The 72,089-nt window shown below is 39.7% G+C and overlaps 2 protein-coding genes and 6 long non-coding RNA genes across 9 annotated transcripts in view; 1 reads left to right on the top strand and 7 right to left on the bottom strand.

The window, feature by feature from the left end:
- Positions 1–10,649: 10,649 nt before the first annotated feature.
- On the bottom strand, positions 10,650–11,354 carry LOC110368835. The gene is made up of 2 exons (XR_004930487.1): positions 11,007–11,354; positions 10,650–10,935 (listed from the first exon to the last, which is right to left on the bottom strand). It is a non-coding gene; the product is annotated as an uncharacterized LOC110368835 (long non-coding RNA).
- Positions 11,355–15,659: 4,305 nt separating this feature from the next.
- On the top strand, positions 15,660–17,867 carry LOC118562139. Of its 2 annotated transcripts, XR_004930463.1 has the most exons (5): positions 15,660–15,701; positions 15,783–15,924; positions 16,231–16,304; positions 16,417–16,522; positions 16,703–17,867. It is a non-coding gene; the product is annotated as an uncharacterized LOC118562139 (long non-coding RNA). The 2 variants fall into 2 exon arrangements; XR_004930462.1 differs by having other exon boundaries at positions 15,783–16,304.
- A 2,470-nt stretch (positions 17,868–20,337) lies between these two features.
- LOC118562176 lies at positions 20,338–22,169 on the bottom strand. The gene is made up of 4 exons (XR_004930488.1): positions 22,091–22,169; positions 21,903–21,987; positions 21,735–21,800; positions 20,338–20,445 (listed from the first exon to the last, which is right to left on the bottom strand). It is a non-coding gene; the product is annotated as an uncharacterized LOC118562176 (long non-coding RNA).
- A 68-nt stretch (positions 22,170–22,237) lies between these two features.
- LOC118562177 lies at positions 22,238–23,472 on the bottom strand. The gene is made up of 3 exons (XR_004930489.1): positions 23,338–23,472; positions 22,588–22,668; positions 22,238–22,337 (listed from the first exon to the last, which is right to left on the bottom strand). It is a non-coding gene; the product is annotated as an uncharacterized LOC118562177 (long non-coding RNA).
- Positions 23,473–58,755: 35,283 nt separating this feature from the next.
- Positions 58,756–61,382, bottom strand: LOC118562180. The gene is made up of 4 exons (XM_036134434.1): positions 61,144–61,382; positions 60,874–61,054; positions 60,270–60,397; positions 58,756–59,170 (listed from the first exon to the last, which is right to left on the bottom strand). Exons 1-4 carry the CDS (start codon positions 61,282–61,284, stop codon positions 58,853–58,855), a joined length of 768 nt encoding a protein of 255 aa, XP_035990327.1. The 5' UTR covers positions 61,285–61,382; the 3' UTR covers positions 58,756–58,852.
- A 675-nt stretch (positions 61,383–62,057) lies between these two features.
- Positions 62,058–62,530, bottom strand: LOC118562171. Its single transcript, XR_004930484.1, has 3 exons — positions 62,497–62,530; positions 62,299–62,392; positions 62,058–62,157 (listed from the first exon to the last, which is right to left on the bottom strand). It is a non-coding gene; the product is annotated as an uncharacterized LOC118562171 (long non-coding RNA).
- LOC118562172 lies at positions 62,526–63,217 on the bottom strand. Its single transcript, XR_004930485.1, has 3 exons — positions 63,067–63,217; positions 62,829–62,962; positions 62,526–62,633 (listed from the first exon to the last, which is right to left on the bottom strand). It is a non-coding gene; the product is annotated as an uncharacterized LOC118562172 (long non-coding RNA).
- Positions 63,218–68,209: 4,992 nt separating this feature from the next.
- Positions 68,210–72,089, bottom strand: part of LOC118562181 — a 7,276-nt gene continuing 3,396 nt past the window's right edge. Inside the window, exon 5 of the mRNA XM_036134435.1 lies at positions 68,210–68,292. Coding sequence (XP_035990328.1) covers positions 68,284–68,292 — 9 coding nt within the window. The 3' untranslated portion in view covers positions 68,210–68,283. The remainder of the gene's footprint in view (positions 68,293–72,089) is intronic.

The following is a 72,089-nucleotide window of genomic DNA, read 5'->3' on the forward strand; positions in this document are numbered from 1 at the left end:
TTCTCTAAACACTTTAAACTACCTCAACCCGCGAGTATCCCTTTAGTTTTGTACGGAAAATACACTGTAAACTACCTCAACAGGCGTGTATCCCTTTTGTTATGTACAAAAAAATAATTTAATTACTTACTTTTTGGTTTTTTTTGAGTGGTATTGCGATCTGACGGCTTCTCCAAGTGTTCGCAACTTTGTGCAGTACTACGCATGCGCAACCATGTTCGCGCATGCGTAAGACTATGGGTAAACTGGTCTGACGGGGTATGCTGACCTGACCGAACACCGGCACATTTAACAAAGCTCTGACAGCAAAGGTTTCACCGTCACAAATATAAGACTTTTTATTACCCTAATAAATTAAGAATCTGTATCATGATAAAACAGTACAAAAGTATGTGTGTATCCAATGCCCACTCTGCATTTACCTCCATAACATTACTGAAATAAAATATATATATATTTTTTTTAATAAACTGGTTTTTGAACCCCGAGTTTAAACCCCACTAAACCTCCAGGGAGCTTTAGACACCTTAGAGGAGCAAAACTGTGACATTTCTGGGGTTCCGTTTGTGCCTCTTGGCAGCCATATGCAGTGTAGGGGCAGCGGCCCCTACACTGCATATGGCTCTCTACAGGCTTTTTTTTTTTTGCACAAAATGGACCTAACATATGTGGTGCGGCCATAAATTTGAACTTAGCAATTATATCACAAAAAGCTAGCTGCCTTAACTTTACCGACTTAATCTACAAACATGAAATAATGTGACACAAGCATGGAACAAGCAGAAAACGGTGCAAATGGTAGAGAAACGCTGATTAATCGCCAGCTAACCATCACATGTGATGTTAGCACATGTTAGCCAATGACTTGAGTATATCAATTACATAAAAACATGCCCAAACATATCCAAAATCATTTTTCAAAAGGCTAATGATTTAAATTTACATATTTTTATTTGGATTTAGACAGATGAAAAAATATTGAATCTTACCTTTTTCAAATGCACGCCAGGATTGACGTGTATTCACGGTCTGACCATCTTAGGTCAGACCAAGCTGCGCTCAGAGAGAATACAAGTCAATTCAGGAAAAAGTACTTTATGTTTTCAGACACTCTGAATCCGGTGAATTCTCAACCCATTTCCAGATAAATCAACTGACTGAAAATGTCACCCCTTTAGGGCTACATGGGACCAATTGATTGAATTAAATGATTGTCTAACTTAATAAATATTTTCGATTTTGTATTGAAAGTAAGCAAACTTCCAGCGCTCCGTCCCAGGAAGCCCGACTTTTAAACCGCTTATGGGTGCGCAAATAAAAGGACACTAGGAACCAGATCCTGGGGAATTACCTTCCATAAGTAAGATTTTATGATGGATAATCCTCATGCTTTACAGTTACAGTTTTTCCGGCATAAACACAATATGTGCTAATGGGTAGCAGGGATAGAAGTAGAGAAAAGTACATTAAACACCAAAAACAAACAAAATGGTCCTAAATATTATACAGTATTTTTGTTTTGTTTATATATATATATATATATATATATATATATATATATATATATATATATATATATATATATATATATATATATATATTGGAAGAAAGAGAGAGATATTTATGTGTGTATAATTTGTGTGTTTATTAGATTAATATGTAACTGCAAAATATGTAAGTGCGTGTACAATTTTCATCCAGTTTGACTTCAGTTTAAATAGTTTTGGTTGTGAATAAATATGTGTAATCTGTCTGAAAGGTCACAAGCATTGTGAACACATGATTAAAATGAGATCTGAGCTATCTCCTATTCATTTTGACAGCAGCCGTGTGATCTGTGGTCTGACCCAAGATGGCCGCCCTGTAGGCGCGTCGACCTAGCGGCCGGCAGCGTACAATGAGGCGTCTGTCACTACCCGATCCGTACCGGTAGCACGATCCGTACCATCAGCTCATTTGCGCGTGTGCGAACAGATTAACTTCCTGTAGGAAATATTTTGTTTTTCTTACTTTTTTATTCTTTTGTATTTTTTTGAGGCAGGGTTTTTTTTTTTGTATATCTTTGTATTTGCGGCAATATTGCATATTCTAAAAATTAAACTACAGAAATACATTAAAAAAATACATTGTTTTTTGTATTTTTAATAGCGAAAATATTTTCCTGTTGTAGTTATGGAAATAAAAATATATAGACATCATATACGGGACAACGCAGTCTTTTTGCCCCCCCTCTACACCTGCCGCCACCACACACACACACACACACCAAAAAAACTTTAACTGTCAACTTAACTGTATACTTCATGCCCTGGAAATCTCTGTATTTTATATTGGATGTTTTCAACCCATCTATTGAATTTAGTGCACTAATTGTATAATGAAACTGTTGACCTTTCGGGTTTTGTGATTTTTATTTTATTACTACAATTAAATAATAATAATAATAATAATAATAATAATGTTATCTTCAGTGTTTTTTTTCCTAATTCACCTCTTATATCTTTCAATCTCTATGTAATTTTGTCTGTGTTGTGTGCACCTGCCTGTTGCTTTAATCCTATAAATTTACCCGTCATGGGATAAATAAGGGATTAGCTAATGTTATCTTATCTTAAATAACACTTTTTATCAGGATATATGTACTGGGTTCTTTCAAGATCTTAATTACATTTTCTGTGTGTGCTCCAGTATCATACAATAGATAATATCTACTTTGAATGTAACATGGACTGCTGCTGAAGACCACTCTGATCTACCTGGATGTTCTCTGGAGGACTGAAACGCCCCAGTCAGTGACGTCAGTCTGTGGGTCTGGGTCACTGAGCTATATAATACACTGGAGTGCTGATTTTGCCGAAAAACAGTCAGTGGATGTACTAACACTATCAACTACTAGGAAATTAGGTGCTGAAATATTTTATGTTATTCATATAAAATATACATATATGTATATATAAATATTTATAAATGTTATATATGTATATTTTAATTAATAAACATAACATAAAAGTATATGGCATTTGACATTTTAAAAGCTTTAAGCCCCCCCTGAACATGAAAAAATCCTCTTTATTCGATGCTGTAGCGCACATATTCCCTAGTTACTGGTGGAAAATAGGGAGTACCAATATGGCGGCTGGTGGCTTCAAAGCGACTCGTTCTAACAGCGGGCTATTAGCACTCCAGTGTATTATATAGCTCAGTGGTCTGGGTCTGTCGGGCAATGAGAGAAGTTTCGTCTCCTCTCTCGATGTTTTCTTGCTCATGGTTTTTCCCGTGCTTAGATAAATTTGTTGTTTGCTGAATTTAACCGGCTTTTACAAAACATAGAGCTTGATTTCATTTACTGTATTAAAATAAAGGCAAACGGCGCTTTTTTCTTCATGTTTTTCCGCTTCTGCGGTCTCTCTCTCTCTCTCTCTCTCTCTCTCTCTCTCTCTCTCTCTCTCTTTCTCTCTCTCTCATAGTCTGATCAGCAGCAGCCGGGCGGACGGCTCGGTTGTTTGTGAGAGACAGTTGAGTGGGCGGGCCAGGCTGACCAAATGGTCAGAGTGCCAGTTTTGGGCCCCTCCTCTGTCCTGGGCCCGGGACAACTGACCCGTTTGTCCCCCCCTGTTGGTGGGCGTGTCTACATGTCCAAGTTTTTGTGACTTAGTCTCTCCAAAATTGCACCTACTCCGTGAAGGCATCAGAGCTTTAGACATTGGTGAATTTTATATATATATATATATATATATATATATATATATATATATATATATATATATATATATATATATATATATATATATATATATTTTATTCGCTAATGTCAAAGTTCTGATGTCTTCACAGAGCAGCTACAATACATATATATCTAGATAGATAGATAGATAGATAGATAGATAGATAGATAGATAGTGATGTTACGTTATGTGCCGAGGCTTCGAGCCATGTGTCAAGTAATGGAGGGGGCGTTTCCGTAAACGCGTATCGAAGCTTGCTTCATTTAGGGGAGGAGCCGAAAACGATGACGTCTGAAGCCTCGCTGCCCGGCTGTACCACGTGACTGCTTCAGGAAGTGGTTCAGATTTTGGCGCGGGTTTGACAGCTTTAAAAAACCCACAGGCTCCATTCAAAATGTGGGTTGTTGTAGGTGAGTTGCGGTCAGTTGAGAGAGTGGATAGAGTTTTGATAGTTTGGATAGCAGAGTTTGGATAATTTGGATAGCAGTAGATAGAGTGTGGATAGTGGTTATTTAGTTTGAGACAGTTAGTTTGGTGTTTGGAGAGTTTAGGAGAGAGATAAATAAATAGGAGATTTAGGAGTGTGAGGACAGGATAGGAGTAGGATGGAGCCGGCGAGAAAGAGGAGGATGTCCCCTATGTGGGAACATTTTGATTTGATAAGCCCTAGCAAGGTAAGGTGAACTGAACATTTGCAGATGCATTAGGTTTGCTTATGAGGAACTGTATTTTTCACTGTTTCTTATTTCCTGTAAAGGTGAGGTGTTTATTGTGCTCCAAGGAGTTGGGGTACAATAATAACACCTCATCCATGCTAAGGCACTACTGTGCCTTGCATGAGAATAGGGAGGAAACTGGAGCTTTACCCAGCCAAGGTATTTCATTACTATATTACAAACACACTATCACAATTTTTGCATGCTGATGTTTGGTTGTTGTGCAAATAAAAACAGGTAACAGACACTGTATTTATTCCCTTTTAACCAGCCACCAGAAAACAAGAGCTGGATGAAGCTTTAGTCTCCATGATAGTGAAGGATACCCAGCCTTTCACTAATGTGGATGACGTAGAACGTGGACGAGCATGGATGCAGAAGGATTTTCTCTGGGTAAGTACTTTTTGAAGTTTTTTTGTCAATTAGTGGATAAAATGTATGTTATGTGATGATATTGAGCTTCTCACGCATCTATCAAATTTTTGCTAAAGTTATCCCCGGTTATTTCTAAGCTAGAATCACGAGCACCACAAGTACACACGTTTTAGCTCTGTTTTGGCATTTATTTTTTTACCAAGAATATGCTGATGGTGACATATTTAGCTGAAATTAATATGTATAGAGGTATTGGGGTAATTACTTCACTTTCCGTCTGATAGTCAGTGACAACCGCAAACTGGCATATTCTGTGCCTAACTCTGGCACACTGCGTCTGAGACGACATTAAAAGGTTTTTTAAGTGAGCCTCATCCAGACAGATGCATGTTAGTTTCTGCTTTATTTGGTTAAACTTCGTTTGTAATCATTCATTCCTAAAATAATTAGCATTTTTACATTTATGTCCAGGCAACTGCCCAAATGGTATTTCATGATTGCGGGGTGGATTCATCCTTGCGCTGCCGTTACTCTTAATCAAATGTAGTTTCCATCTTGCTGTCTGAAAAAATATATAACGACCACCCTACATCATTCGTTGTTAGAGTGACCATCTCATTTGGATGAGGACGTCAAAGCTTAGGCTGCCCTGCTGTAAGTCTGTCAGAAATCTATGTGGAAAAAATAATTTATCCGTGTTCTTAAATTTGATAACCAGTTGCTGCTACTTTATTTGAGACAAAAAAAATATCGGTGTTCATTAGACATTTAATATCATCGGTGGAAAGAGTTTTCTTTAGCTGGAGAAGAAAAAAAAAGATTTGCGCTTTTTTTTGCTGCATTTTACTGGTAGTTAAATAATTAAATAAACGTATATCCCTAATGATTCCATAGGTTGTTTTTTTTTAGGTTGTGGCGCTCATATAAAATCTGATTTCTTTTTTTTTTTTTTTTTTTTTTTTTTACCCTGGAACTCGTTTAATGTGCACCCTGGACTAAAATAGGCTTTAATTTCAGGACCAGGATGATTACCTGTCAGTTTTGCCCACATAAATCTCTTTTTTCATATTTGAGGCACATGAGATTTCACAGAAACCTGCCAAATGTCAGTTTTAGATGTGGAATAACAACCTGTAGCATGGTGTTCAAAGACTTCAATGCTTTGAAGTCTCATTCATACAGGTTTCATAAGCAGCAACAAGCAGCTATGGATACAGTCCACACCAACGATTTTACCTGTCATGTTGAATATTGTAATGTGCATTGTGATGATTCAATAAGTTTCTTTTCACATTTAAAAACTCATTTAAAGGAAGGAACAAGTGTAACTTGTCCATTTAAACAGTGCACCCGAACCTTTACGATTTTGTCTACATTCACATCACATTTATCAAGAAGAACAGAACATAATCTGCTTGAACGCATTGTCCAGAAAAACAATAAAAGTGAAGGTCATAGTGAGGAGACCTCACATGTTACAACTGTGATGGGTCATTCAGTAGATATATGCAGGGTGCGATTTGCTGGGGGGGATGGGGGGGATATTATCAGGGGTTTAATGTTCTCCGTCGCTGTGAGGGACTTTCGTCATTTGGAAAATGAGCGCAAAATGTTCAGTGTAGACTTTTTATTCAAGATTTTAAACAGAAGCTGCGCTTAACCAATGAAATCTGGCGAGATCTAGGACATTAGCCAATCAGAAGGAGAGTAGGGCGGGTCTTTGCAAAGCGGAAATCTACCAGTCTGAGGTTTATCGGTGTTCAATCATTTTAACTTCCATCCATCCATCCATCCATCCATTTTCCGAACCGCTTTATCCCTCATGGGGTCGCGGGGGGTGCTGGTGCCTATCTCCAGCGTTCACTGGGCGAGAGGCGGGTAAACCCTGGACAGGTCGCCAGTCTGTCGCAGGGCAACACAGAGACAAACAACCATTCACGCACACACTCACACCTAAGGACAATTTTAGAGAAGCCAATTAACCTAACAGTCATGTTTTTTGGTCTGTGGGAGGAAGCCGGAGTACCCGGAGAGAACCCACGCATGCACAGGGAGAACATGCAAACTCCATGCAGAAAGACCCAGGGGTGTTCATTTTAACTTTCAAAAGAAAATCTCAAACTGACCACAGATGCATGAATGAAAGTAGCGGTAGTCAAAGGTTTTCTTTGGATTTATGTAAACCAGCAGGTCAGAACGTTCAGTACATAAAACAGCTGACAACAACTTCCCTCGGTAAGTGTGTCTGTTGCTGTAAAGAGTAACGCTGTAGCTCGGCTAATTTAGCATGACGCGCTTTTTTTTTAAGAAGAAGAAGGAGGGTCGGAATGTGAAACGATGTCCCGGTTTGACTGGGTCTGATTCGGAAAAAGTAAAAAAAAAAAATCATAAATATTATTCCACCTGCGCTTTTCTGTAACAAAGAAGGTCGTGGAGGGGCTGTTGACCATCTCCAGCTGTCAATGAGCGAGAGGTGGGGACACAGAGAATATAGGATTGATATATATTGAATGTTACAGTAGAGTTAATGTACAGGTGTGAAGAAGATGATGTAATGATGAAGCTGCTGTCTTTTGAATTAGCTGCAGTTTATGGAGGGTTTTGAAATTGTCAAGTGGAAAGGTGAGTGGACTGTGGACCAGTTTGGCAAAAGTGTGAAGGAAGAACTTGCTTGATGCTGCAAATATAAAAGTTAACTAGGTGATGTTATGGATGTGGAAAGTGAAGAAGATTATGCAGAGGGCTGTCCTTGATGGTGCAAAGGCTCATACAGGAATTGTCAATAGAACTGTCAGATTGGGTTAAAGTGGACTTGTTACAATAAGCGAATGAGGTTACTAAGGTGGCATGACGTCCACGGCCCGGGAATATATGGGCTGACTAGAAAATGTTTTCAGTCAAATTTATTGTTTTTGCTTTAACCCCTGAATATGATGGATTTTTCAAAATTGATATTAATACATGTCTTGTGTCCTTCACATTTGTAAATTAATTTTGTTGTTTGTATTTAAAGAGTATTATTACATTTTCTGCTCAAAGCGGTTAAAGTAAATTAATACCCACTCCTGAGTCCCGACAGTAGATGGCGCAAGTTTAAAAACAAAAGTCTAACCTTCTGGATCCAGCTAGCTACCTGAAAGAGCACCTGCTAGCTAACCATTATTAATAAAACTTTGATTCATTAATACAACTTTTGAAATTATCCCCCCTCTGTTTTTTTTGAAAATCGCACACTGGATATATGTAATGACGAATCTTCAAACGATTCCATGATAGAGCAGTTTGATGGTAATGCGGAAAATATGGACGAGAACTTGTTTCTTCAAAGTCTGGCACTCCTTTATTTAAAGATGCAGGCAAACATGTTGCTTCCTTCATCTGTTATTCAGACTGTAACTGAAGGGTTCCAAGAAATACACGACATGAGCCAGTTGAATCAAATGAATTCGTTACATGAACAACTTGTATTGCTTGGAGTACCTGAGACAGATATTAAACAAGTGATAGATGAAGTAAAGGATGATGATCTTTTCCAGAGTTGCAATACTCACAAACTAAAAATGGATCATAAGCGAAAAACTGACTTTAAGGAAAACTTTAAATACTTGGAACCTTCCTCAATTTGTTTAGGGAACAATGAAGCAGGAAAGAAATGTTTTGCTCAGTACATTCCAATCAAAAAAACACTTGCTGGTCTTTTTCAGAATGAGTCCATTAGAGAACAGCACAGATCCACCCGTTTGGATATCCGTGAAAAAGATATACATAAGGATATCTGGGATGGCAATTTAATCACCCAAAATGCTTTGCTTAAAACTGACCCATTGTCTGTCGGCTTAATTCTGTATCAGGACTCATTTGAGGTAGTTATTCCCTTGAGCTCAGGCAAGAAAAAACACAAAGTCCTTGCAGTCTACCTCAGTTTAGCAGACATTTTGCCCTACAACCGATCTACTACAGATCATATGCAACTTGTTCTTCTTTGCAGAGACCAAGATTTCCGTTACTTTGGACAAGACCTCGTGCTGGGAACACTGGTGAAAGATCTGAAAGATCTGGAGGTGAGTGGTACTGAACTGCCAAATGGTGAAATTCGAAAGGCCAGCCTCTGTCCCATTGTAGGTGATAACCTTGGGTCTCACTGTATTGGCGGTTTTACTGAAAATTTCAGCACCAGCCGTTTCTTTTGTAGATTCTGCAAAATAGGAAAAAAAGCATTTGAAACTGACCTACTTTCAACTGGACCTGCCAGAACTGTGCAGTCATATGAAAAATAATGTCCTGGCTGAAGACCCAGATCAGAAAAAAGGTGTCAAGTTTGACTCACTGTTCAATGTGCTAGCAAACTTCCATGTGTGCAACCCTGGCTTGGCCCTGTGCATTGCTCATGATCTTTTAGAAGGCATTGTTTCCTATGATTTGGCCCTCTACATCAAACATCTTGTAAAAGTTGAGAAACAATTTACATATGTGGACCTGAACAGAAGAATTGATCAGTTCAGGTACCTTGGAAATGATGCACATGATAAGCCACCTGAAGTCAACCCCAGCAGTGAAAAACTTGCAGGACATGCAGCTCAGAACTGATGTTTCCTCAGACTGCTGCCTGTCCTAATTGGAGACAAAATAAAAAGCTCAGCAGAGAATGATGTGTGGCAGCTTGTTCTACAGCTACGACAAATGGAGTTCATTTGTGCACCAGCTATTTCGTGATGACAGAGGACTACTTGTACTATAGAAAGAAACTGTTTCCTGAGCATTCTCTGAGGCCAAAGCACCACTATGTCCTTCATTATCCAGAGCTGACTTGTAAATTTGGGCCACTCATTCGCTAGTGGACACTTAGGTTTGAAGCAAACATACATATTTCAAACAGTGTGCAAGAAAACTGCATAACTTTAAGAACTTGTGCTCCACTCTGGCTGAAAGGCATCAGCTCCTTCAGGCTTACTTAAGTGCTGGCAGCCTGTTCCCACCTACTGTAATTGTTGAAAGGGGAACTGATTTTGATCTGGCTGATTACAATGATGACATCAGAGATGCTCTTGCCAGTCTAGACTGCCAGCCTGGTCTGATTTCACACGAAGCAAATGTGAAAGGGACAACATACAAGAAAAATATGTTTCTTGTGGTGGATCAATGTGAGGAAGGCATTGTCTTTGGAAAAATCAAAGCTATTCTACTTAAAGAAAACTGTTTACTTCTTAACAGAATGCTACAGCTCTGTAACACGTGAGCTGTAGCTCACGTGTTACAGAGCTGTAGCTCTGTAATCTTGAGTGGACTAATTACTGTTTTCCTAACACACTCCAGGTCCTTCACATCATGTGTTCTACCAACCAGCTTTCTTAAGGCCAATTTTGTTCAGGTTGCAATCGAAAGCTTCATTTATTTTTTTCACCAATATGATTGTTACAATTTGTCAAAAAAAAATGTATTAGATTTAGTCCATTTAACGTATTTAATGTATTACTATGCAAGAAGGATCTGTGTCTATCATCACAATGTTGCTCCAAAATCAGACTGATGCAAACTTGCAAAGCATGTTGCTGTGTGAGCAAAAATAAATCTGCACTGCTCTATACTTGATGTTTTTTTCTTGCTTTGGTGCTCATAACCTGTGGATCCGCCTCAGTTATATTGTAGAGTATGCTTAATTTGCACACATGCTTCAATTGTACTCCTTAGCAGGATATGTTGCATCTCCAACAATGGGCCATCTTTAAGTGCACAGCAGTTGTGTATAGTATGGTTCAATGAGTCCATAATATAAAGCCTTAAACTGGTTTACAGTATACATCTAAGAGAACCATAAGAAAGGTCAGAAAACAGATAACCTTTGAAACTTTTATTATCACCAGGTTTTTTTTTTTATCAGACTTTTCCAAAGCCATGTGAGCCCTTGATTTCCATCATGGCTTTAAATTGCTCCTCACACTCCACTCCTCTTGGAAGGAAAAGGGTGATGCTGCAGGTAGGGGAGTATGGCAGGCGTTGCTCTCCTGGTTCCTGGTCAAAAAATTCAACTGATGGGTTTGGCGAAAACCCAAGCGGGGGAATGGTATCCGCCCCTGACACAAACACAAGTATTTGCTCAAAGGAGATGTCTACTTCTCCATCTGTAGAAGGATAGGGAGAGGTCACTCACCATTGATTCAAATGCAAATTAAGGACAGTTGTGTAAAATTACCTTGAATAGCAACCAGCCACCAATCCCACCAGAAAATGGTCTGCTCTTCAGCCTCCCTGCGGTTGCTTCCAGGTGGACTCCATTTTATGGTGAAGAGAGACTGCATGCAGCTTCTCCCAAGTTTCTCACCTACGTTTGTAAACACAGGGAGAAACTGCATACAGTGTCTTTCCACCACCTGCCAGAAACCACCACATGAGTTGAACCCACTTGTATATTGTTTCACCATGCTGGCCAATCTGTAAGTTAAAAAAAAGTGTAAAAACACACTCGTCTTTTCATTTTCTAATTATAACAACCAACCAAACAAAAATCTCCTTCAATACTTTTATTGCATTTGTAGTTGTTGTTACGTGTGGAAAACATAGTGCTCAACAACTGCTGAACGCAGGGATAGCGTCACATAATACTGTTTATTCCCTGGAAATGTGATGAATTTAGGAGGACCCAAGAAATACCCGAAAACAAGTGAGTACAAAAATAATATCAGTCTTTATTTTGACGCTGCGGCTCGGTCCCTGGTTTGGCTCGCACTCTGCGACTGGCCGCTCCTGAAGGCAGAGTCGCAGGTTAGTGACCAGCAGATATTAACAGGCTTGTTAGAGAGAAGTGAGGTCACTAACCTGGACGTGCTGAGGGCAGAACTCTGACTCCTTATGACGAAGGCGTCCGAGAGGGGGTTATCCAGGGCTCTTTGTCCAGGTCCGGTCCAGGTCTTGTCAGGGGAAAATCCGATTAACTCAGGCAGCGGTTACCAAGGGAGAGTCCAACAGGGCGTCCAGGTCCAGGTCCAGGTCTCAATCCAGAAAGCACAGACAGAACAGGGGGCAGGCGAACTCGTGCTACTCACGGACAGGCTGGGGTCAGAAACACGGTGAGGCGGTCCAGTTCTCTGAGGCTGACAGGCAGGACCCAGGCAGGCAGACAAATCCAAAGGGGCAGACAGGTTTTCAAAAACAGAGGCAAAACAGGTCGAGAGACTGACAGGCAGACAGGAATACAAAAGGAAGGCTGGAAGCGCTCACCGTGTGGCTAAAGACGTTCTGGCACTGGAGACTGCGAGGAGCAGAGCTTTTAAGCAGCCAGGGTGGAGAAAGACACAGGTGTGCTGATTGCAATCAGCAGCTCCAGTGCCAGAAACGTTACAGGAAAATGGTATAGTTTCATGCTCACTTTGCATTCTTGGAAATTTAATGTTTAGACCGGCCACTGATGATTGTAATCAAAAAAAGTGGTAGACAGACGTTTAAAAATTGACTTTAAACATTTAATCTCATGAATTTGGGCTTTCACTGCCATCTGCTGTCATATGAGAGTAACTACAACTTGACGACCATAAGTTTTTCATATTTCTTTTGTCATTTTAAACATGAAACTACCAAAGCACAAGCCAAGTAGTAGAACTAAATGTTGAAAAGAAATTAAAAGCTAAATAAAATAAACCAGGTCACTTAATAAAGCTGCATTTTCTGTATGCTTTGTATTTTTATTCACATGATAATATTTTCAGAATTAATAATAACATTTCTGTTTAAGATTTCATTTATCTTCTGCACCAAGGGCATAAATAGGGAGAACAAGCAGAGTGAGTTTTTGTAATATCAGACTTTATTATTGAACTAAGCAGGATTTAGACAGGATCAGAAAGGAAGGTGCATCTTCTTTCTGCCTTTCCCCAACGATCAGGGATCTCCTGGTTGTGTCTGGTGCTGCAGTGTTCTTATTGGGTAAAACACCTTTAAATCTAGTGGCTGAGCACATAAAAGACAACCTCCTGATGATATAATATTCAAAAAACGCCACCAAACGAGCTGTGTGAAGCTGACACCCCACCCACGTCAAAAAATTCAGCAAATAGTCTGAATGGTTAGTGCTCCGTTTGTGCAGGTTTGTGCCGTTGAAATTTTCGTTTGTGCAGTTTTGGTTTCTGAGATATTAAAAATTATTTTTTAGGTCATCTAGAGTTCACCACCCCCCCCCCCCCATATCGCTCCAAAACAAACCAAAGTGGGCTAGTTCGTTAGTGCTCCGTTTGTGCAGGTTTGTGCCGTTGAAATTTTCGTTTGTGCAGTTTTGGTTTCTGAGATATTAAAAATTATTTTTTAGGTCATCTAGAGTTCACCATCCCCCCATATCGCTCCAAAAGAAACCAAAGTGGGCTAGTTCGTTAGTGCTCCGTTTGTGCAGGTTTGTGCCGTTGAAATTTTCGTTTGTGCAACTTTCGTTTTCGAGAAATTAAAAGTTATAATTTTGGCCGATGACGTCATCCGCCCCCATTTTGCTCCAAACAAGAAATTTTTTGCTTTACCGCTATTATGTCGCCACCACCAACTGGTATGTAAAATGGACCACAGTGTCACCCAAGGATTATATTATACAAATGACTAGATTTGATTTTACTTTATTTGGCGCTTTCAGAGTTTAAGATTCAGCTGAATGTGACTGGGTATAATTATCCCCTAATTATACCCAATTAGGGGACAATTAATTTCACCTGCTGTAGGCTGTACTTTCTGTTTTAGTTCTTCGTCTTCCAGCACATTCCTGTCATGTAAGTCTTGTTTTCTGTGTCGTTTTTATGCAATTGATGTTGCTATGTTTTGGTAGAAAAGGTATTATAAATCGTGTATACAGTTAGAGTAAGACAATATTTCTGGTAATTGTCTTTTTGTTTTTTTATGAAGTTGCATGTGCCTCTTGGTTTGCTATTGACACACCCAAATATCTGTAGTGTGAGGCAAAGGGTTTCTATCCTAATTGAGAAGTAATGAACCATGAAAGTAACTGTTTTGAAAATGCAATTTAATTATACAGTCAAATAAGAAACTGTGTTGATTTGAACAATGAACTTTAACAATTTAAACAACAACAAACAGTGCCTTCATAATCTGAAATTTCTCCTGTCTTGAGTAGAAAACTTCTTTCATTTGAGATTTAGGCAGAGCTCAAAACTGTTGAAAGTCAAAATATGGAACATTTGTCATAATATGGAAGCCCATTTCCACCATTAAAGAAAAAATAGGACCAACTTGAGGTCATAATTTCAACTTTTAAAGTCAAAGTTATGACTGTCAAAATCATGAAATTCAAAGTCAGAATTTCTACTGTGAAAGTCATGATTTCGAATCTCATAATTATGACATTTAAAGTCAAAATTATGACTTCCTGTTGGTCTTTTATTTTTTCCTTCATGGTGGAAATGGGCTTCCATAATAACTTGCAAAAAGGAAAAAAATAAATTTCTGGTCAGGAGTATGTAAACATGGCATGAAACTTTTTGCCTTTGGTCTGGTCTTCAAACTTTCTCGCCCTTTTTTCCCCCTCACAGATCTGCTGTGTATAACACTGCATGTGGCAGTATTTTCTTCTTTTCAGACACCGTCTTCACAACATTTGCCAGGTCATCAAAAAGCTCCCACACAAATGGAGCTCTCCGGCAGTATGCAGTGTAATGTCCCAGTCCATCTTTGGTCAAGCTTCCCCTGAAAGCGACGACTGCTCTCAAAGTAAATTTTTTTCCTTGCAGAACCATAGTGGAGGAATATTCACTCAAAGCAAAATCATTTGAATTTGGAAGGTCTGTGTCAATCCATGCTATTTCTCCGATACTGTAGTTGTGAGTAACGGTTCCTGCACAGAGAGCATTTCCTGAAGTGCTGGCTCCTGTTTTTAATTCTGCTGGACATTCTGATTCATTCTGCAGTGGTCTGAGGCAGGGAGAGTGTGGAAGGAAGAGTCCTTTTTCTATGGAAGTGTGAAGCTGTGCCATACCAGAATTCTTCAGGACAGAAATGTCTGGTGAAACAAATGGTACTTCCCTGGTCATTCCTTTGTTTAGGTGGCAGTATTGTGAAGAGCAGTGTTTTGAGAGGTAAACACTTGACACATTTCTCATTGTCTTCCCAATAACAGTGGCAATATTGCACTGTGCATCGATTTGGTGAGTGCCAGACCTTAACTGTGTTTTTGCAAACATTGAACTAAGCAGATCTGCCCTCTGTAAGTATGTCCTTGGGTTCACACCATCTGTAGTTATGGATTTCACCAGCTGCAGGAGAGGGTTGTCACTGTTATTCATGACAACATTTTGAAATGCAGAGCTGTCACAGAAAGTACAGCATAAGCACTGAAAAAAGGCATCGAAGGCGCAGGTGTTTAACACAGAGATTGACAGTTTACCAACTTTAACAGGCTGATGCATGTTTCCATTTTTTAATAGTCCCACTTTCACTCTTTTGGTCCCAGATGATGAATCTGCATGGAGCCATTCAGTGCAGGAACTCAAGTATGAAGTCCTCTTCCTCTTTTTGGGTGGAAGAATTTGTCCTCTCCAGTTTTCAACCACGTTTTCATGTGCTGTGGAAAGGTTTTTGGCGGGATCAGATTCCATTAAATCGCTAGAATCCATTTTTGTTTTTTCTTCAGCATTGTGTGTAATTACTGACGCAGGATTAGCTTCTGCAACGTCTGCTGATGTAACTTGTTCCTCCTCTCTTTTTGCTTTGGCAGAGCAAATCCGCATATTTCCTTCGATGAAGGAAAGGTGCCGAGAAATGAAGCGATCCACTCGAATGGGCAAGTTCTCATGTTTGAACAGGCCATGTTTTATATTTTTGAATTCGGCTTCAACATTGGCTGAGCTTGCTGTGAGATTGGTGCTTTTGAAGAGGGGAACCATTATTCCTGTCCACAGTGGTAAGTAACTTGCAAGTCGTATAATGTGTGGCACAATCTCAGGGAGGAAATGAATGTTATCCCTATCCCCATTGGCTGCAGCATGTGTCCTGCTCTCCTCACAAATGTTTGACACCCAGTCTCGTAGGTCAGTCTGGATGTCATTACATGGATCCACTTGATGAACTTCCTTTGTGTCTTCATCTGGAATGATGATGGAGTCTTCTGCAATCTGGGTTTTCAGGTATTTTTTGCACCTCTCTGATTCAAGAGGGGTTCCAGAACTGTCATCACCTTCTGCCTCACTGAGAGCCACGACAGTGATGGCATGAATTAGCTGCTTTGCATGGTCCAAGCTTTGTGCCTGAAGAAGCTTTGCTATTCCCCTGACAAAGAAGTCTTTGACACGGTGTGACTTGTTTTTCAGGCAGTCCCACTGGCAGACCATCTTTATGCAGTGTGCAACATCAACCCTGATATAACAGGAAGGAAGTTTTGCAGACTGGTTCCCAAGTAGCACATGGAAGCATTCATCAATGTATGATTTCAGGTTAGGACAAGGAGTGAAGGCCTTCACCAGAGCACCAAGAATAGCCAGGGAAAAGTCACTCACAGCTTCTTTTGGTACAGCTGCGCCTGCACGAAGCCATTCTGTCAGCCATGTTGCAATAGCGTTGATGTCATGCCTTTCTGATAGCATTTGTACAACTGGGACTGAACAGTTGTCTCCCTTCAGAACACCTTGGTATAAGAAGATGTGGCCAGATGTACCATTTGGTCTTGCCAGTTTTCTGACAACTGAACCAGTTGCATCAAAGCAAACTACTGAGGGACATTTTTTGGTCAGTGCCTTATAAACATGTATCTGAGTTTGACTCCAATAGTGACAAAAGAATTTATCCAGACCAATATCTCTTATACTGCCACTGTTGCGTGTGCTATACTTTAATAACTGCAAAGATAGAACAGGGTCTTTGTCGCCTAACTCCAAATCTTTTCTCTCCTGCTTGGCTTTTCGTAAGGTTGCCAGGTTTGGAGGGTGACTTGGCTCGGGATCTCCAATATCCATCAACTCTGATGCCTTTGCTGACCTCCATACAGATGGTTCCATCCTGCCCTCACACAACTCTTCTGAAATCTGTGCACGAAGGGTTCCTGACATGAATCTTTTGGACTGGCCAGTGTGCAGGGAGATGTCGGCGCCTTCAATGGAACACTGGAGCACCATTGGGCTGTTGACCGTTGGCTCTCTGTCACATGTCATTTTAACACGACTTTGACACTCTTTACAGAAACCTGTGATGTCAATGTACTTACTAGTGACAGTTGGATAAACTTTTGCTCTTTGGAATACAAATGTACAAGTGCTTTTCAACTTTTTCCAAACCAGATCATTAATTATATGACTCCATGTGCCAGGTTTTAAAATTGTGTAATTCCTTTTACAAGATGATGAAAACTTGTCATTATATTCAACTTTTTGTGGTATAAATTTAATCCATTCTTCAAATGGAACGTCGAGCTGAAAATCTGAACATTGACCAGGAGAAGTGGTGTCTGAGTCAAACTCTGTGTCCACAGGGCTTTCAGGATCACTTCCTTGATTAACTTCCAAGCATGACCAGATGTTGTGTCTGTTCAGCTTTACAAATGTGTACAGACTTTTTGCAGACATTTTTGTCCCCAACTGCTGACTTATCTCTGTACATGACAGCGGCAGCTGGAGTAGCTATATGGCCGTTTTCTAGAATGGCCTCTTTTGAGTTGCAAAGAACTGCGAATAGAGACTCTCTGTCTACCGCTGGCTGTCGAGGCATCTAGTTAAAAAAATAAAAAGGCTTTGATTAGCATTGCTTAAAATAATCAGTGCCTACATGATTTCAAAAAAGCCACAAATTGTATTCTAGCAGTGTTTGCACACTTAAAATAGTCTTGACTTTAAAAAAATCAATTTGGTTTTCCCAGTTTAATTTCTAATATTTAAGCTAATTAAAAAATATATAATTCAATAATGCATTGTTACTTGAAAATGTAAGTACCTGTTAAATTTTAATTTTCCTTTGGAATACATTTTTTAATTGAATTCAGAAGATGTGCCCTTTGTGCATATGCTTAAATGTTAATGATTCAATATAAATGTAAAGGCTGCAAGATGATGCCTCACTATGTTTAAAAAGGTTTGAAATATCGACTTATTACAATTTGTGAATGTAAATAAATGCATATATAAGCTAGCCCTGCATACATCCTCTCTGCTTTTATGGGGATAGATTGCATTGAGTCAATATTTTATGTGAAACCTGAGCATTAATTTACTTACCTTGTTCAAAAATCAAAATCGGGATTGAAAAAATTCCAAAAATGACTTATTCAAAACGATTTGAGACGGCTAGATATTAACGAGAGGTTGAAATTACACTTGCTCTGCCGCCAAAACAAGATCGGGGGGGGGAGATAGGGCTCTCTACAGTGTGGATGGAGCCAATCCCAGTTGCGTGAGAACTATGTCAAAGTTCACAAAACGTGGAGCTTTTCAAAATCCTTGAAGCCCATACACATTTAATGTAAGAAATTGGATGAAATGAAAGTTGTTGCATTGAAAATATATTTACTAAATATTAAGTACATTACTTGGATGAACTTTGAACCAATGACACATTTCTGTTTTACTCTGCAAAAACTTTGCTCAAGCAACTAGCAAATTGGCTGTGGATTTTTTTTTTCTCTATTTTTTGAACAGTTATAGGCTAATGTATATTTTTTTACACGTTTGCTGCATAATCCAAGTACATATTGCTGCAGCGCCTGTTGGATATCCAACTCCGCCCATCCAAGTCGGCCATTTTGATGACGTCACTCCTAACTCAACTCCGCCCATCCAAGTCGGCCATTTTGAATACGTCACCCCTGTGAAGTGTGGCGCGGTGAAAGTAAAAATATGAAGGGCAAACTTTAGAAAGTTTTAATTACAACATAAAAAACTGCAGTCACGTTATTTTCGGTGACAGTAGCCGTTAAAATAATTTCCCAAATATAAAAATGTTGCAATAAACATGCATTATCGTAATTGCTTCATGGCATTATAGACATTAATTTAAAAGTAGTGAAATTAATCTTGCAAACACTGAATTAAACTCAATACATAATATTGTGTTAAAATTGTATGTGGTAACCCTCAATTGGACCCATTTCAGTTTGTGTTGATCAAAGGGCTGGTTATCATTTTTTTTCCTCATCTGGGGTCATGAACTTGTGTGAAAAATCTGGTCACTTTGATGTGTAGTGGGGGGGGGGGGGGGGGGGGGGGGGTAGTGTAGTGGGTCATTTTGACCACACTACACTACACTTACCCACATTAATGTGGGTAAGTAGCTGTTCAGATCCAAAAAAAATCCACCTCTGAGACCCAGACCAAGGTGTGTGTGAAGGATTTGGGTCTGAGGGTCTGTGTAAAACACTCTACATCACCACATCAAAGTCGAGGCAGACTGCCATCATCAATATGACTCCCGGTCATATTGATGATGTGTGAAATGTAAGAATTACATCTGCAGAAGGTACACAGTAATATTGCGAAACGTGTTTGTGTAACGTTTTTGGACGAATCCTTTAAGAGCCAGACACGGAGCTGATGCCAAAGATTTATTGATGCAGAAGATGGGCAGTCCAGGAAAAAACAAAAGGGTACAGAGCTGGCATCCAAGTAGACAGGAGAATCTTGGGCAGACTCAGGAAACAGAAACAGGTCAAAACAGGTGACGGACAGGTAAACAGAAGGATCAAAAATACTGGACCGTTCTTACCACTGACGGAGTGAGTGGAAGCAAAGCAAGACATCCTGGCAACAAACAGAAAACTAAGGCGGGCTTAAATAGGCGAACGGAAAAGGAGAACAGGGCGGAACTAATTAACCAAAACAGGTGAAAGCAATAGAAGGAACCTACAGACTAATAAAGAAAACCCTAAGCAAATAAAAACAAGACTAGATGACAACAAACAGACTAAGCACAAATCAAAACAACACAACACAGAAATAAATCCTAAAACAGAAAAGTTGACTAACTGAAAATAACCTAAACAACAACAGAACATTACAGTTTGTGATGAGGGAAAACACCCACACAAAATAGCTATTAAATAAAGTATTTATTAATTAAAATTGTATTGTATGCAATAATAATATTATTAATTGTTTATTGGTTTAACCTGTTTTTGTGACTGTTTTGCATTCATTTACATAGTACGGGTCAAAATGACCCGCAACATAATCAATATATTTTTTCAACATAGTATAGGGGTTAAATAGGTTTTTACAATAAGTCCAAACAAGTTTATCCAAAAATAAATGTATTTTTCACAAATAAAAGTCAACATAACAACAACAATTAAAGATTAGATAGATAGGCCAGGGGTGGTGCCTGTCCTCTGGCTAAGGGGAAAGGGTAGGGGTGTTAAACGTTGCCGACACAGCTGATAGGGTTGATAGTGGGATTAGGGTTAGGAAATGGGGAATTAGGGTTAGCTAGGGGTCAATAGGGGTCAGGAATAAAGAATAAAAAAAAACTGTGTAATCTTCTTGATATTCAAAAACAAAAAGGAGGCATTCTCTTGAATCATGGATGTCGTCATCATTGGCGATGTTCTGAAAGAACTGTCGATCCTCTGCTGTCATGGACAATATGCTGGGCAGTTCAACATGTCCACGGAAAAGAGACATGTTGACCCGTATCCAGCATACTGCTTCATCGATTCTTGCCATGGTGCTCTGAGAGAAAGACAGAAGTAATTATAAATATATATTTTTAAATAAAACGACAGGAACTTAGCATTATTTGTTTTTGTCTTTTATTAAACATTAAAAAATTGCATTCCACAATTCTGTCCCGTCCTCTGCCACTAGGTGGTCCAAGTGCACTGGCTGCACAGACTTCTCTATCTTCTCCGTTTATACAGCTGCGATCTAATCCTGTTTACATGAAATAAGCCTGCTCGCGAGCAGGTTTAAGTTTGCGCACATGTTTCTATGACAGCAAGTCCAGGATAAGTTTCAAAGAACCAAACGATCCAAGATCATGCCAAATCGCCAGCAATCAAATTCAGCTAACTGAGTTAGCGGCGTACGAAGAACGGGGAACAGTTCCAATTAAAGAGACATTTAACCTGAATACGCCTAAATATTGCTGGTCACCAAAGAGCAAAGGATCAGCTGAGTCCAGCTGATATATTTGGAAAGCTTTGGGCATCAGGAGCTGTCAAGTGAAGTGTCAATAACAACCAACAATCAATAAATGTATAGCACATTTTTGGGGAGATGTTATAAAGGTGGCTACTTTCAATACAATTATAAGCAGTTGTTGCTAGAGCTGTGGAAGCTGGATCTGTGGTTGGGAGTTTCCTGCTGTCCGCGTATTCCTACTCTGCTACAATTACAGCCACTGTTCATAGTCTTATTGCTATCATTATCATTACTATCAATATCATTGCCATTTTTTATCCAGTCTGTGTTACTGTGTAGGCTCCCTCTCTCTTGCCCTCTCTCTCTCTCACCCCCAACCGGCTGAGGCAGAAAGTTGACGAGGTGGTCGTTGGAGATCGTTCAGAGCTGTTTGTCTAAGAGACTGGGAGCGTGTAAATGAATAAGAGTAAGTTATGTCAGTTACCAAGCAGGATTTGCATTTGTGCAATTTAAATATATTTAGCAACCTAAAGAGTTAATATAATAACGTGGCTTGTAGGTTATTTGTGGTCTCTTGCTGCCACCTGCTAGACAAATTAGAAATAGCTATTTGTAGCGATTGGAAATATTAGTTCTCATTTGTTTTGTTTTATGTATTTCTTGTAGAACACTCTCAGCTCTATTAAAGAAAGTTTGGACCTGAAGCTATCCTCTCATCCTTTACTGGATGCTCGTGGTGGCTGTACCATTTAAAGAACTAACACAAAATAAAGAGAGCACAACATATGTAGAACCTGCAAGGTCATTACTGTAATTGGTTTTAATAATAAAACAACAATCAACAATTTGAAGCTACACTGGAGCAAGTAAAGACTTACACAGAGGAACCAGTGTCCTGGTTTCCACACAGGAAAAATCAGGAGATCTTTTGATGCTGCATCAGCCTGTAGGTGACCATAAAGCCAATAAGTCTCCCATTTCCCAACTTAAGAAAATAGAAGACATTGCAGGGGGGAAAAGGAGTAGAAAAAAGTAAATAAGCTTACCTGTAAATTAAGAAAAGTGTCCTGGAAAACTTGGTGCATGCCAAGTGGCAACGACATAGGCATCCGGTGCATACACATCCTTCTTCTGCCAACACATAAGTAAGGGACAGAAAAAGCTGTAATGTGAGGAATCACATGTTTGATAGACTTCATGATCAACTTAAAGGTTAACAAATAACTATGCACACCTTCCACCAGGCCATGTCACAAATGAGCTCCATGCAGCTGTTGGCAATCTATAAAGAGAAATGCAGAGCTTAATTTAAAATGTGAATTAGAAAACCCACACACGTATAACTGCTATATTCTACTTACTGTCGCTTCCGAGTTGTGCTGCAAACCAAGTGACTGGAAGTCTTGCCGTTTTAAGTTGGTAGTGCCAATTGTCCCAATATTCTTGGTTTCTGATCTTCTGGCATCGAGCACATAGTCAACCTTGAACAAGAGAAATTATACATACATATATATACACATACACACATAGACACATATACACACATACATATACACACAACAAACAAACTAACAGCATTAAAGGTCATATTATTGTATCTACAGCATATACAGTAAAACCAAAAAGCATGTTATGAGCATACATTTACATATTTTCATTAAACTGAACTTAGGATCATATGTTTCAGAGGCAAACAATTACAGGGAAGGGGGAATCATTTTTAAAACGCACCTGTGACTCTGATGCCTGATCTGGCAAGCAGATGTCTTAAATGGGGTAGGCCCCAACAGTCTGGTCTGCACACTGACAGATCTGGCACAAAAAAACAAACAAACAAACAAATAAAAAAATAAAAAAAAGTTTGTAAGGCTGTCATTTAGTAGATAGTCCATAGTGGAATATATCTCAAAAGGCTTAAACATGCCCTTAACATTTGAAGATTCATGAAGCTGGCCTGCTGACAAACCTTGACCAAAACATTTGCCTTTTTCTGTGCATGTGCAGTTTTAAAAAATATGAATGAATATTATCTATGACCACAAGCTGTACTGTTCGCCAACAAATTAAAACGCTAGCAACTCTGCTAACTATACTGATATGTGTAATTAACGTTAGCAGGCTAATAACGTTATATTTCTCAAGCCGAAATAATTTGAACTCTAACTGTTGGGCTCTTACTAATCTTGCATACTTTTTTTACACAAAAATTATAACGTTCTGTAATGTTCATGCCGTGACATTATGGATATTGCATAAACTCAATTTCACAAGAAACATCTATAACTAAAAGTAAACAGGGCCTAGCGCTAGCTAACATTAAATTGATGGTAGACTACAAAAGTACTACCTTATCATGCAAAAAACTAATGAAAATAATAAACTAGATCGTCACATCAAATATCATAATATATTTCATCCAGAAGGGTCAACAAAGTAATATCGTTAGGCCTATGAACATAAAATTATGTATTTTTAACTTACCGACATCGTTCGTTTTCCGATTTGCTATGGGCAGTAAAGTTTTGTTTGCACTAAGAAAGCTCATAGCCGCATGACGTCATCAAAATGGCCGACTTGGATGGGCGGAGTTGGATATCCAAAAGGCGCTGCAGCGAAAGGCTTCTCGCATAATCAGCAGACAGTACGTCAACAATGTAAATATAATTGTTAATATCTCAAAAACAAAAGCTGCACAAACAACAGGTTTAACTGCACAAACCTGCACAAACGGAGCACTAACGAACTAGCCCACTTTGGTTTGTTTTGGAGCATATGGGGGGATGGTGAACTCTAGATGACCTAAAAAATAATTTTTAATATCTCAGAAACCAAAACTGCACAAACGAAAATTTCAACGGCACAAACCTGCACAAACGGAGCACTAACGAACTAGCCCACTTTGGTTTGTTTTGGAGCATATGGGGGGATGGTGAACTCTAGATGACCTAAAAAATAATTTTTAATATCTCAGAAACCAAAACTGCACAAACGAAAATTTCAACGGCACAAACCTGCACAAACGGAGCACTAACGAACTAGCCCACTTTGGTTTGTTTTGGAGCGCTATGGGGGGATGGTGAACTCTAGATGACCTAAAAAATAATTTTTAATATCTCAGAAACCAAAACTGCACAAACGAAAATTTCAACGGCACAAACCTGCACAAACGGAGCACTAACGAACTAGCCCACTTTGGTTTCTTTTGGAGCGATATGGGGGGATGGTGAACTCTAGATGACCTAAAAAATAATTTTTAATATCTCAGAAACCAAAACTGCACAAACGAAAATTTCAACGGCACAAACCTGCACAAACGGAGCACTAACCATTCAGACTATTTGCTGAATTTTTTGACGTGGGTGGGGTGTCAGCTTCACACAGCTCACCAAACGTTATTAACGCCACCGCACGTATTTTACGCGAGCGCACGTTTTTTACATCACCGCGCGTTTCCAGCCAGAACGCGCGCTCGCGTAAAAAACGCGCGCTCGCGTAAAAAACGCGCGCTTGCATAAAATACGGGTTGGTACCACACGTTATTGTACGGGCGAGTATTGGCCTTTACGGCTTGCCATATATTTCTTTTACCCTCGGCGCTTTCCGTAGTTTCAAGAGCAGCTAGAGACTGTAGCAAAACCACTGAGCTTTTGCTCAGTGAGTAAAACAGACCCGGGCTCACTGTTGCACAGACTGTTCATTTCATGCGACTTTGGACTTGTTTTATTCTAAAGGCGCTTGTAAATTTCATGAGTCATTGGTTGCGGTTTTTTTGGGTACATTTCTGAAAGTGAAATCGCTTATTTGGGCTCTAAAATAAGTGACGAAACAGCGGTTATTAAGAGACCTGCCTGCACTAGACACTTTGTATCCAGCTGAAATATCCCTCCGCCATAGGAGCCGACGGTAGTAAAGGCAGACAGAGCAACTCTGCACGTATTTTCTGCAGTTTACGGTACAATAACCTGTGATAACTGCTGAAAGTAGATTACTTGGTGCAGATCACCATTTTGAGCAGACATTGGTTCTGAAGATGAGTTTTTAACGTTGCCAAACGAAGGACCTGGAGTTACTAAACAGTTGCTAAACTGTCTCATTCAGGGTACTAAGCTCCTGCCCAGTTGCAAGCAAAGTGTAAGACTGGAATGACCTGGAAATTTAAAACCTTTTTCCAGGCTTAAACTGTATGAATATGGATAGAAACAGCAAGCAAAAATATTGTTGTTGGTGTGAAAGCTCAGAATTAGATGTGTGTGAGAGAGAGAGAGTGAAAAAACGAACAATAAAACTTATGACTTTATTGAAATGCAAAATGTTTATCAATTTATATGTATATGCCTAATACCATGTCTATCTTTGTTTAAGAGGCAAAAAAATATATCGGCATGGTATTTATTCACAAATTTATGTACACATTGTGTAAACATCAGGGCGTCATGGTTAGTCATTTAGCCATCATAGTCCAGAGTTTAACATTTGGCACTAGGATGTTTCCATTCCAATTCTCAAAAGTGCTTGAAAAATAACAAAATACAAATATTTTTTGTACAAGCATGTATTTTATTAGTGTCATTTATTGCAAAATTGCATATTAAAATGCCCAAACAGGCTATTACACTTTCAGAAATAAAAGGATAAAACATGCAATTAATTTGCAATTAATCTCGAGTTAACTATCGACATTATGTGATAAATCGATTCAAATTAAAATTTTTAATTGTTTGACAGCCCTAATATAAATACATGTCTTGTGTCCTTCACGTTTGTTAATTAAATTTTTTGCTGTCTGTTTTTAAAGAGTATTAATAAGTTTTCTGCTCAAAGCGGTTAAAGTAAACTAATACCCACTCCCAAAGTATTTTGTCATATTTCGGCCCGAAAAATCAACAGAAAAGGTCAAGAGTAGATGACGGGACAAACAGTCATGGTAATGTTACAGGACGAACTTTGGTGGATGATGAAGATTTGCAGGCAGCGTCACAAGACAAGAAGCAGCAGCAGCCGATTTCGCCACCCTCCCGCCCAGGACAGGTTGCATGCTGTCTCGAGCCAGACAGCATGCAGGCCACATAATCTTGTTGTTATGTTCATTTATAAAACACTTAAAATGATCCCCCCCTCTGGTTTTTTTGCAAATCGCACACTGCCTTTAATCCTTGCAAATATGTGCGGGAGGCGACGGTTGAGAAGGGGAGGAGAAAGAGGGGAGGGTGGTGCTCTTTCAGAACAGCTTACATTGTTAGATTGGCAAACGCTTAATTTTTATGTAACCCCAAATGATTTGTGAATAACAATCTAAACCACAGCCAATTTTTTTCAGGTTTTTAAACAGGAAGTTTAACCAAATTCAAATTCCCACACAAACCTTTTTTTACTACTAAAAGTAATTAATTTTAAATTAATATTGATTAATGTGGTTTTATTTTATACAGGCTTCTTCTCTCAACATCCCTGAAACTTCACCTATGTCTCACAGTTTCCAATATTAAGAAATAACAATAGTCAAAACTGATTTTCTCTTTAAAAATTCAAAGAAATGTCATGTGTGCTGAAATTCAATGTGGGGATAATTCTCCATTGCACATGTGCGTGCATGCGTATTAGAACAACGTATGCCAATCTGACAACGGATGCTACTCTGACAGAACACTGGGTTTAGGCTTGAGTAGTGAATCATGGCTTCTTATACATCTTGGTTTTTGTTTACAGATTCAATATTGTACCCACAACTAAACATTCATCAATTTAAGGTTGGATTACAAACTTAATAGTACATATGATAAGAGTATATACAATTTATTTTTGTAATCAAAAAGTGCATCATCGCTATTGTATTGTTGTTATACAAGATATGTTTACATTGTCAATATATTAACGTTTCATTTCCCATCTATTATAGAATGGCATTGAAGAATCTTCTACAAACCGTTAGGACTGGTCCATACGCCAACAACCTCCTCTTCAATTCCATGTCCTTCTGGAGGAGGAGCAGTCCCATGTCCTACGTTGGAATTTTAAAAATGATACAGCTCTTCCAGCTGTCCAAAAAAAAAAAAATGCTATATTCACAGATGGAGACTTTGTGTCTAAAATTACCCTCTTTGAGGACATTTCCTCAAAGGTTTCGATGGGGAAAAACTACGTTATGCGGGGGTACAGTCTCAGGGGGGAGACGCCCCCATACCGTATTTTTGTCAACAAAGAGACACAATTTTTCAGAAGCTCCCCCATTACATGCAGAGATGGGTTGATGGAGGAGGCAAGAGCCCCCCTTCATCCACCATCTTTGGAGATAAGCCCCAATGATCGTTGTGGACACAAGGGCCTGGTGACAGTAAAAGGGAAGATCATACAAGTATGGTATTTGTTCCACTAGTTATACACACGCATGAATCCTGTTTTTTAGCAAATGTAGAATGTGTGCTTATCATATTTGAATAAGAATTTGCAAACAAGGTAGCTGAATGTTTTCCTAAATTTTTATGACATTTTACCCTTCATCTGAAGAGATGTGTCAGTTCTTCAAAATTCATAGAACTTAAAGAGCTTTTCTAGGTAATGCTGTGTTCAGACCAAACATGCTGCTCCTCTCTTGATTTTATCTGCAGCTTAGGCCGGAGAGGAAAAGAACAGGGTAGCATCTCCCAATGAGAGACACTTTGTCTCATGTTCCGTCAGAGCGTTGTGGCTCTAGACTTTTATGTGTCCAAGTATCCGGTTGTTAAGTCGTGACATAACCACACTCCAATAATACTGTTTCCGGGTCCAAACGCTGGGTCCGCTCCAACTGCTCTGACGATTTTGCCCGACTATGCCGCAGTGCTGTGTCCCGTGTTGTTTAAATAGATCGGAGTTTAAAAAAACGAGTGACATTCAACTGTCTTTTTACCACTTTCCATGTGACGAGAAAGAGAAGAGGAAATGGCTGCAGTTAAGGTAAGTTACAAATTTTAAACAAATGAAGAAACTTTGTTCTGTGCCGCCTAGTTAAGATGAAACTAGCTAGCTACGGCTAGTTAGCTAACGTTAGCTTTGGCAACAGTCTGCAGACAAGCCGAAGCATGAAGATGTGCAAGAAACAACATTAGACCAGTTTGATATTATGATAATCTGCTAACGTATCTGGCCAGGTATGATTACATATTTGATTCTGATCTTACATTGCTCAGTGTACATACACAGAACAAGCCTGGTGAAATCCAATCTTAAAGAAGCTGTGTGTGTCTTAGTATGCTTGGTTTCAGGTTATGGAACACACAAACCCCCTTTTAGTAAATTAGTGTTATATTATGTAATACAGTATTATTAGGTATTATCAAAATTTCACCTGTAGTAGGTCAGTCTGGTCACTAGGAAGGTACTACAACCTTTGAATAATAATAAAAAAAAAATCCCTTTGGTGAATTAATGTAATTTTATTCTAAAAGTAATATTTATTAATAATTATATATTATTTTTTTTACAGACGTGAAAACTTCACTCCAAATTGCAGCTCTAGGGTGTGCAGTTGGCATTTCCCCAATGGAAAGGCTGCTGGACCATCTGTACGGTGGGAGTGCCTCAGACAAGGCAATACCAGCTGACTGTGGACTTCTCCAACATTTACATCCCGGTGATATGGTCATGGCAGACAAGGGCTTCACAATTCGTGACATTTTGCCAGAAGGAGTTTCCCTGAACATCCCATCTTTCCTCGTCAATGGACAGTTTACGCAGGAGGAAGTGAACAATAACCGATTAATTTTGAAAGCTAGCGTGCAATTCAGCGACTGAAAGCGTTTCACATTTTGGACCACATTCCATACCAGTTTAAACTAAATGTAAACAAGATAGTTAAAGTGTGTGTGTGTCTTACAAATATACAAACACCCATTATCCGTGAAATTGGATGAGTTAACTGTATTTAACTGTCTGTATATGCATGAATTTCTGTATATTTGCTTGCATATTTGATTACACACTACATGTACTTACAATAGAGTTAAAAAAGACTGTTTGATATATAATAATAAATAAAATACCTGGCTTGTGTGAAATGTCAAAGTTTCATTTATTTTCTTAAAACTGTGAGAGTTGTAAGGATAGGAAAATATTTATAAAATATAGGCTACACAGCATTTTATCTATCTCATTTTATCTTATCTTAAAGTAAAGCACTACAAACATTCAACATTTATCTTAAATTACTTTAAAGCAGTTCAAATTCTTTCAGTTATGCACAAAAATAGGCTACAGCAGATTAAATGTAAGAAGCCACAACAAAAGTATTTACAGAAAACAAGGGGAGACACTGGTGAATACATTTAACTAATACCACGTTTCCCAGTTGATTACTTCCATAAAAGCTTTAGTGGGTAGATTTGTTTTCTTAAAACTGGGAGAGAATGTAAGGTAGGAAACAATCTTTATAAAATATTACAAGAGTGTCAATGTTCACAGCCCATGTAGGATCTTTTAGCACTGGCAGAATGACAAGGTCAAGAGGTGTCCACACAAGCAGTTGACAGCTGTTAGCTCCGGTCAGGTGCAGGTTTCCCTGGATCTGATGCCAGTAGTTGTGATTTTTTTTGAGTGTCAGGGAACCAACCACTTCATCGAACTCCATGAAAAAGTCCCTACTCTCCGTTGCCTGCAGGATAGTCTTGGTTCTGGCTGACCACGGACACTTGACTTCAATCACGCAGTTTCCAAACACCGTCCCATCAGGAGATCCACCAAGCAGGCCGCTATCAGATAGGAACAGTCCTCTCTCTTGTATGACAACACCAGTGCGCTCAGTGTATTCCTGTTTTGCCCTCAGGATGCCTGAGCCCATTCTTTGTCCTCCTGGGTGACAGGTCTTTTGATGCTAGCTGAAATAATGGTATACAAATGGTTATTATGATAAAATGAGTAATGTATTTATCTCAATTTAATAGCCTTTTATTATAATTATCATTTATTTATAGCACACAATCTAAACTTTTTAAAAAAATAAGAAAAAAAAATCTCAGTGTACATCTCAGCCTTACTGTCTTGCAAATATATTTCAATATGGTGATATGATCATGATTTTTCACCTGCAATACAACACACCGCGAGTGTATGTTAACTCAAATACGATTAATCTCATTAGCAATAGCTTTAAACCACATTACGTAGTTAAGAAAATAATTTAAACCACGCAACATCAACAAACTTATTACAAACCTTGTGTTGTGGATGGTGTCATCTCAGACACTCTCTTGGTTGCAATTTCGTCCCCCTTCGGAGCGTTGGCCTTCTTCCACACACATTCCACGTCGGTGCGGGACACATTTTTCTCAACCCAAATCAACAAAGCTGCCATATGATGGCACTTGTCCCTGCCGATTGGGCACTCGCATGTGCTGTACTTGACTGCCTGGCTCTCAACTTGCACCTGTATTGAAAACAAGTTTACTCCCTCACCCTAACACTTCTAAAACACATTGCTGTCACCATAACAATACTTCTGTAGCTAGCCCTGGGCTATCAGATCATACTACTAATTCCCTAGTTCCCTAAACCCTCTAAAACCTGACTGTCACATATTTACTTTTTAATCCTCGTTTAGTTACATCCACAGTTATAGCAGTCCTGTATATTTTTTTTCTTTCGAAATACCTCACCCAGAACACGGAATATCACCTATCAGCTAGCTAGCTTACAGCTAACTCACCTCAACCTCGTAAACCTTCTTTTTCATTGATGCCTGGACTCTACCCTTAATTATGCCACCTGAATGATGCGCTACACTAACCACTCTGTTGGAGTTGAAGGAGTTTAAACCCTTTTTGACCGCCAACGGTACCTCACTAAAGGAGGACGTGATCGTAAATAAATTTACAGGTTCCGCCATTGTTATTGATCTGGGCGTGCTGAGCGCTTGGACCCGGAAGAGGCTAAACGTCACGCGTGACGTCAGATTAAAAAGTAATAAAATTACTTTTTAATCCTTGTTTAGTTACATCCACAGTTGTAGCAGTCCTGTATATTTTTTTTCTTTCGAAATACCTCACCCAGAACACGGAATATCACCTATCAGCTAGCTAGCTTACAGCTAACTCACCTCAACCTCGTAAACCTTCTTTTTCATTGATGCCTGGACTCTACCCTTAATTATGCCACCTGAATGATACGCTACACTAACCACTCTGTTGGAGTTGAAGGAGTTTAAAACCCTTTTTGACCGCCAACGGTACCTCACTAAAGGAGGACGTGATCGTAAATAAATTTACAGGTTCCGCCATTGTTATTGATCTGGGCGTGCTGAGCGCTTGGACCCGGAAGAGGCTAAACGTCACGCGTGACGTCAGATTAAAAAGTAATAAAATTACTTTTTAATCCTTGTTTAGTTACATCCACAGTTGTAGCAGTCCTGTATATTTTTTTTTCTTTCGAAATACCTCACCCAGAACACGGAATATCACCTATCAGCTAGCTAGCTTACAGCTAACTCACCTCAACCTCGTAAACCTTCTTTTTCATTGATGCCTGGACTCTACCCTTAATTATGCCACCTGAATGATACGCTACACTAACCACTCTGTTGGAGTTGAAGGAGTTTAAACCCTTTTTGACCGCCAACGGTACCTCACTAAAGGAGGACGTGATCGTAAATAAATTTACAGGTTCCGCCATTGTTATTGATCTGGGCGTGCTGAGCGCTTGGACCCGGAAGAGGCTAAACGTCACGCGTGACGTCAGATTAAAAAGTAATAAAATTACTTTTTAATCCTTGTTTAGTTACATCCACAGTTGTAGCAGTCCTGTATATTTTTTTTTCTTTCGAAATACCTCACCCAGAACACGAAATATCACCTATCAGCTAGCTAGCTTACAGCTAACTCACCTCAACCTCGTAAACCTTCTTTTTCATTGATGCCTGGACTCTACCCTTAATTATGCCACCTGAATGATACGCTACACTAACCACTCTGTTGGAGTTGAAGGAGTTTAAACCCTTTTTGACCGCCAACGGTACCTCACTAAAGGAGGACGTGATCGTAAATAAATTTACAGGTTCCGCCATTGTTATTGATCTGGGCGTGCTGAGCGCTTGGACCCGGAAGAGGCTAAACGTCACGCATGACGTCAGACTTAACATCCCCATAGGCGTCAGACGCCTTTTTGACGCTGAAAAGGTGTTTGGTCTGAACGCAGCATAAGGCGGGACGCTGTGATGAAAGCGTGAGCTGCTGATCACACAGCTGACCCAACACAAACATCGCAACGCAGGAGAGCACATACAAAGCTGCTGCTTTTACATTTGATTGGCCAAAATACACAATTTGTGGTTCCTCATTGCAGCTAGGCAAGGCAAGGCAAATTTATTTATATAGCACAATTCAGTACAAAGACAATGCAAAGTGCTTTACATGATTAAAATATAGCAAAATAAAACAGAATAAAAGCAAGTAGGAATAAAATATAGATAGAAAATAGAACAAAAAAGTGGTGATTCAGTTAACTAGGACAGTTGAAGGCAATTTTAAACAAATGTGTTGCTACTTATGTTTTTATTTTATATTTTAGTTGGCTAAAACCAATGTTTTGTTTGTAGGGGTAGGCACTAGGTGTTGTTTCGCTTTAACCCAATTGGATTCCATGGGAGCATTCCCAGTTTAATAATGCACAAAACGAAGACCGCTACACATTATCAATCTGGCTGGCAAGGTTAAGCTTTTCCTACCTCAATGAAAAACTGATTTGCTGACATTTTGTTTAGTCACAATAGCACTACACTTGTTTTCCTGCATTTAAAATATTTAGGCTTATTTAGATCAATAAATTATTTGGCTTGTTGTTATTTAGCTTTCAACATTGAGGAATGTCCGAAGTGGATGGGCACACAGTAGATCCGATCATTATGTGTGTTTGTTTGCACTTGGCTTATTCAGAATAGAACCACTCTGGCATGCACAACTATCAAATTCCCTTCAACTCAAAAGAAAAAGAACTTGCTGTTGTTGCTGAACAAAAAAAATCAAAAAAATCTAAGTATTATGAGTTTTTGTCGTTCAGCCATCCAGGGTGGACTTGCACCAGCTTCTAAATACAGTTGAAACATTACTAAATTAAGCTCAATGTTATGAATAGAACATTTGTATTGCAGCAGTTTTGCTTCCACCACTCAATAAGATGGACATGCGGTACATTAACGTTGGGTGCACATACACAGGCGGGTCAGTTTGCCACATTCACAATAACTTAATGCTGACAAGCGTTTACATCCACATTGATTTGATTATTAGTCGGCATACACCACCCCTCTCATTTGGAATATAATTTCCTTCTCATTGAGCTTAATGCAATCATAATACTCCGACTGGCTTGTTTCGATAAAGAATTTCATAAGGATTGGCCGTTTATTCTAATTACTTTTGTTCATGTAAATGTAGCTCCTCAAACTGTCAAGTTTTGGTTTACAATCATTAATATTATTAAATTTGATATTGTAAAGTGCCTTGAGACAATGTATTTGGAATTGCTGCTATATAAATAAAATTGAATTTAAAGATTTAAACATTCTTAAAATTTAAAGGACTTCGGTGCTAGCAGTGCTCTGTTTGGGAAAGTTCCGTAGGGGTTAGCTGATCATTTCAATCTTTAATGACCGTCGTCACCTATGGGAACATTAGAACTGTCTGAGATGCTGGAGGTTCTGCTCTTTTGTGACCTGCGTGTAATAACAGATTGTTACACATGTTGTTGGAACATGTTGCTCTTGTGTTTTGTACAGGGCCAAACATCCGTTTTGGTTACTCTGTGGAGAGAAGCAGCAGTTGAAAAGTTCGAGATGGGAGGCTTTTACACGCTGACACACCTAAGAAGGGCAGGAAATAATGAAGGAATGTCCCTACAGTCCACGGGGTTCAGCAGGAAACCAAATTTGGCAGGAAACTAATAATACAATAAATAGTTTACAGTTAAACAAATATTACAACTCTTAGATCAAGGGTGTCCAACCTTTTTGCCACTGAAGCAAACTGTTTTAAATAAAGGTACTTGGGGACACCAGAAAATTTTGTTTTTATTTGTTTTTCTAGAAAGTATAACATCTTTTTTTTATTGCTTTAATCTGTACCCGTTCAACAATAAGTTAGACACAACACATTTAAGTAAAACAAGAATTTGTTAGAATTTTTACGGAAATTGATTGTAACCTAATTGTAGATGCAAAACAAATAAATAGGTTTCACAGGTTTGCCCGAATAAAATAAAACAGGTTTACATTTATTTCAAGTGCACTTTGCGTGCATTTTTAGGTGTATTTTCAACAAGAACTGGGCAGGGGTCATTTGTGCTTTATTCTGGTGTTAGCAATAATGTATCCATTACATTAAATATTCAAGTTTAACATTATAATCTCTAGCTTTTTTACAGAATTTCAGATAACATATGTAATATGCATGATGATACAACATCTCTAAGTGGCAAAGGCGTGTGCAAGTCTAACATCGCATCTGAGATAGGCCTGTCATTAGAAATTATGATAAATTACTCTTTAAATAACTGTTCTATTCTATTAAACCTAATAGGTAACTCTTTTTACCTATGTTTAATAGAATAGAAATACCTTACTTGTCCCAAAGCAGATAAATAATGGGTGTGACAGTGACAAAAACACTATAAGGCATAAATTTATTTTTAAGTTAAAAAAAGAAGAAAAACATCTTGATTTACAGAATTGTGTAATATTTTAGTGAAACATTTTTTATACATAAATTACCAAAAAGCTGCAAAGACATCAACACACCCACAACCCAACTCTCATCTAAATTGACAGCTCTGATATTTCTCTGCAGGTTTTTAGTGGATAACGTTTTTTTCATTCAGCCGTGAAGAAGATGCTTTGTTTATTTCCTGTCCCTCATACTTAGTTTTACAGAACAGTTTGTAACTGTCCGTCTGTCTGTCTGTCTCCATGCCAAATAACCACACTTGGCTTCTGTGTATTAGCAGGCTAGGCTATCATTAGTGTTAGCCACCCGGCCGTAGCACAGTGCGCTGAATAAATAATAATAAACCATCAGATCAGAACCTGTGCTACAATCACCGCGATGTAAACATGAAACACTGATTCTGTTGTGAGCAGCAGCAGTTATACAGTCTGACTGCAATCGGGAGAAATGATCTGTGGAAGCGTTCCTTAGAGCATCTGAGATGCAGCAGTCTGTTATTAAAGCTGCTCTCCACAGCTCAGCAACAACTCCATGCATGCGGTGGGAGACGTTGTCCATCACTGTTGTGATTTTCCTTAGAATCGGTTTCTCTCCCACCACCTGAACTGGGTCCAAGGGGCATGAGAGGACCGAGCCAGAGCTCCGTGTACTCACATACTGCAGTCGATCCATAAGGTAATCCAGTATCCACTGGGAACGATGGCGGTCCATTTCTGACTGCTTCAGTTTGTCCTTTCGAAGCCCTGCTTGGATGATGATAAACGTACAGCAGAAGTCTAAGAACATAATCTTCACCATGCTTACAGAATTCTCCACCTGAGCCAGAACTCTGTGCATCAGGTGGTGATGGTATCGTCCACACCGATAGGTTGGTAGGGAAGCTGCATGGGATCCAGGGGATCCAATAATCACCTCATCAGGGAACAAAGATGGTTGAGGATCAGCCTCTTGAAGGTCTGCATCAGGTGTGATGTTTGACTTCAAAAGTAGGGTTCCATTATTTGTTTAACATCTAACTAAATTTATTTTTGTCTGGCAGATAGTAACAACTACAGAGGAGGCTGAATGTTTTGAGGTGACTGGCGTGATGGACACGGATACCAAAGGAGTTTTAGAAGTCCTATTAGCAAGAGGAACGTCATATCAACTTCAGGAGGAGCTGTGGGCACCACTAGAAGAACACTTCTCCAAAAGAAAGCTGTTCGTTACTATTACAGTTTTTCTCAAATGCTAAAACACAAAAGCCAGTCCTCTAAACCAAAGGACCAGTTGTCTAAACACCAGGGGCGGTTCTAGACCAAATTTACCAGGGGGGCCAAGGTGGGGCCAGTGTTTTTTCACAGGGGCACAAAATTTAAAACAATAAAATGGCAATATTTAACTGTGTAATAATATTAAGTGAGCCACTTGTGGCTCTGGAACTGCAGGTTTCAAACCCCTGATCTAGCAGTTGAAAACTTTGCCCCCTGCTCAATACGGCTAAAGCTAAACGTGAAACATCTTAAGTTTTAAATTCTTTTTAGAGTAAAGCTGTATAGGTAAAAAAATAATATTGGTCAAAGTGACCAATCAGTTATGGTTTCTTTGCCATTGCAAATAATCATGAGAAGTTTTTTTAACATCATGCTTTTAGTACAGGGGCCATAACAGGGGCCAAGGCCATTTCTACAGGGGCATGGGCCCCTGTTGGCCCCTGTCTAGAACCGCCCCTGCTAAACACATTTACTAAATCTAGCCATCATTTTCCAATATCATAAATACATTTTACATGAAGACACAATTCACAAAACACAATCCTCCATTCACATAAATCTTAACACATTTTTCCTTGCTAAAACACAAGTTGCAAAAGAACTCTGCTCATATTCTCAAATGAAAGCTCATGTGATGCAAAATGCTTGCCACAGTCAGCAATATTTGAACAAAATGAACACACCTGGCGTCATTCATTACACACAACGACTCAAAATTGAAAACACCTGTTGCTAATGCTGTGACCACATGTATAAAAGCAAGTTCAGAGTGCACAGTTTGCTGAACATTCCAAACAAACACAATGGATGAAGGCAGAGTCAGGGGAAGAGGTAATAGCGTCAGAGGAGGGAGAAGAGCTGGCCAAGGAGGAAGAGGAGCAGGCCATGGTGGAAGAGGAGCAGGCCATGGAGGAAGAGGAGCAGGCCATGGAGGAAGAGGAGCAGGCCATGGTGGAAGAGGAGCAGGCCAACAAGGGAGAGAAGGTCCAGGAGGGAGAGCAAGACAACCTCGTACCATCATTACGGACGAGATGCGAGCAACAGTCATTGACCATGTCATTGTCCATGGCATGACAATGGCTGAAGCAGGACTAAGAGTCCGTCCAAACCTGAGTAGGTTCACCGTGGCCACCATTATCAGGGCATTCAGACAACACAACAGGTATTGTACTCTATTGCTTTCTTTGTCACAATACAATTTTACAAGCCTGTGAAAGTAGTCTATTACAAGTAGTTTCAAATCAGTTGTTACTGTATTGTAAAACATGTCAATTGATGACACGTTTCTTTCTTTAGAGTTGAAAGAATGCCACATAGAGGTGGGCGGGTTGCCATATTTACAGCGGCACAAGAAACCCCCATTGTGGATATGGTTCGTGAGAACAACCTCATCAGACTCCGGGAGATCAGAGACAAAGTCATTGACGATAATGTGAACTTTGAGGGCATTGATGATGTCAGCTTGGCCACAATAGACCGAGTTCTCCGGCGCCAAAAGATGCGGATGAAACAAGTCAATAGGGTTCCCTTTGAGCGGAACTCTGCATGACACAAAGACCTACGTTACGAGTATGTGCAAGTAAGTATACATCCATGTTCACAGTACAGTTAGGAAACATACTGTGTTGCTCAGTGGCCTACATTACTACATTGCTACCTGATTGACTGTTGTTCTGAACACCTGTGCACTTTCACATTTTCACAGAGGACATTACAGTTGGACGCGATGGCCAGACCTCATGAGTACCTCTTCCTGGATGAGGCTGGCTTCAACCTGCACAAACAAAGGCAAAGAGGCCGTAACATCATTGGCCAAAGAGCCATCACAGGTTCCTGTCCAACGGGGGGGGGGGGGGGGGGGTAATATTACTCTTTGTGCGGCTATGGGTTTGAAGGGGCTTGTCCACCGGCAGGCTGTCCTTGGGTCTTACAACACCCAACGTCTCCTAACCTTCCTAGAGGACCTAAAAGATATCCTCCTGGACCGCCAACAACACCATCCTGGGCCCGAACATCCCATTTATGTGATAATTTGGGACAATGTACGCTTCCACACAACAAACCGAATCAGTGAGTGGTTTACCACCAACAGTAACCACTTTTTAAACGTCTGTCTGCCACCCTACTCCCCTTTCCTGAACCCTATAGAGGAGTTCTTCTCATCGTGGAGATGGAAGGTTTATGACAGACAACCATACACTAGAGAAAACCTCCTAAGGGCAATGGAGCTGGCGTGTGTTGACATCCCAGTGGAGAACTTCCAAGGATGGATCCGCCATTCCAGGGCGTTTTTCCCACGGTGCCTGGCAAGAGACAATATAGCCTGTGATGTGGATGAGGTGATGTGGCCTGATGCAGCTCAGCGACATGATGCCGCACAGTGATTGTGGTGTAAATACTGTAAAATGAATAAAAAAAACTTCACACCCTGATCATGTTTTCAAGAGTACTGTTGTGTGCAATAGATTCTGCTTTTGCAGTGAGTTGTGTTACAGTAGTGTACAGAATTTACTATAGATTTATACCCTTCATATGAAACTCACAAATCTAAATGCCCAATCCTCTGCAGAACTCTAAGAAGATCCAGAATTGTAAAGTTTGTAAAACTATGCATTGGCAGTAAAGAAACAAAGAACCTTCTCACAAATTGAGCATTGTGTTTTCAATTGTTTTGCTGTAGAGTGTAATGATGTGTTTAGTGTTTACATTTTTGAAAGCTTCGAGCTGCTCTTTGGGTGTGAAAGTTTTAGTTTTGAAGAGAGAAGGTGTGGTTGTGTTTATGTAGCTTTAGAAAAGGGTGTTGTGTTTAGACATTGGAGAACATGGACGAAACGTTTGTGAAATGTGTTTTAGCATTTGAGAAAAACTGTAAAGTTAAAAACAACAACATTGAAGATATCGGGGTCGTGAAGGAGGGACCTGCGGAGGAGTGACTTTTTTTTTTGTATTTGTTTTAGTTTTGTACATTGTTGTACAAACCACTGTGTTTTATTGTAAATTTATAGAGATGGGAAAAAACTGTTTTTGTGCTTTGTTGAATGTTGGAACTATTGTTATTTCTAGGTATATATATATATATATATATATAGATATAGATATAGATATATATAGATATATAAATTTAACAAAATTGTTGAATGTTGGAAATATTGTTATTTCTAGGTATATATATATTAATTTAACAAAATTCAATTATCCTAAAAGAATGTATTCAATTCCGAAAGCTGACATAGTTTGAACTTAAGGGTCAAAGTTGGTTTAACAAAACAAATGTATTTTCATATTATTAAATAAAATGTTATAAATAGTTAGTATTCAATTATTCATCCATTTTTTTGCCTCATTGTCATCTAGGCATCACAAAGGAAAAAAATTCAAAACAGTTTCAAATGTTTCTGCTTTTGTTTGTGGCTACAATGCCCATCCTGGACGTCCACATCTTCTCAGACCTCTCCTGGACTGTGAAGTCATGCCTGGTGAAGAAGGCCCAACAACGACCCTTCCGCAGGAAGCTGAAAACGATTTCCGCTAAGCTCTTACTAAACTTATAAAGTATTTTTTGTCAGCAAAACTGTAGTAAGGGAGCTGCACGGTGCAGGACAGGCAGGATTTGGACACAGTTAATGCTGCACAAGTACAAAAGAGGGGCCTTGATTCCAAAAGGGATCAGTGCACAAAAGCAATAAGGGCTAACGCTTCCTGCTGAGACGTTTGTGGTCTTGAGTAAAATGGACTTTATGCTCAATTGCACTATTTCCTGAACTAAAGACAGCTCCTTTGTTTTCTGTCTTTGATTAACTGGACAAGATGATTAATTCAGGCATGTCTGGCTGGTCCTGAGGTCAGACACACCTGGATAAATTAACTCATCCAGTGATCACACACAGGATACAAAGGAGCTGCTGAAGTTTAGGAAGTAGTGGAACTGCATATAGTCAATTTACCTTTTTTCTCCTTCCCCTTATCTCCACTGTTTTAAAGGTCTTTAAAGTAGGGAAGACACTTTATGCAAATGGGCCAGCTGCATTGTTATTGAGTGTACATGGTAACGCAGCACCTGTCAATTTATGATTAGTCATGGGTGACTGAATGTAAGGACAGTTGGATGTGTGTGTTTAATACAGTATTGATGTACTACACGTGTTCTTTTCCTCTTCCTGTTTATTTCAAGTGGCTGACTTTCTTTGCAGTGAAGTTCTGATTTTTTTTTTTTATTGTGGCAAAACTTTGACAGAAGTGGTCATTGTAATATGTGTATAAAACGGGAACTCTCACGGTGTACTGTTGGACATATGGAGCTGTAAATGTTTATGAAAATGCCCAATACGTTCTTTAAATAGCCTGTTAGAAGCACTGAGGAAATGTTTAGAAGAAATCAATACGTGGATGTGCCAAATTTTTCTTCAGTTGAATAAAAACAAAACTGAAGTAATAATTTTTGGACCAATAGAGGAGAGATCAAAAGTTAGCACACAGCTTCAGTCGCTTCAGCTAGTAACCACTGATCAGGCCCGAAATCTGGGTGTAGTGATGGACTCAGACCTGAACCTTCAAAAGCATCTAAAGACAATTACAAAGTTAGCCTTCTATCACCTAAAGAACATTTCTAGGATTAAAGGACTGATGTCTCAGCAGGATCTAGAAAAACTATTCCATGCGTTTATTTTTAGTAGAATTGATTACTGCAACGGTGTTTTCACAGGTCTGCCTAAAAAGTGGATCAGACAGCTGCAGCTGATCCAGAACGCTGCTGCCCGCGTCCTCACTAAGACTAAGAAAGTAGAGCACATCACCCCAGCTCCAAAGTCCTTACACTGGCTCCCTGTATCTCAGAGAATAGACTTTAAAATACTTCTGTTAGTCTATAAATCCCTGAATGGCTTAGCTCCTAAATACATCACAGACTTGTTATCAGTGTATCAACCATCCAGACCATTAAGGTCTTCTGGCTCCAGCCTACTCTGCATACCTAGAACCAGAACTAAACAAGGAGAAGCAGCATTTAGTTCCTATGCTCCACTTATCTGGAACAAACTTTCAGAAAATTGTAAAGGTGCGGAAAGCCTGAATTCCTTTAAATCAAGATTAAAAACACATTTGTTTAGGATTGCCTTCAACTGTTCTGGTTAACTGAACAGTTGAACTTTTTTGTTCTTTCTATCTACATTTTATTCCTACTTGCTTTTATTCTGTTTTATTTTGCTATATTTTAATCATGTAAAGCACTTTGCATTGTCTTTGTACTGAATTGTGCCATATAAATAAATTTGCCTTGCCTTGCCTTGTTAATTTGTTAAAAGAATGTGTTTCTTTTTGTCGAAGTTGAGATTTTTTAAAATTTATCAAAATAGGGTCATGTGGTTAGAGGAGCTTTGGTTGTGCTTCACAAATAGAACACATAACCTAATAATGAGGACAGTCTTATCTTTAAGATGGTTTGCCATGGAAACCTTTGCTGTGAGTCTGAAAGTTTGGCCCAGTGCAACTATAACACCTAGAAAAGACAGAAAACACAACTGAGCAACATTTAAATTTTTTGTCCAGTCACAGCATTTTCACATGGATCATCTGCACCAATCTTATTAATTTTTACAAAGTAAAAAAGCATTTGGAACAGGCGTCTTGGTGCGGGGTGGATCCAGGATTTTTCAAAGGGGGGTGCGCACCTCAGAGTCATGTCAAGACAATGTGAGGCTAAATGACCAAAGAATGCCATCTTTACTCTTTCATACTACCCTGATTGTTAATCTAAGGGTTTTTTAATTGATAATCATTTTAATGGATGAACATAAGTGGAATTAGCATGATTACACTATTGTAATTGAAAAAGGATTTTTAAGACAAAATTTCTTGGTTTTTACAGCATGCACAAGGTTAAAAGGTAGTTTGAAGAAAAAATTATCCTTATCAACAATTAATCAAACAAAGATTTTCTTTATTTCCAGAAATTATATTTATTTAGTAAAATTAAATAAAAAGACCCAAGGACTTAATAATGGTTTGGTATGGTACAAGTGATAAAGGATTTTTTAATATACATGTATTTTAACAATTTATTTCATCCAGATAAACTATATTAAGAAAAAAATGACTTAAAAAGACCCAAGGACTTAGAACAGTTTGTTATGGTTCAAGTGATAAAGGTGTTTTGAATATATTTTAACGAGATAAACTATGTTGAGAGAAAAAGAACTTTAAAGTAAGTTAAACCAATGAACATGTATGGTGAAGTTAAACCATAAGCCTATAATAGAACAGTAAGACTTGACAAAGAATATTGTTCTCTTCTACAACACCTTCAACTTTATGATGACGATGATAATGGGTTTATGAATGTCAACCTTCTAGGATGCTTCTGGGCAAATATGTCTATGATTTTGTTGATGTCTAAATGAATGTCCTTGTGGACATACATAAGTAGCAAAGCCACAAACCTTTCTTGTCCCATAGTCGACCTCAGCAAAGTTTTTACTGCTTTAAGGCCCGAGTTAGCACGTTCCACAGAAGCACTCGGAACAGGTATAACTGACAGAAGGTGAAGAATCCTAGAAATGTTTGGGTAGCACTTCATATTTGTTATCCTTAGAATTTCAGGGAGAGAGCTGGGTTTTTCCACTGATGATGACCACTTTGTGTGCCACAACTTTATTTCCTGCTTGAATGTTGATCCTGATGGTAGATCAGGATAGTTGTCTATGTCTGGAAGAAAACTAAAACCCTTTTAATAAAATGCCATCTCAATGAACTCATTTTACTGGTCAATTTATTTTTTAAATGAGTCGAATCTGACATCATCAATGAATAATAGTTGAATAATATTGATTGTTATAATAAAACAAGAAAAGAATAATGGTTAATCAAGTGTCACCATGAATTTGTATTGGTCAATGTAAACGCCCCAAGAAGGGTTGAGTTCTACTGATCAACTTAAAAATATTTCATGGCTGTGTGAAAGAGAAATGTTTGATTGAGCTATATTCTGTAAGAGAAATTACGTTTATATTAAGGTAGATTTATTACTCATGTTGGGAAGCTATTTTTTCCAGTTGATATATCATGATTGTTAAAGTGATCTTGTGTGTTATTTGGTTGACTGATTGTACATTTTATGTACATTGTGGCATGTTCTCATGTGTTTAATACTTCTGCGCTTTTAACATAAGAGTTTGAGATTTAGGCTTGTTTTTTTTCTTTTTAGTTGGGCAGGTTTTATGCTGGGTTTGAGATGGAAACTAACAGTGAGATACAGCAACCTTTAGAGCTAACTCAAAAGTCAAGCATTAGCATACATCAACATGAGCAATGGTGTCAGGCTGAACACTGACTGAAATAAAAATTCATACTAGAAGAAGTTCTGTAATTACAGCAGCTGGGGCAGCAGAGTTCCCCTCTACCTGAAGTAACCCAAGTTTCTTCAGTTTGGCAGTTTTACTCCTGAGTTCTGCTCCTTGTGCTGCTAGCTGTATAGCTAAGCCTCCTAGCTGTCTAGCTAACTCTCCTAGCGTCCATGTTTACTCCAGTGTTGACTTCAATGCTGACGTTTCAAACTGAAATTAATAGCGCTGCTTCCAGCTCGCTCTTGCTTCTTTGTCTCTTCTTGTAATTATTTGGTAATCAGACCGAATATCCATCCCACACTACCGACACCGACGGTGACCAGTGACCACAGCCGAGTCGCGTCGGCAGGTCGGCTATTTGTATGACCAAGCAACCCGCCCCTCTCCAGCTGTAATTGGCTAGCATGTTGTCTTCAGTCATTGATTTGATTGGTTGAATTGTTTGATTGACACATCAAAGATAGTACTAATAGAACGATGGCCACTCCGAGGTAAAAAAAAAAAAAAAAAAAAAAAAGTACAGCTTCCACCTAAAGTCCCTTAAATGAAAGTTGCGCCAACTCAGCGAGTGCCGCCATTTTGGGTCTAAACTTGCCACAGGCAGGCACTTTAACACTGTTATGTTATGCTCGTTTCGCACCTTCTAATAACTTTCAGGCAGGTGTTCTGAATAAAACACAACTGAGTGTTGATGATCACCTACTAGGTATCCAGAAAAGCTGATATTACATTTTAATAAGACTTGAGAGAGACATTTTTAAGTGAACTGTATACTTCTCTTTTCCTGTCTTGAAGTCCAGAATTGATCCCATAGGACAAAAATCAGACACACATTATGCTACGCAATAAATTTAGTTTTATCGAGATCATTATGACACTTAAACTAATTACAGTGTCTGTCTTTAAAAAGAAAATACAACAGCACTGGCTGAGTGGTAAGTGTACTAGTAGTAGACTACTATAGTAGGCCATAAGTATTTAATATTCACCCAGATTTGGCCTACTTAGTGCACATTAGCGTGGTCCACATGAAAATTTCATAAGAAAATTTCACATAAAAAATCGGACGGTCGGTGAAAATCAAACATGTTTGAAATTCAGTCGGCAGTCGTGAGGTTTTCGTGAGCGCATCCTGCTGTTCAAGCAGAGCTACAAGGGTCGTCCTACCCTCCTCTCCGTCCCCGCCAGGGGAGGGAGGGGAGCAGGCATCCCCAAAGCGACCTCCGCCCAGCCCGGGACCCGCGGGGCCCGGACGTCGGCTCGCGGGGGGGTTGGGGAGGGCAAGCGCTCCGGTCCGCGCGACGCGCTGGCCGCCTGTTTCGGCCGTGGGCCAGAATCTGTAGGGTGAGTTTTCTTATGAACTGTCAGGGGGTAACTTTCTTTCACTTGGATAAGTTGCTACACATAGCAGTGATCTCAAAACACCAATGTTCCCACGTTTTTACTTGCACATTAATAAGTTCAAGCCGAAAGAAAAATCTAAACTGTAGCGCTCCGGTCCAAGAGGTCACGTGATTCAAGTTTTGCTGCTCAGTCAATCAGATTGCTGTATTGTCAGCTGAGCGAGTTCAACCAGTTCATCATGGCTGCATCTGTAAAGTGTTGTTTGCATCTGTTTCTAGATGAAGAAAGCCCAATAATAGCATTTTCTGGTGCCAGTTGGCAGAGATCTTGATGGCGAGGAAAAATAAATTGCCCAGTCCATCCATCATTCTTTTTCTAACACGCTTATCCCTGCTGGGTTCGCGAGGGGTGCCGGTGTCTATCTCCAGCTGTCAATGGCCGAGAGGCGGGGTATAACCTGGACAGGTCACCAGTCCATCGCAGGGCAGAAATAGCCCAGACTTTTGCCCAATTTACTGTGATATCACCAAGACCTGCTGTGCAGTTTAGGGTCAGAAAGAAGGGATTGACTTTTTTTTTCTTTTCTCACCATGTTAACCAATCACAACAAAGTCCTAGAGAGAAGAGGAATAGTGGGGTTTAATGGAGAACTCTACTATTTTTTTCTTTCTTTTCACAGGCTAATCAGAATTCTTCATCAGCTCTTGTGTTGACTGGTGAGTGCTAGCGTTGTTGGTAACATGTTAACTTATGTGGTGGAAACATTAGTCACAGGAGACATGAATGACAATAAAATAAACCCTCTTATTTTCTTCCTTCAGGCTAAACTGACATCGTCATCAGCTCCTGCGTCGACTGGGACCGAAATCTGGTACCTGGGAATCAATACTGTTGCTGAGTGGTATCTATTTTTGGTAATTTTTGGTAGTTTGGTGTGTTTATGTAGTAATAATTAAAAAAAAATAAAATCTTAACATTTTTCAATTTAAAAAGACGTATTTCTCAATATATAAACTTGCTTGGATCTATATAATTAAATATTTGTGAATTTTATTACATTGCCTGAAACCACATTCAGTGTTTCCCACAGCATTTTAAAAGACTGTGGTGGAAAGATCCATGATCCTCTCGGGTTTTAGTGTGTGTGCACATTTTCAAGGCCCATGTATCTGTTTACAGCCTTTTGTTTGCTGTATACAAACATATGCTGGTAAATAAGAACTTGTAAAGATCAGAAATATTTCCAATTTAATCTAGAAAAATGAAACAAAGTCATTCACTCATTATATTTCTAAAACAATTTACTGAACAAACAAACACACACACATCACACACGTCATATGAGACAGTAGTGGGTCCATACAAGACTGTGGTGGGCCACAGCAGTCTTGTTAATTAATGGGAAACACTGCCTTAGCACATAAAACACATTTTTACCAAACAATTTATCAGAGGAACAATGTGAACGAGGTGAATTGAGGATCGAAGTTGTGTGTGAATTAAATGCAGGGTTGTCACAGCCTGTTTGTTCTGAATCCGCTTGAATCTCCACTAAAAAAAATGTTCCATGTGAACATAGCAAGCAGCAAGTTCACACCAGCCATAGTTTATATTTTGTTCCTAAAATGTAGTACCTAAACACCTGTTCATAATTTGGACCAAGAAATTGAGCTGAAGCTCACTGAGAATGTTTGATTTTTTGATCTCTCCCTCTTTCTCTACTCTCTCCTTTCTCTTTCTCCCTCGTTCTCCTTCATTCTTTCTTCTCTGTTCTTTCTCTCCTTTCTCCTTTCTCTTTCTTTCTGTCTTTGTTCTCCTTTTGGTCCTTCTGCTCTTCTCTCTTCTTCCTTGTTTGATCATCACAAGTGTCTGACGGATGTCTCTTTGTCTTACAGGTGTCCTCCGGACCAGTCTCCTCTCACCACTATCGGACATTTTGTTTCTAGCTGTGTTTACCTTCCTTTTCCTGTTCCAACTCATCTGGAACGCCGTTCCCTGTGCATAATCCTATCCTTCTATTTGTAAAAGTGTTTCCATAACCAGTTATCCCAATAGGTGTTCTGGTTTTCCTTAATTCAGAAACCTGGTCTACAGGTGACCAGAGTTTCCTTTCTTTTTACAAACCTGGTATTTGCTTTGTTTAAACCAGTGTTTACTGTCTCTCTTCTGACCTTTGTTTCCAGTTGACCTTATTTCAACAATTCGGCCTTATCAGAACCCAAATTAACTTCACAACTATTATCATAACTCAACTTTTTGGCACAACTATTATCATAACTCAACTTTTTGGCACAACTATTATCAGAACTCTGGTCTCTTTGAGACACCCTGTTTTTTGGCAAAAAAAAATTATCAAGTGAAAAGTGCTTGATTGGGGTTTTCTTACTACCCTGCATCTTTATTGATTGATCGAGACCTGAGAGAAGTGCTGCATCTGGTCCTGAGCTGCTGTCCTGTGGATTTACCAAAGGTTTGTTGTTGCTGTTGAAATAAAACATCTGTAAAAAAGAAAAGTGTCTGTTTGCTTCCGGACCTGATGAGAATCTAGCTACCAGAGACAGCTGTCATCCTACTGTGGCTGCTACGCTCTTGATCTAAATCAGAGCAGTTGACAGGGTGAAATATTTCTCTGTGCTTGTAGAAGTCAAAGTAAATCTGAGCCCATCTACTGGTTATAAATCAGTTTTACTGATTATTGTCCTAGTTTTATTATATTTCTGAGGAATAGGTTCTTTAAATCTTAAACATTTGAAGAATTGTCATATCCAAAATTTTGACTTTCTGGCAGCTGAAAAAAAAGTTGCATATTGAGGTTATAGTTTTATTTTTGAACGACCAAAAAGTAAAAAAAAGAAAAAAGAAAAAAAAAAGCCAGAGTTAACAGAAGTAACAACATAATTTTGGTGAAATTTGAGTTAACTAATCTATGTTGAATCAGTTTTTTAGTTTACTGAAAAAGTGAACGTCTAGTGTATCTTTTCAAATTAAAAACGTACTAAATGATTTTAGGGACTAATTTTCTAAACTAACAGGAATATATAAAATTGTGTCCTTGTGAGTGGTGCAGTTCACGCAATTTTTTGTGCTTCGTGTAAGTTACAAAAGTTGATTTTGAAATCTTCGTATTTGACAAAAATATTGCATAACCATTTTGACCAGAGATTTCTTTTAGTACTTAGGGCCAGTTGAAGCTGTTTTCCTGTAAAATCTATTACTAAGACAAGGTTGTCAGCTTGTACGTTTTTCTATTGTTTTAGAGCGGAGTGTATACATTAGGTAACTAAGTAATCAATAGATATTGGTAAAACATTGATATTGCATTTAAAAAATATCCGAGGATTGTACAAATCTTTAGTGAATTTGTGTATTTCTAAGCTTAGAAGTTCAAAAACAGCCAAAATGCCAAGAAAGAGTCAGCGTTCTCAGTCCCAGAAACTCAGATGTCAGAAAAAGAGTGTGAATGAACAACAAGAAGATTTTGGTTCTCAGAACAACAACCTGGTATCTCCGAAGGTTTATCCTCAATTTGTGCAGACAGAACCTCCTAGAGATGGTATGTGTGCTAATGGTAAGCAGATAAACAGTGGTTTATCCAGCGGCGCGGGAGTTTCTAATACAAACAATGTCATGAAATCTTTCCAGCACGACGCAGAGCAGCAGGTAAAGCAAAATGTTCCACAGGTTTCTTACGCTGACCTGGTGAAAGGATCACGTAATGCAGCTGGGCCGTCTCATCAACACAGAGTGAATGTGGAACCTCAGCCATCAGTGACACATGTCTGTGCCTCACGCAGTCAGAATTCGTTAAAATACGGAAAGTCCAGGAACCGTCAGTGTATGACCAACAGTTTGGTGTTTCTGGCATTTCTTCATGAGAATGAAAGGATCAGCAGACCAGAGCTGGATCTTGTTCTGGATAAAGGTGATGTGATGTACATCAAAGGCCAGAGAAAGGTTTCCTCTCAGCATCCATCTGGCTACTGATGAACTCCCAGGTGAAGTCACTGCACGCAGGTCAAAGTATCACGTGGATCTGACTCATATGTCTGTGTATGGATCATTTGGTGGTGGAGACAATCTTCCCAGCCTGGAACAAGGACTTAGCAATTTGTCATCAGGTATACAGTATGGGCTGTTGATCATGGCAGGGTTATGTATCGCTGTTTTCAGATGCAGATCTGGCCACTACGGATATTTTGATCCACACGCTAGGAACAAAAATGGAATGCCAATGTCATCCAGTCTGCCCTTAGGTACTGCTGTGATGCTGAAATTCACCCACCTGACAGACCTGATTCACAGAATAAAGTTGTGCAACACAATGTTTAACGTACAGCCATCTTTTCACTATGAACTCAAGCCCCTGTCATTTTCCAGTGAAAACACATCCAACCAGAGAGATGCTGTTTCAGAGACAGACAACAGACACACAGCTATGGAAACACCTCCTCTGTCAGATGAAGCTGTTCCTGAGTCGCATGCACAGGGATCCATTGATCAACCTGAGAACTTCTTAACAGAAATATCAAATGACACGGATGCTCAACAACCTCTTGGAACAACATTGTCCTCACAACCCAATGTTTCTCATGATGGACCAACTGAATCTGATCCATTAGTGAACTCTAGAGCTTTTCATATGTCTTCCAACATTCTTCCTAATGATACGTTGAAGGAAATCTCACGTAAAGTCAGTAAGCAGGATAGGAGAAAAATTAAAAGAAGAATGACAGCAGAGAAAAAAACTCGGCAGAGAAAAGATAATCAAAAAAGGAAAGAAAGGTAAATGTATGCCTCTTGTAAAACGTATGGGGAAAAGAAAAGATCACACATAAGAATGTCATATCAGAATGCAGAATTCAGAGAAAAACAAAAATCTTACATCAGGAACTGTTACAGAGAAAATTAAAGATTTTCACAAAGACAAAAGATGTATGTAATAAATCGTTACAGAGAAAATGAAAGATTTGCACTAAGACAAAAAAATTACACATTAAATCGGTACAGACAAAGTGAAAGCGTTCGACAAAGACAGCGAAGTTATAATACTCGGCGCTATGCAAATACAGAGTGCAGGCTAAAACACAGACAACTGATGAAAGAACTGATGCGAAAGAGATACAAAAACGATCTCTCATTCAGGATGATGCAAAAAAGGAGATGTGCTGCAAACATCAAGAGGAAATACAGACAGATGAACAGACACACTCGGAGTGAAACATCTCACAGACAAAGACAGATTCTAGAACATGAGACAGCTGAGGACAGACTGATCAATGAAGCCATATCTCTTTTCAGATCAAATGTAAAGGCTGGTCCCACTTATGTCTGCACTGTGTGTCATAAGGCCTCATTTCCCAACCAAGTACGACTCTGTCCAAGGTCAAACTATACAAAAACACCAGTTTTGGTTGAAAAATGTTTGACAGGAAAATATCTTCATGTCTGTAATGAAAGCTGCAGAAACGAACAGTGCACAGTTCCTGATGAGAGAAGGAAAGCGTGGATTTGTCACACTTGCCATAATCATCTAAAAAAAGAACGTATGCCAAGCCTTGCAGCAGCAAACAAACTGGAGCTGGCAGAAATTCCCAGTGAACTGTCATGTCTGAATATAATGGAAAGACATCTGATTGCTAAGTGTATTCCGTTTGCAAAGATCATTCCTCTTCCAAAGGGCAGACAAAGGCTGATAAGGGGAAATGTTGTATGTGTACCACCAGAGGTTCAAGAAACAGTAAATGCATTACCCAGACTGAGGAGTGAGTCTCAGGTCATGAGAGTGAAACTGAAATGACGTTTGTCCTACAGAGGTCATCAACTTTTTCAGACAGTAACCTGGCCCAAACTAGTTTCTGCATTACTGAAACTGAAGCAGATTCATCCAGAGTATCAGGATATAAGTATCAGAGATGAAGCTGAGCTATGTGACCCCACACTTCCTGATGATGATGATGATGATAATGATGATGATGATCTTAGTGATGTAAGCATGGAGGAGGATGACTACGATGAAGATGATCTGATGGAAATCGACATTTGTGAGAGAAATGCTCTGTGTGAAAATGAGCTCGAACATGATCAGGACAATTACTGTGAGATACCACAGCAACAAAGAAATAATGGAGGAGAAGGTGATCTGCCAAATGGAGGCTTTGCTTTAGAGTCATGCCTTCAGCCCCTTTACATATCAGAAGAGATTCTCTGTTTCTCTGAAAACACTTATTGTGTTGCGCCTGCTGAAAGAAATAATACTGTTAGTTTTTTCAAGACCCCAAATTTGGAATCGATGTCATTCCCTGTACAGTTTCCTACGGGAAAGAATACTTTGGACAAAAAGAGACTAATTCAAGTAACACCGTGTGGCTATTTCAAGTCGCTTTGTCAGAGACCCAAACTACTTGTTCTTTGCACAGTTTGTGACAGAGATACATTTGGCTCACAACAGCATGACCATACAGCTAAGGAAAGGAAAGACTATGACCAAAGACGGACGCAGAATAACTTCAGGCACGTTACAGGACAAACGAGAGGTTGAGAGACTGCTGAGAAATAAAGATGCTGTCAGATTCATCCAACCACTCAGAGGCACTCCAGCATACTGGGAAAAAAACACTAAAGATCTGTTTAGCCAAATTAGACAGCTGGGAAATCCCACATTATTCTGTACATTTTCTGCTGCTGAATTCAGATGGCCTGAAGTTATTAAAGCAATAAAGAGACAACAAGGTGAAGAGGTTGATACTGAAGCGCTTGACTGGGCTGCAAAATGCGAGATTCTGAGATCCAACCCTGTCACCTGCATGCGTTTGTTCGACAAGCGTGTTGAGGCACTGTTCAGAGATTTGCTGCTGTCAGATGCTCAGCCTTTGTGGAGAGTGATTGACTATTTCTACAGAGTTGAGTTTCAGCATAGGCAAGGCAAGGCAAGGCAAATTTATTTATATAGCACAATTCAGTACAAGACCATACAAAGTGCTTTACATGATTAAGATATAGCAAAATAATAAAATGTAGATAGAAAATAGAATAAAAGCAAGTAGGGATAGAATATAGTAACAAAAAAGAACATTAAAAACAGTAAAACTGTTTAACTAGAACAGTCAAAGGCAATTTTAAACAGATGTGTTTTTAATCTCGATTTAAAGGAACTCAGGCTTTCTGCACTTTTACAGTTTTCTGGAAGTTTGTTCCAGATAAGCGGAGCATAGGAACTAAATGCTGCTTCTCCGTGTTTGGTTCTGGTTCTAGGTATGCAGAGTAGGCTGGAGCCAGAAGACCTTAGTGGTCTGGAGGGTTGATACACTGATAACAAGTCTGTGATGTATTTAGGTGCCATTTAGGGATTTATAGACTAACAGAAGTATTTTAAAGTCTATTCTCTGAGATACAGGGAGCCAGTGTAAGGACTTTAGAACTGGGGTGATGTGCTCTACTTTCTTAGTCTTAGTGAGGACGCGGGCAGCAGCATTCTGGATCAGCTGCAGCTCTCTGATCCACTTTTTAGGAAGACCTGTGAAAACACCGTTGCAGTAATCAATTCGACTAAAAATAAACGCATGGATTAGTTTTTCCAGATCCTGCTGAGACATCAATCCTTTAATCCTGGAAATGTTCCTCAGGTGATAGAAAGCCGACCTTGTAATTGTCTTTAGATGCTTTTGAAGGTTCAGGTCTGAGTCCATCACTACACCCAGGTTTCGGGCCAGATTAGTGGTTTTTAGCTGAAGCAGCTGGAGCTGTGTGCTAACTTTTGATCTTTCCTCTATTGGTCCAAATATTATTACTTCAGTTTTGTTTTTATTCAGTTGAAGAAAATTTTGGCACATCCACGTATTGATTTCTTCTAGGCATTTACTCAGTGCTTGAACTGGTCCATAGTCACCTGGTGACATGGTGATGTAGAGCTGTGTGTCGTCTGCATAGTTATGATAGCTGATGTTGTTGTTTTTTATTATCTGAGCTAGAGGGAGCATGTAGATATTGAATAGGAGGGGACCCAGGATGGACCCTTGGGGAACCCCACATGTGATTTTTGTCATCTCTGATGTAAAGTTACCTACTGATACAAAAAAGTCCCTGTCCTTTAAGTAGGATTTAAACCAGTTGAGAGCTGTACCAGAGAGGTTGACACAGTTCTCCAGACGTTCTAACAGAATGGAGTGATCGACAGTATCAAATGCTGCACTGAGGTCCAATAGAACCAGCACGGTGGTTCTTCCACAGTCTGTATTTATATGCATGTCAATAAACACCTTGATAAGGGCGGTCTCTGTACTGTGGTGAGCACGGAAACCTGACTGGAAAACATCAAAGCGGCTGGTCGTTGTTAAGAAGGTGTTCAATTGTTGAAATACAACTTTTTCAATGATCTTACTGATAAAGGGGAGGTTTGAGATGGGCCTGTAGTTCTGGAGTAGAAGTTTGTCTAAATTGTTCTTTTTCAGCAATGGTTTGATAATTGCTGTTTTTAGGGACTGGGGGAAAACACCTGACAGAAGGGACGCGTTTATTATCTGAGTCAAATCAGACGCTATGACAGGTAAAACTTTCTTAAAGAAAACTGTGGGGAGAACATCAAGGCAGCTTGAGGAGGAACTTAACTGCTGAATTATCTGCTCTAAGCTTTTGGAGTTTATTTGGCTGAATTGGGACATTTGGTCAAAATCAATTCTGGTAGGAGACAACGTTGGTACTGAACTTAGTATGGATGTACAAACTGATCCTCTAATCTTTTGGATTTTTTCAGTAAAGAAGTTAGCAAATTCATTGCAGGCCCTGGTGGAGTGGAGTTCTGAAGCCACTGACACAGGAGGATTTGTTAACCTGTCGACTGTGGAAAATAAGACACGAGCATTATTAATGTTTTTCTTAATGATCTCAGAGAAGAAAGATTCTCTTGCATTTTTCAGTTGTAAGTTATATCTGTAAAGTCTCTCTTTATAGATGTCATAGTGAACCTGGAGTCTGTTATTTCTCCACCTGCGTTCAGCTTTCCGACATTCCCTTTTTTCACTTCTAACTGCTGGAGCATTTCTCCAAGGAGATTTTTTCTTCCCGGAAAAAACCTTCACTTTGACTGGAGCAATGCAGTCAATAATGTCTGAGACTTTAGACTGAAAGTTATCTACACAGTAAATATTGCAGTGTTAAAGTAACACTTAAAGAGTTGATTTTAACACTATTTCCGAGTGTATTTGGTCCCACTCTGAATTAGTGCTAAATTAACTCTTTCTATAGAGTTTAGAATTTTAGAGTGAAATTAACTCTAATTAGTGTAAAAAATTAACACTGGCTTACACTGAATAGTGTAATTAATATTTTACACTAAAGGTTAAATATCACTAAAGAGAGTTAATATTACTCTTAGGGCTGGGCAAGTTAACGCGTTAATTTCGCGTTAACTCATTAGACTATTAACGGCGATATTTTCTTTAACGCGCATTAACGCACGTTGCACACATGCTTTTATTTTGTGAAGGTCTGTTGCTGCGGTGTAGGGGTTTGAATCAGAACAGTAGGTGGCGATAATGCGCCAATAACCTCGCTGTCAGCCAAGCCTCGGATTCAGAGTAAGAAAGGTGCTGGCCGGAAAAAAAACAAAGCCGACATGCGGAAGGCGGTGTTTCCCGCTTAGGCGAGGCGGTGAGTTGACGGCCGGAACAAGTTTTGTGCGGAGCGGAGCGGGGGGGGTCTGCTTAGACGCCGTCGGTGAAGTCGCTTCTCGTTTCAAAGTATCCATGTGTTTTTGCCTGTTTCTCCCTGCCATTCACTATATGCACAACAACAAAAAACCGCGTGTCAACGTCAAATAAACGCAAGCAACGCAAGCATATCGAGTTAGCAAGCATTTCAGTTTAAAGTTCTTCCAGCATGGAATATGACAGAAACAAGTTAGTTGTAACCACTGCCAAGTTAAACTTTGGTATTAAACATAAAATGGTAATGCTGCTCCCTGCTGTTACCTCAGAAATTGCCTGTTTTTGGTAGATTTTTTCCCCATAAATAATTCCCTGTCAGTGGCAATAAGCTTTAATTTATTATTATTGCTATTTTTTGTTTTACATGTTTAAGTTGAGCTTTAAACTAAATATGTGTTACTGATAAGTGCTACAAATGTTACAACACTTTTGTTCATATGGCAGCAGAACATTAAAATAAAAGTGCTCTTTACACTACTTTTGAATTCATTCTTGGAGTTTGTAAATACAATGCGATTAATCGCGATTAATCGCGATTAATCAGGGCGATTAATCGCGATTAAATATTTTAATCGTTGCCCAGCCCTAATTACTCTTCATGGAGTTAATAATTAACTCTTGTATGGTGTCAAATCAATTCTGATTGAGTTCCTTTCCAGTTGAGAATAACACCGCATGTCAGTGACGTGCGGTGAGGTTCATAGCTGGTGAGGCACTGACGTCATCAGAATCAGATTTGCAAATAGATGCATAGATTGACAGCAGTTTACAGGTTATGTTTCACTTCTGCATCCTTACACATACAAACTGTAGCTCACAAAACACACATTTCCTTAAAAAACAAAACAAAATAAATGTTATTAGTCTTACCTTTACTTATAAATGAAGTCCATGCGTCGCTCCTTCTGCACAAAAACATCCGTCACTTTGCGATAGAAGTCCTCCTTATCTTCCTTCAGTTTTAAAAGTCTCTCTGTCTCAATGGAGATCACTGCCAGGGAAGAAAGCCTTCCTTGATCCGTCCTGTTCCTGCTGTATGTTTTCAGTCTCTTCAGGGCTGAGAATGACCGCTCCACTCACGCTGTAGTAGCTGGCACCGTGAGCACGAGCTGGAGCAACTTTGTCGCCTCAGGAACAGTTACAACAAGATCCTTCTCGGCCAAAAAGTTGAGAAGCTGTCCAGGAGATTTGCATTCATCCCTCACCGTTTTTGAGGGATGAATGCAAGAGAGGAAAAAAATCACTATCTCTATTATAATCTATCGCTGCACTTGACTTGCTTCCCGAATTGTTTAGCCTAGCTCGCTGTCACTTACTCGGCAGTTGAGGAGTGAACAAGACGAACGTCTGGGATCTTGAGCGCCCCCTGCCATGAGGCAAGAGAACTGCCTGCCTCACCTCGAACCTGTTCTCTGCCGTTTATAATCGCTCATTACACGAAACACGTTACACAAACACAGTTGGTGACAAAAAGCACTGTACATTATATACATAAGCTAAATTATTGGAAATAAGTTCACATATTAAATTTGTTTCAACCATTTTATTGACGCCGTACAGCAACATGCTCTCTCCGCTTAGCAGCCAGCGCAGAGCCAGGGGTTGCGCAATCCAAGGTGAGGCAGAGCTCGCTGCTGCCTCACCGGCATCGCTTCCAAGCATTTGAATGGGAAAATAAGAAAATTCAGCGATTTTGAACAAATAAAAATAGAAATTGGTGAAGCTACATGAAAAATAAATATTTTTTAGTACAAACCACCGGATGAATATAACAATTTAAATTACTTTATGATTATTTATTTTCTTTCTTTCCATTATGGCTGGTGAGGCACTGCCTCACCTGCCTCCCCTGACCGCACGTCACTGCCGCATGTAGTTACTAAAAGTTAACACTGGAGAGTAAAACAACTCTGTTAAGTGTTGATATAACACACTACTGTGTGGGTTAATTTACTCCCTTGCAGTGAAAAATAAATTCCTATAAAGCAAAATTTTAACACTGTATTGTGTGAATGAAGTTTAACACTTTCTGCAAATAAATCTTAGTGTTAACTTTACACTGGATGTAATCTTTTGTGGAGTCACCCTACATGCAAAGTAAAAACACAAGTTTACACTAAATATCAAATTCAAGGTCTTTATTAACAGCAATCAACTACTGTATGTCAGGCTAAAATACTGTCTCATAGAAACATATTAAAAGAATACAATATTTAAAACATTGACCTTAAGTCAGCATGAAATGGCAATAAGGAACAACATACAAAGAGGAATCTGTCGTTCCATACTTGAGTTGTAAATCAAATGGTTTAAAGTAAACCAGCTCATCTATGTTCAACACCTTAAGAACCCTGTCGGGATGCACCCTGACCTTAAATGCATGGTAATGAGCATCAAAACACACAGTTTCCATCAGTTTTCCACATAGCAATACAGTGTCATCTTTCATAACAATAATTTTGATCTTACAAAACACAGGCATCTCAAATGCAACCTCAGTGCAGATAATGAAGTCACGGCGGTACTCTGTACCATGATGTTTTATCCACTTTGCAGAAAACACGCTGGTAGACAATACAGCTCCAAATTTGGAAGCAATCTCTGAACCTTCTTTGAAATCATTTAGTGTCACCATCTTACCTGGTCCTAAGATTAATTTTTGCTTGCTAAAGGACTCCTGATACATTGCCATACAACTTTGGTGCTTTTTAGCCAATGTCTTGGTAACATTTTTAAAGCTTTTTAATTACTTCTTAAAAAAATTATGTTTAGCTTCATACCTCATGCACCACATGTGCAGAACTGGGCCAATGTTTCTTATAGTACGAGGGTAGTGTATCATGAAATGATGCTTTGGTAGCAGATTGATTGTAGAAAATAACTGCTTGAAGAGCCGATGATGATCAATGATTAAATGTTTGAGATAAAAGGTCATTCCTTCAGAAAGGACAGGTGAAAATACAATGTTAACAATGTGCAGAAGCAATAGTAGAAGATGCCAGTGCTTGTCATCTGTGTCTATTAAATCACCAAAGAGCAAAGGCATATTACGTAGCAAGCACCAAGATTGTATGGCATTTAACCCCAAATCATTACTTCCATCAAACAACTTGACTCTAGGTGGACGGTTTCGCTGCTGATTGTAACCATAGTCAAAGGATTGTATTCTACCAGCGAGTTGTTCAGCATCTAGGAAGTTTTCCTGAATGTAATGAAGGACAAGTTTGACTTCAAACTGAGCAACTCCCTCTAAAATATCATGCATTATATCTTCAGAGAAGTTGTTGGCTGTGTTAAAATACTCAAGTGAATTTAGTGGACAAATGCGTTTGACACCATATATGTGAGGTAGTGTAGGATCTGTTTGTATTGTTTGACAGTGCTGTTTGTGCATCTCAACAGTTCTTAGTACAACTTTTGGATCATCCTCACAGAACACAGTTTGAAAACAATCTTTTTCAAGGAGACAGAAACGACAACAATATCGAGCCCCAAATGACTCCACAAAGCCAAACAGAGTATGCAACCCAAGATTATCACCGGTGACCTGAACTATGGTACCATGAATTTTTTCTTTAAACATATTCACCTTAAATCCCTCAGTCTCAAGTACTTTAAGATCCCTGACAAGTGGCTCAAGTATCAAATTAAAACCATAACGCTTGATGTCTTGAGCATGGAAAAGAGCACACAAATGAATATTCGTCAATGAAGAATTAAAGATTGGAGGAAAATTCCTTAATGTAAAGTACATCGCACCTAATTTGTGAATACCTTTTTTGGATCCCAAAGGATTTGCTGTTTCAAAGTCATCATAAAATAGTTGTATTTGCAAAGCATCTTTTTTTAAAAAGAAGGGATTTTTTTTTTAAATAGTTGCCATCTCTTAAGTCTGCATATACACCTTCCTTGGGTACATGCCTGGGCTTGAACAGATCTGAAAGTTCTGGGTTTTGAAAAATTGTCTTCAAGGTTTCTAAAATTGGAATATATGCAAATTTATCAGTTACAATGACCTGATCGTATGTCCCAGTTGTTTTGTTTCTTCTGCTGTCAAATCTTGTGCCAAGAACCTTTTCAACAGGTTCTACCATTCCCCACTTTTCTTTGAAGTGTTTATTTCTTTTAGTTTCAGAATTTAAGGATGTGAATGGGTTTTCCAACTTTTGGAAAGATTGCTCTATTTTGTTTTTAATTTCGATGTCCTGTGGAGATAAGCACTGTAGAGCTGCATCTTTAGCTTGACCATGAATCTCAAAACACACTTCTTCCATGGAGGAAACAAAACTATTTACAGAAGATTGACTTAATCCAGCTGCTTTGAGTTGTGCAACAGCAGAGGCACAGATATCTAGAGTGCTCCTATTGGAATATCTCAAAAGTTCAGATGTTGGGGCTGTCTCATCTACATTAGCTATCACCTCCTCTCCTACGCTGCTCAAATAACACCAGTGTCTCCATCTTGGTCAATATACTCAGTGTGTTTGGTGTTTAAATGCTTCCTAAAACCAGAAAATGTACCAAACACACATCCACATCCAGTCTGAGCACATTTAAGCCTGAGATTTTTTCCAGATAAGTAGCCATGAACTAATCTTAAATGCCTAACAAGCATATTTGAACTTTTTAACTCAGCCTGACAAACAAAACACTTCATTAGAGAAGAGAAACTTCAAACACTAACGAAGCAACCTCGCCCTAACTTCAGAGACACGAGGACTTTCCTTGACCTTGCCGACATCTATGTTGTACACTGTGGTTTGGATGAAAGTGTACATGTTGTGGAGCATGCTGTTATAAGATGTGCCAAAAACAAAATGAGCCTTAAACAGTTCATCAAAGGCACCAAGAGATGATGTTGACCTGCAAGGTATGGCATTCTTGTCAAGAATGATGAAGAACTGATGGATCGTGTTCTTCTTAACTCCAACAGCCAGGAGATAGGGTTGAGCTTGACTGGTGATGGCATCGAGATGCTCTTGAATGTTTGTTCCAGTCTGCAAATGCCAACACAGAATGATTACAGATAGACATTTGTAATAAACAAAACAAAAACAGGAAAAAAAATGTAGCTCTCTGGTACCCTTTCAAAAACCACTGTCTTATACCCTTAAGGACAAAGTTTGGTGGACCCCCTTTTTGGATGAAAACATCCCCAAAGGTACCAGAGGGTTAGACATATTAAGCACCAACTAGTTGCTGATTAGAATACAAATTAGCAGCTTATTGGTCGTCAATACTCATCATAAAGCACTATTTAAATGCCTTAGTGTGTGTGACCATATTCTGCAATTGTTAAACTATTATAAGTAGGGCTGGGCAAGCTAACGTGGTAATTTCCCTTTAATTCATTAGACTTTTAACGCGGATATTTACTTTATCATGCATTAACGCATGTTGCTCACATGCTTTTATTTTGTGAAAGTCTGTTGCTGCGGTGTAGGGGTTTGACTTGGCGATAATGCGCCAACTACCTGGCTGTCAGCCCAGCCTCTGTTTCAAACAGAAGAAGAACGCTGCTGGTTGTCATTGAACCAGGAAAGGAAAAAGGAAAACGTGGCTAAAACAAAGCCGACATGGGGAAGTCACAGAGCTTTTAAATTTCCATTTTTAGTTGAAAGTTCTTCCAGACAGCTACTGTAGACCTTTTTTGTGCTTCACGCTTTGGTATTGAACATAAAATGGTAATGCTGCTCCCTGCTGTTACCTCAGAAATTGCCTGTTTGTTAGGATTTTGTTGTTAAAAATGTTTTCCCCCCCATAAAGAGAATTTCCTGTCAGTGGCAATAAGCTTTAATTATTGGTATTTTTTTTATTTTACATGTTTAAGTTGAGATTAACACTAAATGTGTTACTGATAAGTGCTGATGTTAAGGGTTTACACTACAAATCTTACAACAGTTTCTTTCATTTGGCAGCAGAACATGAAATGTGCTTTCTACACTACTTTTGAATTAATTCTTGGAGTTTGTGCATACAATGCGAATAATCATGATTAATAACACAAATTATGCAGTTAATTGTGATTAAAGATTTTAATCGTTGTCCAGCCCTAATTATAAGATTTTTCTCTCAATAACCTCCAAAAATACAAACCTTCTTGAAGACCACCAGATGCTTCTCTGCCTGGGATGCGGAAACCTTTCCTGGTCTCTTCCGACCCTGAGCAGAAGGTGGAATCAGGTGTAGCAGCAATAACACTGACGAAAGGTCACTGTCCCAACCTGTAACAACAATCGTGTGTTCAATTTCAACACCCATCAGTTATGCAGACCTTGTGGGAACCTAATTGGGACATGGCTCACACATTTTGACCACTCTAATGCTAAAGGTGGGGTGTCCCAAAAAGTCCAGGAAATTAGTTCACTTCTCACACCTCAGAATGGCAGAAATTGTGAGCCAAATATGCCACAAAGGAACATTCTATGAGACTGGTCTTTATAATCCAGTGAAATGCAAATGTTAGCTCTGCACTGGCAGTAGCATTTTCTTTTTTATATCCTCACAAGATATAAAAAACTCACAACATAGGATTAACACTTCAGTACTTTTGAAGTTTAGCTTAATATTTCCTCCTAAATTTATCACAGATCCAGCTTTAAGTATACTGTTAAGTAAATATTTAGATAATATTAAAATAATTACAATGAAATATCTCAAGTATATGAGTGCGAAAGAAGAACAAGAACAATCAGCTTACCAAAGTCAACTTCAGTGCCATTCTCGGGTGGATCAGCTGCCAACAAGAGTTCTTCAAGCTCACTTGTGGATGGAAGCTTTCTGCACTGTTGGATGATTTTTTTCTTGAACATGACCGGCCACCTCTCCAGAAGCTTGCTTGAGATACCCTCTCCAAACATCTGAATGAAATCCTGTTCAACCTGGGATGGGGGTAATGTTGGGTGACAATTTCAATTATCTGACGGGTAAAAAAAATAAATAAAAAAGTTAAAGGGTGATAGATAATTACCAAGCCTTTGATGTCTTTAAAACGTGGAAATTCGGACAGTATGTTGCTTGACTGCTGTGGGTCAAGGACCATGTTGCGGCGATGCTCAAACGTCAGTTTCATTTTCTTCTTGACGATGTCCTCATCCGCTGAATGTTTCATCAGTGAGATTGCTTCGTTGCACTCATCTTCAGTTAGGGCAGTCTCTGGAACAAACTCGGACTCTCGTCTGACAGTTGGTCCTCCAGACACATCTTCAGAGGATCTTTTGGCTGATTCTACATAACATTGGGAAATACAGTATTATACATACAGATATCAAAAACATTTGTAAAAACCTGGGCAATTTTTAAAGAGGTAGTCTACACAAAAGTAGAAGCTAGATTCACAATTTATGATTATTCCTATGATTTCATACATTGAACATGGTTCAAAATGCATGTCTAGTCTTTTGAATCACCCAGAACTTGCCATGCCAGCCTATTAACAAAGTCAGAGGAATTAAAGGGTGTAGTTGGACCCAAAGAAAAAAATACTTAGAAGCATTGTGTGCAACAAATGCAGTAACCAATCCTGCTACTGTTTCAACAAGCCAAATTTAAGATTTTTAAGAACATAATGAATACAATGTAAGGCCCATTCCACAACCATACTGGAAAAAAAGTACAAAAGGCTTAAAGGAAATTTGGAGGCCAGGAATTACTTGCAAAGTATATATATATATTTTACAGCTTTCACATTGGAATACAAGATGTTTAACCTAACTAGAAAAAACTGAACATTAATACATCAAGACCTTTCAAAACAGTATTCACTAATTTTATGAGATTTTAAAATAGTTTTAGACATTTTATGCCTTGAATTTAAAATGATTGGATTTTAGACATTTTAAGAGTTTTTAAAGCTGTGTTTCGTTCCATAAATTTTTCCATTACCTCCAAACGAGGATCGCCTATCTTTAGCAGTGCTTCTCTGAATAGTTTTAATCCTCCAGGCCAAGTACCCAGTTCCACTCTCCCCATCATAATAGTGCTCCTTGTAGGGTGAAAGGATAAACAAAAAAGAGAAAGACATTCATTAATAGCATTTAGAAGTGAAACAACAGGGTCTAATATGATTCCATTTTTCTCAACACAGCATTTAACCTTACTACAAGCATTATTGTTTGCAACTCACATAGCCATTCTTAGAGAATGGGTCACTGAGGTAGGGGAATAAGGACACTATTCCTCTGGCGTACATTTCTTTCACCTGCCTGGGTGGGGATGTACTGCAAAGTTGAAGAAGAAAGGAGTTTGCAGTTATATTAACTGGATTTCATTTTGATTTGAAATTAATCTCCAAGCTAAAACAAAAACACTGTTAGCAGATTACCCATTCTTTTCAGTCATGTCAGCTGCCAGCATGTAAACCATTTTCCGTCTGGTTTCATCTGTCAAGGACTTGGTTCGGCTGTATTCATTTATTATACGTTCCCCACCCGGTTTGTTGGTAAGAACTGATTCCACCAACTGGAAACACAACACAAAAGAATTCAACACATTAGGAATATGTCGCAACTGGTCATTTCCCCATTGTGAGACAATAAAGAGATTCTCTATTCTATGCTGCACCAAAAGAGCAAACACTGGAGAGAGAAACTCCCTCCAGACAGTGACAGGCTCAACAAGTTCTTCAAACCATGTAAATATTATAAAAACTCTTACATGCTTAGCTTCCGCATCCAGCCTCCGGCGTTTTCTGGAGGGACTATCAGGAATGATGTCTGTATCCCCAGAGTCCCAAGAATTGAGGGATGATGGTTGGGACGCCTCAGGAGAGGCTACTTTTGAGACAGATTCTAATCATGAATTGAGAAATGGAAATAAATTAACCGGTCACTTCTAATAATCACAATCTTCATAAGACAACCCATCCTTTAAATAATATAGATTAGAGACAAACCTGAGTCATATTTGATGGTCAACACCCCAGTTGAGGGATTCATTACCACATCCTCAAAAACATCTTCATCCAACTCAGTCCCTGAACTGTCGACAACTTTCACACCTTCTGTTACAGCTGGGACACCAAACTTTGCAAAAGCTACAAAATGGACACAACAGCTTGTAAAAACAGGAAAACCATTGATTATAACATTTCACTAATGCCTTAATCTTAACAACTTTTAAGGGTGTGACTAGAAAGGGAAACACAAAAGTTGTTGATCAATTCCAAAATCTAAGACCATATAATTTTCAATCATTCGGCAATAGTATTATAGTATATCAGTTTAAAACAGCTAAATCTAGTAATTATTAGCATTTAAAGCTCCTTGTGCAAATCTTAATTCCACAATATCAGTTTCTTACCTGCAACCAAAAATTCTTTAAGATTTGGCTCTGTTATTCTAACAAACTTTTGGACATCACCAAGTTTTGTTTTAAGCAGCATGTTCCCTGCTGAAAAAAAAAAAAGTTAGCATAATTCATGGCTAAGGTTTGTGTGCTCATTATCGCAATAAAAAACTATATACACTGCATTCTCTCAAATTTGAGATACATTAGAATCTCGTGCATTTCATCAGAACAGGCCAGAAGCTAGGCCACTTTTTATGAGGTGAATACTGTCCAATAAAGTATAATTTTTACGTATAATTTAGTGTTGTCAAACGATATTAATTTTAATCGAGATTAATTGCTTATTTCAATATTCAACTCGAGAATAATCGCAAATTAAACTCACATTTTATCTTTTTATGTCTTAAAGTGTAAAAGCCCATTTGGGCATTTTAGTATGCGATTTTGCAATAAATGACTGGAAAGAAAGAAGAAAAAAAAACATACTTGTACAAAAGAATTTGAATGAAAACATCCTGGTACCATAAAATATTAAAATCTGGCCAATAATGGCTAAATCATTAAGAACTCCCTGTTATTTAAACAATGTGTAAACAAATGTATAAATAAATAAATATTTCATGCTGAAATATTTTGTTGCATTTTAACAAAAAGATAGACATGGTATTAAGCATTTACATTTAAAATACTAATTTTACATGTTAGAGATAAAAAAAGACAAATTAATAAACATGATATGGTTTTTGGGTTGGGTTTCTGCAATGTTATTATCGTGTAAAAACTCATCTTTAGAACCAATCTCTGCCCGAAATGGTGATCTGCACCTCGTAATCTACTTTCAGCAGTTATCACCGGTCATTGTAACTGTAAACTGCAGAAAATACGGGCAGAGTTTCTCTTCCTGTCTTTACTCCCTCGGCTCCTTACCTGACTCCGCCAGATAGATTTGCTCCGCATATCCATCTGGAAACCTTCCGTTGAAGTAATTTTGGGAAGGGGCGAAAATACTGGTTAGCTGATTGGTCTATGTTGGTGATAGACGGGCCAAATAAACCAATCAGATTCCTCGTCGCTCTGTTTCGAGCGACGACGAAAACACAACCACAAGCCAAGCTACTCTTGCTGCTGCAGGTAAAGGCTCGTTAGCTCAGCAAAGAAATATTCTGTAATTCCGATAAAACTTGCTCGATAGCCACGCTAACGCTAGTTTCATCGGCTGAAGCCGCCATGTTCTTTAGACTGAACTGTCGCACTTCCCGTTGCGTCACACCTCAACCCGCCTCAAAGCCAACGCTGATTGGACGTTCGTTTGGTGAACGGCTCCAAATTTTCTTCAACGGAGGGTAGCCAGACTGATCTGCGAGTGAAACCTTGAAAGCTCGCGAGATCAGGATGGTCTCACGAGGCTACTCGGCTCCTACATCAGCTCCAGCGCGTTTTGAGGCGGAGGGATATATGACGAGCGCGCATCACCACTGCCGCTAGCTTGTTAGCTATCTGGACCAGGAAGCTTTTCTGACCGTTCTGAAATACGTATTTAAATAAATAAACAACCAAATTTCTATAAATACAACCGTACCCCCCCCCCCCCCCCCCCACACACACACACACACACACACACACAGAGCCGTGAACCTTGCGTGTTAGGGTAAGCTATCATTAGCGGTAGCCATGAGACAAGGAGGGAAACTTTGAATCTCGATACAGACGATTAGTGTAATCTTATATATCTTTAGAAAATCCAAGCCATATTTCCAACACATTTAAACGACAATGTCTGTCAATACAACCTGTAATGATAAAGAATACAATGCTTCCTCATTACCTTTTTTTTTTTTTAAACAGCACTAGTGGTTCGTTTTTTTTTTTTACCCGCTCAGAATGAACTTTAGCTAGCTAGCTAGCCATCTCCCTACCTACCCCACCTACACAAGCAATACTCGCTATTTTACAATAATATTTTACACCTCAAAGTAATGCACAAGCAAACATCCAGGCTATAATGACAAAATTAACATAACTTTTGATAGCTTGACTGCCATTTAATGTTAGGGTTAATTAGCCAGCTTATAATGCTACTTGCACGTGGACTTGTTATTCACTCAGACATTAGCCTTCTGAAATTCAGCATTTGAAGAACTAAAACCGGCCGAGGTTCACAGTTAACAATGATTTACAGAAATTCTAGAAATTCAGCGTCTGTTGAAAGGACAAATTATGCGTTTGATAGTGAATAAGAAAAAAAAACTTACCGGAGTCGCTTGACATGAAGAATGAAGAAAATGGCTGGCTGAAATTTCTGTTGGACTGAGGAGGTGGGCGGAGCTTTCCAGAGTACGTTTCACACCGCCTATTTTAACAACGGATATTTTCACCAACACTGGGTGGTATCTTACTCCAGCTGTTGTTGCAATAACTCTGAAATAGTCAGTGTACTTTGACACTGCATATTTAACACTGTGGAATTTACTGTGTACTAGCTCATCTACTGAGTTGCAGCCCAAGGTTGAGGTAGCAGAGTAAGCTTGAATAAAAGTTTCTGTGGCACTGTCCTTAAGGGTGCGTTTTCTTACAATGTCCCTTTGGCTAAATGAGTCACTGGTAATGATACATTCAAAGGTAACGGAGAAGTGATCGGATAAGGCAACATCAGTTACATTGACCTGTGAAATGTTTAGACCTTCAGTGATGATCAAGTCTAAAATATGTCCCTGCTTGTGTGTTGGCTGTTTAACATTCTGAGTTAAACCAAAGTTTCTAAGTGTGTCACACAGTTCTTTTGCACTTCTGTCTTCAGGGTTGTCGACGTGAAAGTTGAAGTCTCCCACAATAATTAAACAGTCATAATCAACACATATCACAGACAAGAGGTCACTAAAATCCTTAAAAAAGTTTGATGTGGACTTAGGAGGCCTGTAAACATTCAGAAACATAGTTCGTACCGGGCTCTTTACCTGGAGAGCCAAATGTTCAAAAGAGTCAAATTTTCCCAAAAACACCTTTTTACACTTTAGTGAATCAATAAACAATGTTGCTACTCCTCCACCTTTCCTTTGCTGTCTGCTCTCACAAAGGAAATTGTAGTTTGGAGGTGTCGACTCCATCAGTATAACTTCTTCATTAGATTCATGTAACAATGTTTCTGTTAAAAACATTACATCAAGATTATTGTCAATAATAAAGTCATTAATTAAAAGTGATTTTCCTGACAGAGATCTAATGTTTAATAAACCTAGTTTATATGATTTGGTGGTTGATGATGTCTCTGTGGCAGGTTGCATCTGACAGTTAATGACTTTCAAGTATTTTTTCCTGTTTATCCTTTTGTTTTTCTTTTTTCTGCCACGAATCATCACAGATATTCCGTAATTCCCGGGAAAAGACCCAAGCTGATTCTGGAAACTGTCATGTCTGATAAACGTGCAGCGAGGGCCCGCTGTGTATCACAGCAAAGTAATCTGAAGGTCTTGAGGACAGGCATGTTCCGTGATACGTAGAGGAGGATCTGGGGCTCTGCGGCCTTTGGAAGATGCTGGTTTAGTCACAGAACTGCACTGTAAACCCGAATAAGTTCAGAATACTCAATTTTTTTGTGGAAACCGATTACCTCAAAGTTTTTGAGTAAATAAAATAAAAAATTTAAGTTTTAATAACTTACAACTATTGCATAACTAAAAGTCAAACATTACTAACTCTCTGAAAAAAAACAATATGAGTGCACTATACTTAAATATTTATTTTAATTTGTGTAATTTTTTTAAGTTCTTTGAAATAATCTTTTAGGATGATATGGTACTCAAATTATTAACTTTTTTAAACTCAAAAAGTATACCATTTAATAATCAAAAAGATCATTTTAGACAACTCCAACTATTAAACTACTTTAAGTTCAGAATACTCAAACTTCTTCACACAGATGCAGAATATTTTAAATGTTTTTATTCAGATGTATTTTCTTCATAGCTGTAAACGAACACCACACACATACACATCTGTATGCGTGTGTGCAAATTCTTTGCAAATGTATTACAAAAAAAAAAAAAAACAAGGATCTTCAGTGGTCAAGATCAAATATGGCATCTTAAAATCATTTATCCATGGGAATCAAACTATCAAAGGGGAACAAATGCAAATTTGTAACTATATACTCCTTATTTAGTTGTAGGAAACCACTCATATCTTGAAAAACTCAAAATATAACCATCCACGCATGTATTATATAAAATAGGTTGTATGGTTATGATTAAATCACTGCAAATGTTTATTTTTTTTCCAAAGAAAACCCACTGGAAACTTGCACTCAGTGTAAAGGTATGGCCTTAAACCTTAAATAGTAAACTTACAGCTATGGCCATTCTATTCAAAAACAGAACTTAAGACAATAAATAACTTTAAATGAATAAATAATAAATGCAATAAATAACGTACATCTAAAGATGTAAAGTTATTGCACAGAAATGGAAAACAAAATGTAATAAAATAAAAATGTATTTTTTTATAGATTTAAAATCTATGCTTTTTGAAAAGGGGCCAAAAATAAATGTATAAAAATAAACATTTTGTTCCGTTGGTTTTCTCCTGCACTGACCCTGATGTACATCTATTTTGAGTGTTACTAAGACACACACACACACTTCCAGTGCTTTAAAGTAAAGAAGGATGGTCAAACAGACGAGATTGGGTCAAGGATGAAAGAAGGAATGGTGTAGGGAAAGGAGGGAGGAACGAAAAAAGAAAAACAACATAATGGGTCTAGGAAGAAGAAGGAAATGATGGTGGGAAGAAAAAAGAAAGGAAGGAATGGAGGACAATTACATATTGTCTACATTGACAGCAGTGTAATATTCTGAGTTCTGTTATGGTTTATGTTAGTTTTAGTTTTTCCTTCCCTCTCCTGTCTTTTATTATCTGGCTGTTTTGAGTTCTGTCTTGCCTGATTTCTTGTTTAGATTAGTGTTTACTGTTGTAGTTTATTCTGTTATGTCTTCAGAAGTTTCTTAGTTTTTTTTTTTTTTTTTTTATCTGTTCTTGTTTTGAGCCTCGGCACTGATGTCTGGTCTAATTACTTACTCTGCACACCTGCCTAACTCCACCCCTGCTGCAATCACCTCTCACCGGTTTCACCTGATTCCACCTCTATATAAACTGCTGAGACCAGACATCAGTGCCAGGTTGTCCTGTTGAGTATGGGTGAGTCTCTTGCAATTCTGTAGGTTAGTTTGCTTTTTGGATTTTTGACCCCTTTTCCTCCAGAAACCTGAGCCAGTCTGTCCGGTCTGTTCCTGCCTTGTCTGCCCTGCTCGTTAGTTTATTTTTTGTGTCATCTTTTTGTTCTACAATCTGTTTGGATTTTTCCCCGTTTTTTGAGTTGGTAATTAAAGAGCTTTTTTTTAAGAAACCTCTGCTGGTCTGGCTGAATTCTGGGTCCTTTTCCTCTAATCATTACAGTACAACCTGGCCCGTTTTAGGACCTATCGCCAGATCAGCATGTTTCATTTTTTTTTGCTTTTTCCCTCCTCAATTTTTTATTTTATTTTTCTCAACATGAGCCTGCTGCGACCCCGGAGCTCGGTCCCCGGCAGAGCTGAAGACCAGGGGGCATCTTTTGAGGTTTCCAGGCTGGTGGTCTGCCCCCCCGGGTTTGGTCCGGGACGCCACCTCCTAGGCAGCAGTGCTTTTTTGCAGCCACCTCGTCGCCGCAAACGCCGGCGAGCGCTTGGTCGGAGTGAGACCTTGGTCCCTGTCCCTGTCGCTAGTGGTCATCCGGCTAGTTCCTGTCCAGAGGACCAGCACCCTCCGCCTTCTGCCTCGGTTAATCCCACAGCTCCTCCTAGTGTCTCCTCAGATAATGACCGCAGGCAGTTGGAGGAAAAGATAAGGACATTTGCTCCCCTCATTAAACGCCTCAGGGAGGCGCTCTTCAGGCATTATTCAGAGGAGCTGGAGAGGAAATTAAAAGAGGTGGAGGGGCATTACAGGTCAGCACTCAAGGCTTTCTACAGTCGACCTGAGTCTGTCCCCGAGGGTCTGGCTGACGCCTCGGCTTCTGAGTCTGTCCCCGAGGGTCTGGCCGACGCCTCGGCTCCTGAGTCTGTCTCCGAGGGTCCGGCCGACGCCTCGGCTCCTGAGTCTGTCTCCGAGGGTCCGGCCGACGCCTCGGCTCCTGAGTCTGTCTCCGAGGGTCCGGCCGACGCCTCGGCTCCTGAGTCTGTCTCCGAGGGTCTGGCCGACCCCTCGGCTCCCGTCAAGCCCAAGTTCAGAGAGTTGGTTCAGAAGGACTTGGCTTCACCCAAGTCACAGGAGGGGGTCCAGCAGGACCTGCTGCCGCAGACGTCCGACGTGGGAACCCAGAGGGGTCCGTCGCAGACGTCCGACGTGGGAACCCAGAGGGGTCCGTCGCAGACGTCCGACGTGGGAACCCAGAGGGGTCCGACGTGGGAACGCAGAGGGGTCCGTCGCTGACCTGTGAGGCGGGGACTCAGGGGGATCCTTCGTTCTTCGGGCACCCCGGGCCTCAGAAGAGGATTCGGCAACCGTGGTACCCTGGAGAATTTGAGCCTCTTGGTGTTGTTTTCAAGTGTAGACCCCTTATTGCCCTCATGGACAGCCAACTTTGGGAAAGACTTTATTGGATGTCACTTTCTGAGACCCTCCAGAGGCTGGTCCTAAGACTGCTGGTTGCGAAGGGTCTGACGTGGCCTCTTGAAGCCAGTAGCCCGGGGCCTCCTGAAGCCAGTAGCCCGGGGCCTCCTGAAGCCAGTAGCCCGGGGCCTCCTGAAGCCAGTAGCCCGGGGCCTCCTGAAGCCTGTAGCCCGGGGCCTCCTGAAGCCTGTAGCCCGGGGCCTCCTGAAGCCTGTAGCCCGGGGTCTCCTGAAGCCTGTAGCCCGGGGTCTCCTGAAGCCTGTAGCCCGGGGTCTCCTGAAGCCTGTAGCCCGGCTCCCACCTTAGCAGCCTGTAGCCCGGCTCCCACCTTAGCAGCCTGTAGCCCGGCTCCCACCTTAGCAGCCTGTAGCCCGGCTCCCACCTTAGCAGCCTGTAGCCCGGCTCCCACCTTAGCAGCCTGTAGCCAGGCTCCCACCTTAGCAGCCTGTAGCCAGGCTCCCACCTTAGCAACCTGTAGCCAGGCTCCCACCTTAGCAGCCTGTAGCCAGGCTCCCACCTTAGCAGCCTGCAGCCAGGCTCCCCCTTCAGTCGCCTGTAGCCAGGCTCCCCCTTCAGTCGCCTGTAGCCAGGCTCCCTCTTCAGTCGCCTGTAGCCAGGCTCCCTCTTTAGTCGCCTGTAGCCAGGCTCCCTCTTTAGTCGCCTGTAGCCAGGCTCCTTCTTTAGTCGCCTGTAGCCAGGCTCCTTCTTTAGTCGCCTGTAGCCAGGCTCCTTCTTTAGCCATTAAGCAGGCGCGATCTCCCTTAGCCATTAACCCGGCGTCCTCCTTAGCCATTAACCCGGCGTCCTCCTTAGCCTGTAGTCCGACGCCTCCCTTAGCCTGTAGTCCGACGCCTCCCTTAGCCTGTAGTCCGACGCCTCCCTTAGCCTGTAGTCCGGCACCCGGTTCTGTCTTCTCTCTCTTCAGGAGTCGGGGTCCGAGGTTCCTGCTCCGCCGACGGCCTTCTGTTGCCCTACTCCGCCGGCGGCCTCCTGAAATCCTGGTTCGCTTGGACCGTCCGCCGGGACGACCGCCAGAGGTCCTGACTCGCCTGGGTCGTCCGCAGGGCCGCCCGCCGGAGAACCTGTCACGCCGGGGCCGCCCGCCAGAGAACCTGTCACGCCGGGGCCGCCCGCCGGAGAACCCGTCACGCCGGGGCCGTCCGCCGGGACGCCCGCCAGCCGTCCTGATTCGCCGGGGTCGTCCTCCGGGACGCCCACCAGACTCTCTGTTCAGGAAACTGTTTTTGAAGTTTTTTTTTCAGTTAGTTTGGATTCGCCCTTTGTGGGTTGTTTTGTGTTTGGACTTTTTTGGACCTTATTAGCCGTTTTCTGTTTCAGACCCTGGCCCTCCGTCCTGAAACCCCCTCCACCCGCCCGGGCTTATTTATTTTTTGTTCTGTGTAGGACTTTCATACACATGGGGGGCGTCTGGAATCCGCCCTTGAGGGGGGGGCTCTGTAATATTCTGAGTTCTGTTATGGTTTATGTTAGTTTTAGTTTTTCCTTCCCTCTCCTGTCTTTTATTATCTGGCTGTTTTGAGTTCTGTCTTGCCTGATTTCTTGTTTAGATTAGTGTTTACTGTTGTAGTTTATTCTGTTATGTCTTCAGAAGTTTCTTAGTTTTGGTTTGGTTTTTTTTTTAATCTGTTGTTTTGAGCCTCGGCACTGATGTCTGGTCTAATTACTTACTCTGCACATCCTGCCTAACTCCACCCCTGCTGCAATCACCTCTCACCGGTTTCACCTGATTCCACCTCTATATAAACTGCTGAGACCAGACATCAGTGCCAGGTTGTCCTGTTGAGTATGGGTGAGTCTCCTGCAATTCTGTAGGTTAGTTTGCTTTTTGGATTTTTGACCCCTTTTCCTCCAGAAACCTGAGCCAGTCTGTCCGGTCTGTTCCTGCCTTGTCTGCCCTGCTCGTTAGTTTATTTTTTGTGTCATCTTTTTGTTCTACAATCTGTTTGGATTTTCCCCCGTTTTTTG

The sequence above is a fragment of the Fundulus heteroclitus genome, unplaced genomic scaffold, assembly GCF_011125445.2.
Source record: "Fundulus heteroclitus isolate FHET01 unplaced genomic scaffold, MU-UCD_Fhet_4.1 scaffold_81, whole genome shotgun sequence".
Classification (NCBI taxonomy): domain Eukaryota; kingdom Metazoa; phylum Chordata; class Actinopteri; order Cyprinodontiformes; family Fundulidae; genus Fundulus; species Fundulus heteroclitus.

Bases quoted from the DNA above. Each gene is read 5' to 3' on its own strand.
- LOC118562180 (XM_036134434.1), bottom strand. From the start codon at position 61,284: ATGAAACATTCAGCGGATGAGGACATCGTCAAGAAGAAAATGAAACTG. The intron at 61,055-61,143 runs GTAATTATCTAT...CCCCCATCCCAG, and splicing joins TTAAAGACATCAAAGGCTTG to GTTGAACAGGATTTCATTCA. The intron at 60,398-60,873 runs GTAAGCTGATTG...TTGTTGTTACAG, and splicing joins TGGCACTGAAGTTGACTTTG to GTTGGGACAGTGACCTTTCG.